The sequence below is a fragment of the Chionomys nivalis genome, chromosome 18, assembly GCF_950005125.1.
Source record: "Chionomys nivalis chromosome 18, mChiNiv1.1, whole genome shotgun sequence".
Lineage (NCBI taxonomy): Eukaryota > Metazoa > Chordata > Mammalia > Rodentia > Cricetidae > Chionomys > Chionomys nivalis.
Genome location: NC_080103.1, coordinates 592,396 through 664,484, shown reverse-complemented (window position 1 = coordinate 664,484; position 72,089 = coordinate 592,396).

Genomic DNA, 72,089 nt, shown 5'->3' with positions numbered 1-72,089 from the left:
GCTTTCGTAAAATTAATAAACTTTCGAAAGAACGCGATTATCTTTCAAACTAAAGCTTGTACTGAGAAAAGCAACACTGATCTCAGTGCTAACAGTGCTTTCACACGTAGCAAACAACTGCTTGTCTCCACAAAGACACGCATGTGCGTTTCTTACCAACGCATTCGTGAAATTAATAATCTTTCGAAAGAACGCGATTATCTTTCAAAGTAAAGCTTGTACTGAGAAAAGCAACACTGATCTCAGTTCTAACAGTGCTTTCACACGTAGCAAACAACTGCTTGTCTTGACAAAGAAACGCCTGTGCGTTTCTTACTAAAGCTTTCGTGAATTTAATAAACTTTCGAAAGAACGCGATTATCTTTCAACGTAAAGCTTGTTCTGAGCAAAGCAACACTGATCTCAGTTCTAACAGTGCTTTCACACGTAGCAAACAACTGCTTGTCTTTATAAAGAAACGCATGTGCGTTTCTTACTAAAGCTTTCGTGAAATTAATAAACTTTCGAAAGAACGCGATTATCTTTCAACGTAAAGCTTGTACTGAGAAAAGCAACACTGATCTCAGTTCTAACAGTGCTTTCACACGTAGCAAACAACTGCTTATCTTGACAATTAAAACGCATGTGAGTTTCTTACTAAAGCTTTCGTGAAATTAATAATCTTTCGAAAGAACGCGATTATCTTTCAAAGTTAAGCTTCTCCTGAGAAAAGCAACACTGATCTCAGTTCTAACAGTGCTTGCAAACGTAGCAAGCAAGTGCTTGTCTTTACATAGAAACGCATGTGCGTTTCTTACTAAAGCATCCGTGAAATTAATAAACTTCCCAAAGAACGCGATTATCTTTCAAAGTAAAGCTTGTACTGAGAAAAGCAACACTGATCTCAGTTCTAACAGTGCTTTCACACGTAGCAAACAAGTGCTTGTCTTGAGAAAGAACCGCATGTGCGTTTTTTACTAAAGCTTTAGTAAAATTAATAAACTTTCGAAAGAACGCGATTATCTTTCAAAGTTAAGCTTGTACTGAGAAAAGCAACACTGATCTCAGTTTTAAGAGTGCTTTCAAACGTAGCAAGCAAGTGCTTGTCTTTACATAGAAACGCATGTGCGTTTCTTACTAAAGCTTTAGTGAAATTAATAAACTTTCGAAAGAACGCGATTATCTTTCAAAGTAAAGCTAATACTGAGAAAAGCAACACTGATCTCAGTTCTAACAGTGATTTCACACGTAGCAAACAACTGCTTGTCTTTACATAGAAACGCATGTGCGTTTCTTACTAAAGCATCCGTGAAATTAATAAACTTCCCAAAGAACGCGATTATCTTTCAAAGTAAAGCTTGTAGTGAGAAAAGCAACACTGATCTCAGTTCTAACAGTGCTTTCACACGTAGCAAACAAGTGCTTGTCTTTAAAAAGAAACGCATGTGCGTTTCTTAATAAAGCTTTCGTGATATTAATAAACTTCCGAAAGAACGCGATTATCTTTCAAAGTAAAGCTTGTACTGAGAAAAGCAACACTGATCTCAGTTCTACAGTGCTTTCACACGTAGCAAAAAACTGCTTTTCTTCACAAAGAAACGCATGTGCGTTCCTTACTAAAGCTTTCGTGAAATTAATAAACTTTCGAAAGAACGCGATTATCTTTCAAAGTTAAGCTTGTACTGAGAAAAGCAACACTGATCTCAGTTCTAATAGTGCTTTCAAACGTAGCAAACAACTGCTTGTCTTTACAGAGAAACGCATGTGCGTTTCTTACTAAAGCATCCGTGAAATTAATAAACTTCCGAAAGAACGCGATTATCTTTCAAAGTAAAGCTTGTACTGAGAAAAGCAACACTGATCTCAGTTCTAACAGTGCTTTCACACGTAGCAAACAACTGCTTGTCTTGACAAAGAAACGCATATGCGTTTATTACTAAAGCTTTCGTAAAATTAATAAACTTTCGAAAGAACGCGATTATCTTTCAAAGTAAAGCTTGTACTGAGAAAAGCAACACTGATCTCAGTTCTAACTGTGCTTTCACACGTAGCAAACAAGTGCTTGTCTTTACGAAGACACGCAGGTGCATTTTTTACTAAAGCTTTCATGAAATTAATAAACTTTTGAAAGAACGCGATTATCTTTCAAAGTAAAGCTTGTAGTGAGAAAAGCAACACTGATCTCAGTTCTAACAGTGCTTTCACACATAGCAAACAAGTGCTTGTGTTTACAAAGAAACGCATGTGTGTTTCTTACTAAAGCTTTCGTGAAATTGATAAACTTCCGAAAGAACACGATTATCTTTCAAAGTAAAGCTTGTACTGAGAAAAGCAACACTGATCTCAGTTCTAACAGTGCTTTCACACGTAGCAAACAACTGCTTGTCTTGACAAAGAAACGCCTGTGCGTTTCTTACTAAAGCTTTCGTGAATTTAATAAACTTTCGAAAGAACGCGATTATCTTTCAACGTAAAGCTTGTTCTGAGCAAAGCAACACTGATCTCAGTTCTAACAGTGCTTTCACACGTAGCAAACAACTGCTTGTCTTTATAAAGAAACGCATGTGCGTTTCTTACTAAAGCTTTCGTGAAATTAATAAACTTTCGAAAGAACGCGATTATCTTTCAACGTAAAGCTTGTACTGAGAAAAGCAACACTGATCTCAGTTCTAACAGTGCTTTCACACGTAGCAAACAACTGCTTATCTTGACAATTAAAACGCATGTGAGTTTCTTACTAAAGCTTTCGTGAAATTAATAATCTTTCGAAAGAACGCGATTATCTTTCAAAGTTAAGCTTCTCCTGAGAAAAGCAACACTGATCTCAGTTCTAACAGTGCTTGCAAACGTAGCAAGCAAGTGCTTGTCTTTACATAGAAACGCATGTGCGTTTCTTACTAAAGCATCCGTGAAATTAATAAACTTCCCAAAGAACGCGATTATCTTTCAAAGTAAAGCTTGTACTGAGAAAAGCAACACTGATCTCAGTTCTAACAGTGCTTTCACACGTAGCAAACAAGTGCTTGTCTTGAGAAAGAACCGCATGTGCGTTTTTTACTAAAGCTTTAGTAAAATTAATAAACTTTCGAAAGAACGCGATTATCTTTCAAAGTTAAGCTTGTACTGAGAAAAGCAACACTGATCTCAGTTTTAAGAGTGCTTTCAAACGTAGCAAGCAAGTGCTTGTCTTTACATAGAAACGCATGTGCGTTTCTTACTAAAGCTTTAGTGAAATTAATAAACTTTCCAAAGAACGCGATTATCTTTCAAAGTAAAGCTAATACTGAGAAAAGCAACACTGATCTCAGTTCTAACAGTGATTTCACACGTAGCAAACAACTGCTTGTCTTTACAAAGAAACGCATGTGCGTTTCTTACTAAAGCATCCGTGAAATTAATAAACTTCCCAAAGAACGCGATTATCTTTCAAAGTAAAGCTTGTAGTGAGAAAAGCAACACTGATCTCAGTTCTAACAGTGCTTTCACACGTAGCAAACAAGTGCTTGTCTTTAAAAAGAAACGCATGTGCGTTTCTTAATAAAGCTTTCGTGATATTAATAAACTTCCGAAAGAACGCGATTATCTTTCAAAGTAAAGCTTGTACTGAGAAAAGCAACACTGATCTCAGTTCTACAGTGCTTTCACACGTAGCAAAAAACTGCTTTTCTTCACAAAGAAACGCATGTGCGTTCCTTACTAAAGCTTTCGTGAAATTAATAAACTTTCGAAAGAACGCGATTATCTTTCAAAGTTAAGCTTGTACTGAGAAAAGCAACACTGATCTCAGTTCTAATAGTGCTTTCAAACGTAGCAAACAACTGCTTGTCTTTACAGAGAAACGCATGTGCGTTTCTTACTAAAGCATCCGTGAAATTAATAAACTTCCGAAAGAACGCGATTATCTTTCAAAGTAAAGCTTGTACTGAGAAAAGCAACACTGATCTCAGTTCTAACAGTGCTTTCACACGTAGCAAACAACTGCTTGTCTTGACAAAGAAACGCATATGCGTTTATTACTAAAGCTTTCGTAAAATTAATAAACTTTCGAAAGAACGCGATTATCTTTCAAAGTAAAGCTTGTACTGAGAAAAGCAACACTGATCTCAGTTCTAACTGTGCTTTCACACGTAGCAAACAAGTGCTTGTCTTTACGAAGACACGCAGGTGCGTTTTTTACTAAAGCTTTCATGAAATTAATAAACTTTTGAAAGAACGCGATTATCTTTCAAAGTAAAGCTTGTAGTGAGAAAAGCAACACTGATCTCAGTTCTAACAGTGCTTTCACACATAGCAAACAAGTGCTTGTGTTTACAAAGAAACGCATGTGCGATTCTTACTAAAGCTTTCGTGAAATTAATAAACTTCCGAAAGAACGCGATTATCTTTTATAGTAAAGCTTGTAGTGAGAAAAGCAACACTGATCTCAGTTCTAACAGTAATTTCACACGTAGCAAACAAGTGCTTGTCTTTACGAAGACACGCAGCTGCGTTTCTTACTAAAGCTTTCGTGAAATAAATAAACTTTCGAACGAACGTGATTATCTTTCAAAGTAAAGGTTGTAGTGAGAAAAGCAACACTGATCTCTGTTCTAACAGTGCTTTCACACGTAGCAAACAACTGCTTGTCTTTACAAAGAAACGCATGTGCGTTTCTTACTAAAGCTTTCCTGAAATTAATAAACTTTCGATAGAACGCGATTATCTTTCAAAGTTAAGCTTGTACTGAGAAAAGCAACACTGATCTCAGTTCTAACAGTGCTTTCACACGTAGCAAACAACTGCTTGTCTTCACAAAGAAACGCATGTGTGTTTCTTACTAAAGCTTTCGTAAAATTAATAAACTTTCGAAAGAACGCGATTATCCTTCAAAGTAAAACTTGTACTGAGAAAAGCAACACTGATCTCAGTGCTAACAGTGCTTTCACACGTAGCAAAGAACTGCTTGTCTCCACAAAGAAACGCATGTGCGTTTCTTAAAAAAGCATTCGTTAAATTAATAAACATTCGAAAGAACGCGATTGTCTTTCAAAGTAAAGCTAATACTGAGAAAAGCAACACTGATCTCAGTTCTAACAGTGCTTTCACAGGTAGCAAACAACTGCTTTTCTTTACAAAGAAACGCATCTGCGTTTCTTACTAAAGCTTTCGTGAAATTAATAAACTTCCGAAAGAACGCGATTATCTTTCAAAGTAAAGCTTGTACCTAGGAAAGCAACACTGATCTCAGATTTAACAGTGCTTTCACACGTAGCAAACAACTGCTTGTCTTGATAAAGAAACACATGTGCATTTCTTACTAAAGCTTTCGTGAAATTAATAAACTTCCGAAAGAACACGATTATCTTTCAAAGTAAAGCTTGTACTGAGAAAAGCATCACTGATCTTAGTTCTAACAGTGCTTTCACATGTAGCAAACAAGTGCTTGTCTTTACGAAGACACGCAGGTGCGTTTCTTACTAAAGCTTTCCTGAATTTAATAAACTTTTGAAAGAACGCGATTATCTTTCAAAGTAAAGCTTGTTCTGAGAAAAGAAACACTGATCTCAGTTCTAACAGTGCTTTCACACGTAGCAAACAAGTGCTTGTCTTTACAAAGAAACGCATGTGCGTTTCTTACTAAAGCTTTCGTAAAATTAATAAACTTTCGAAAGAACGCGATTATCTTTCAAACTAAAGCTTGTACTGAGAAAAGCAACACTGATCTCAGTGCTAACAGTGCTTTCACACGTAGCAAACAACTGCTTGTCTCCACAAAGACACGCATGTGCGTTTCTTACCAACGCATTCGTGAAATTAATAAACTTTCGAAAGAACGCGATTATCTTTCAAAGTAAAGCTTGTACTGAGAAAAGCAACATGGATCTCAGTTCTAACAGTGCTTTCACACGTAGCAAACAACTGCTTGTCTTGACAAAGAAACGCCTGTGCGTTTCTTACTAAAGCTTTCGTGAATTTAATAAACTTTCGAAAGAACGCGATTATCTTTCAACGTAAAGCTTGTTCTGAGCAAAGCAACACTGATCTCAGTTCTAACAGTGCTTTCACACGTAGCAAACAACTGCTTGTCTTTATAAAGAAACGCATGTGCGTTTCTTACTAAAGCTTTCGTGAAATTAATAAACTTTCGAAAGAACGCGATTATCTTTCAACGTAAAGCTTGTACTGAGAAAAGCAACACTGATCTCAGTTCTAACAGTGCTTTCACACGTAGCAAACAACTGCTTATCTTGACAATTAAAACGCATGTGCGTTTCTTACTAAAGCTTTCGTGAAATTAATAATCTTTCGAAAGAACGCGATTATCTTTCAAAGTTAAGCTTCTCCTGAGAAAAGCAACACTGATCTCAGTTCTAACAGTGCTTGCAAACGTAGCAAGCAAGTGCTTGTCTTTACATAGAAACGCATGTGCGTTTCTTACTAAAGCATCCGTGAAATTAATAAACTTCCCAAAGAACGTGATTATCTTTCAAAGTAAAGCTTGTACTGAGAAAAGCAACACTGATCTCAGTTCTAACAGTGCTTTCACACGTAGCAAACAAGTGCTTGTCTTGAGAAAGAACCGCATGTGCGTTTTTTACTAAAGCTTTAGTAAAATTAATAAACTTTCGAAAGAACGCGATTATCTTTCAAAGTTAAGCTTGTACTGAGAAAAGCAACACTGATCTCAGTTTTAAGAGTGCTTTCAAACGTAGCAAGCAAGTGCTTGTCTTTACATAGAAACGCATGTGCGTTTCTTACTAAAGCTTTAGTGAAATTAATAAACTTTCGAAAGAACGCGATTATCTTTCAAAGTAAAGCTAATACTGAGAAAAGCAACACTGATCTCAGTTCTAACAGTGATTTCACACGTAGCAAACAACTGCTTGTCTTTACAAAGAAACGCATGTGCGTTTCTTACTAAAGCATCCGTGAAATTAATAAACTTCCCAAAGAACGCGATTATCTTTCAAAGTAAAGCTTGTAGTGAGAAAAGCAACACTGATCTCAGTTCTAACAGTGCTTTCACACGTAGCAAACAAGTGCTTGTCTTTAAAAAGAAACGCATGTGCGTTTCTTAATAAAGCTTTCGTGATATTAATAAACTTCCGAAAGAACGCGATTATCTTTCAAAGTAAAGCTTGTACTGAGAAAAGCAACACTGATCTCAGTTCTACAGTGCTTTCACACGTAGCAAAAAACTGCTTTTCTTCACAAAGAAACGCATGTGCGTTCCTTACTAAAGCTTTCGTGAAATTAATAAACTTTCGAAAGAACGCGATTATCTTTCAAAGTTAAGCTTGTACTGAGAAAAGCAACACTGATCTCAGTTCTAATAGTGCTTTCAAACGTAGCAAACAACTGCTTGTCTTTACAGAGAAACGCATGTGCGTTTCTTACTAAAGCATCCGTGAAATTAATAAACTTCCGAAAGAACGCGATTATCTTTCAAAGTAAAGCTTGTACTGAGAAAAGCAACACTGATCTCAGTTCTAACAGTGCTTTCACACGTAGCAAACAACTGCTTGTCTTGACAAAGAAACGCATATGCGTTTATTACTAAAGCTTTCGTAAAATTAATAAACTTTCGAAAGAACGCGATTATCTTTCAAAGTAAAGCTTGTACTGAGAAAAGCAACACTGATCTCAGTTCTAACTGTGCTTTCACACGTAGCAAACAAGTGCTTGTCTTTACGAAGACACGCAGGTGCGTTTTTTACTAAAGCTTTCATGAAATTAATAAACTTTTGAAAGAACGCGATTATCTTTCAAAGTAAAGCTTGTAGTGAGAAAAGCAACACTGATCTCAGTTCTAACAGTGCTTTCACACATAGCAAACAAGTGCTTGTGTTTACAAAGAAACGCATGTGCGATTCTTACTAAAGCTTTCGTGAAATTAATAAACTTCCGAAAGAACGCGATTATCTTTCAAAGTTAAGCTTGTACTGAGAAAAGCAACACTGATCTCAGTTCTAACAGTGCTTTCACACGTAGCAAACAAGTGCTTGTCTTTACAAAGAAACGCATGTGCGTTTCTTACTAAAGCTTTCGTGAAATTGATAAACTTCCGAAAGAACACGATTATCTTTCAAAGTAAAGCTTGTACCTAGAAAAGCAACACTGATCTCAGTTTTAATAGTGCTTTCACACGTAGCAAACAACTGCTTGTCTTGATAAAGAAACGCATGTGCATTTCTTACTAAAGCTTTCGTGAAATTAATAAACTTTTGAAAGAACGCGATTATCTTTCAAAGTAAAGCTTGTTCTGAGAAAAGCAACACTGATCTCAGTTCTAACAGTGCTTTCACATGTAGCAAACAAGTGCTTGTCTTTACAAAGAAATGCATGTGCGTTTCTTACTAAAGCTTTCGTGAAATTAATAAACTTCCGAAAGAACGCGATTATCTTTTATAGTAAAGCTTGTAGTGAGAAAAGCAACACTGATCTCAGTTCTAACAGTAATTTCACACGTAGCAAACAAGTGCTTGTCTTTACGAAGACACGCAGCTGCGTTTCTTACTAAAGCTTTCGTGAAATAAATAAACTTTCGAACGAACGTGATAATCTTTCAAAGTAAAGGTTGTAGTGAGAAAAGCAACACTGATCTCTGTTCTAACAGTGCTTTCACACGTAGCAAACAACTGCTTGTCTTTACAAAGAAACGCATGTGCGTTTCTTACTAAAGCTTTCCTGAAATTAATAAACTTTCGATAGAACGCGATTATCTTTCAAAGTTAAGCTTGTACTGAGAAAAGCAACACTGATCTCAGTTCTAACAGTGCTTTCACACGTAGCAAACAACTGCTTGTCTTCACAAAGAAACGCATGTGTGTTTCCTACTAAAGCTTTCGTAAAATTAATAAACTTTCGAAAGAACGCGATTATCCTTCAAAGTAAAACTTGTACTGAGAAAAGCAACACTGATCTCAGTGCTAACAGTGCTTTCACACGTAGCAAAGAACTGCTTGTCTCCACAAAGAAACGCATGTGCGTTTCTTAAAAAAGCATTCGTTAAATTAATAAACATTCGAAAGAACGCGATTGTCTTTCAAAGTAAAGCTAATACTGAGAAAAGCAACACTGATCACAGTTCTAACAGTGCTTTCACAGGTAGCAAACAACTGCTTGTCTTTACAAAGAAACGCATCTGCGTTTCTTACTAAAGCTTTCGTGAAATTAATAAACTTCCGAAAGAACGCGATTATCTTTCAAAGTAAAGCTTGTACCTAGGAAAGCAACACTGATCTCAGATTTAACAGTGCTTTCACACGTAGCAAACAACTGCTTGTCTTGATAAAGAAACGCATGTGCATTTCTTACTAAAGCTTTCGTGAAATTAATAAACTTCCGAAAGAACACGATTATCTTTCAAAGTAAAGCTTGTACTGAGAAAAGCATCACTGATCTTAGTTCTAACAGTGCTTTCACATGTAGCAAACAAGTGCTTGTCTTTACGAAGACACGCAGGTGCGTTTCTTACTAAAGCTTTCCTGAAATTAATAAACTTTTGAAAGAACGCGATTATCTTTCAAAGTAAAGCTTGTTCTGAGAAAAGAAACACTGATCTCAGTTCTAACAGTGCTTTCACACGTAGCAAACAAGTGCTTGTCTTTACAAAGAAACGCATGTGCGTTTCTTACTAAACCTTTGGTGAAATTAATAAACTTCCGAAAGAACGCGATTATCTTTTAAAGTAAAGCTTGTAGTGAGAAAAGCAACACTGATCTCAGTTCTAACAGTAATTTCACACGTAGCAAACAAGTGCTTGTCTTTACGAAGACACGCAGCTGCGTTTCTTACTAAAGCTTTCGTGAAATAAATAAACTTTCGAACGAACGCGATTATCTTTCAAAGTAAAGGTTGTAGTGAGAAAAGCAACACTGATCTCTGTTCTAACAGTGCTTTCACACGTAGCAAACAACTGCTTGTCTTTACAAAGAAACGCATGTGCGTTTCTTACTAAAGCTTTCGTGAAATTAATAAACTTTCGATAGAACGCGATTATCTTTCAAAGTTAAGCTTGTACTGAGAAAAGCAACACTGATGTCAGTTCTAACAGTGCTTTCACACGTAGCAAACAACTGCTTGTCTTCAAAAAGAAACGCATGTGCGTTTCTTACTAAAGCTTTCGTAAAATTAATAATCTTTCGAAAGAACGCGATTATCTTTCAAAGTTAAGCTTCTCCTGAGAAAAGCAACACTGATCTCAGTTCTAACAGTGCTTTCACACGTAGCAAACAAGTGCTTGTCTTGAGAAAGAACCGCATGTGCGTTTTTTACTAAAGCATTCGTAAAATTAATAAACTTTCGAAAGAACGCTATTATCTTTCAAAGTTAAGCCTGTACTGAGAAAAGCAACACTGATCTCAGTTCTAACAGTGCTTTCAAACGTAGCAAGCAAGTGCTTGTTTTTACATAGAAACGCATGTGCGTTTCTTACTAAAGCATCCGTGAAATTAATAAACTTCCGAAAGAACGCGATTATCTTTCAAAGTAAAGCTTGTACTGAGAAAAGCAACACTGATCTCAGTTCTAACAGTGCTTTCACATGTAGCAAACAACTGCTTGTCTTGACAATTAAAACGCATGTGCGTTTCTTACTAAAGCTTTCTTGAAATTAATAATCTTTCGAAAGAACGCGATTATCTTTCAAAGTTAAGCTTCTCCTGAGAAAAGCAACACTGATCTCAGTTCTAACAGTGCTTGCAAACGTAGCAAGCAAGTGCTTGTCTTTACATAGAAACGCATGTGCGTTTCTTACTAAAGCTTTCGTGAAATTAATAAACTTCCCAAAAAACGCGATTATCTTTCAAAGTAAAGCTTGTACTGAGAAAAGCAACACTGATCTCAGTTCTAACAGTGCTTTCACACGTAGCAAACAAGTGCTTGTCTTGAGAAAGAACCGCATGTGTGTTTTTTACTAAAGCTTTCGTAAAATTAATAAACTTTCGAAAGAATGCGATTATCTTTCAAAGTTAAGATGGAACTGAGAAAAGCAACACTGATCTCAGTTCTAACAGTGCTTTCACACGTAGCAAACAACTGCATGTCTTTACGAAGACACACTGCTGCGTTTCTTACTAAAGCTTTCGTGAAATTAATAAACTTTCGAACGAACGCGATTATCTTTCAAAGTAAAGCTTGTACTGAGAAAAGCAACACTGATCTCAGTTCTAACAGTGCTTTCAAACGTAGCAAACAACTGCTTGTCTTTACAGAGAAACGCATGTGCGTTTCTTACTAAAGCATCCGTGAAATCAATAAACTTCCGAAAGAACGCTATTATCTTTCAAAGTAAAGCTTGTACTGAGAAAAGCAACACTCATCTCAGTTCTAACAGTGCTTTCACACGTAGAAAACAACTGCTTGTCTTTACAAAGAAACGCATGTGCGTTTCTTACTAAAGCTTTCGTGAAATTAATAAACTTTCGAAGGAATGCGATTATCTTTCAAAGTAAAGCTTGTACTGAGAAAAGAAACACTGATCTCATTTCTAACAGTGCTTTCACACGTAGCAAATAACTGCTTGTCTTGACAAAGAAACGCCTGTGCGTTTCTTAGTAAAGCTTTCGTGAAATTAATAAACTTTCGAAAGAACGCGATTATCTTTCAACGTAAAGCTTGTACTGAGAAAAGCAACACTGATCTCAGTTCTAACAGTGCTTTCACACGTAGCAAACAACTGCTTGTCTTTACAGAGAAACGCATGTGCGTTTCTTACTAAAGCTTTCGTGAAATTAATAAACTTTCAAAAGAACGCGATTATCTTTCAAAGTAAAGCTTGTTCTGAGAAAAGCAACACTGATCTCAGTTCTAACAGTGCTTTCACACGTAGCAAACACTGCTTGTCTTTACAAAGAAACGCATGTGCGTTTCTTACTAAAGCTTTCGTGAAATTAATAAACTTTCGAAAGAACGCGATTATCTTTCAAAGTAAAGCTAATACTGAGAAAAGCAACACTGATTTCAGTTCTAACAGTGCTTTCACACGTAGCAAACCACTGCTTGTCTTTACAAAGAAACGCATGTGCGTTTCTTACTACAGCTTTCGTGAAATTAATAAACTCCCGAAAGAACGCGATTATCTTTCAAAGTAAAGCTTGTACTGAGAAAAGCAACACTGATCTCAGTTCTAACAGGGCTTTCACACGTAGCAAACACCTGCTTGTCTTGACAAAGGAACGCATGTGCGTTTCTTAGTAAAGCTTTCGTGAAATTAATAAACTTTCGAAAGAACGCGATTATCTTTCAAAGTTAAGCTTGTACTGAGAAAAGCAACACTGATCTAAGTTCTAACAGTGCTTTCACACGTAGCAAAAAACTGCTTGTCTTGACAAAGAAACGCCTGTGCGTTTCTTACTAAAGCTTTCGTGAATTTAATAAACTTTCGAAAGAACGCGATTATCTTTCAAACTAAAGCTTGTACTGAGAAAAGCAACACTGATCTCAGTGCTAACAGTGCTTTCACACGTAGCAAACAACTGCTTGTCTCCACAAAGACACGCATGTGCGTTTCTTACCAACGCATTCGTGAAATTAATAAACTTTCGAAAGAACGCGATTATCTTTCAAAGTAAAGCTTGTACTGAGAAAAGCAACACTGATCTCAGTTCTAACAGTGCTTTCACACGTAGCAAACAACTGCTTGTCTTGACAAAGAAACGCCTGTGCGTTTCTTACTAAAGCTTTCGTGAATTTAATAAACTTTCGAAAGAACGCGATTATCTTTCAACGTAAAGCTTGTTCTGAGCAAAGCAACACTGATCTCAGTTCTAACAGTGCTTTCACACGTAGCAAACAACACTTGTCTTTATAAAGAAACGCATGTGCGTTTCTTACTAAAGCTTTCGTGAAATTAATAAACTTTCGAAAGAACGCGATTATCTTTCAACGTAAAGCTTGTACTGAGAAAAGCAACACTGATCTCAGTTCTAACAGTGCTTTCACACGTAGCAAACAACTGCTTATCTTGACAATTAAAACGCATGTGAGTTTCTTACTAAAGCTTTCGTGAAATTAATAATCTTTCGAAAGAACGCGATTATCTTTCAAAGTTAAGCTTCTCCTGAGAAAAGCAACACTGATCTCAGTTCTAACAGGGCTTGCAAACGTAGCAAGCAAGTGCTTGTCTTTACATAGAAACGCATGTGCGTTTCTTACTAAAGCATCCGTGAAATTAATAAACTTCCCAAAGAACGCGATTATCTTTCAAAGTAAAGCTTGTACTGAGAAAAGCAACACTGATCTCAGTTCTAACAGTGCTTTCACACGTAGCAAACAAGTGCTTGTCTTGAGAAAGAACCGCATGTGCGTTTTTTACTAAAGCTTTAGTAAAATTAATAAACTTTCGAAAGAACGCGATTATCTTTCAAAGTTAAGCTTGTACTGAGAAAAGCAACACTGATCTCTGTTCTAACAGTGCTTTCAAACGTAGCAAGCAAGTGCTTGTCTTTACATAGAAACGCATGTGCGTTTCTTACTAAAGCTTTAGTGAAATTAATAAACTTTCGAAAGAACGCGATTATCTTTCAAAGTAAAGCTAATACTGAGAAAAGCAACACTGATCTCAGTTCTAACAGTGATTTCACACGTAGCAAACAACTGCTTGTCTTTACAAAGAAACGCATGTGCGTTTCTTACTAAAGCATCCGTGAAATTAATAAACTTCCCAAAGAACGCGATTATCTTTCAAAGTAAAGCTTGTAGTGAGAAAAGCAACACTGATCTCAGTTCTAACAGTGCTTTCACACGTAGCAAACAAGTGCTTGTCTTTAAAAAGAAACGCATGTGCGTTTCTTAATAAAGCTTTCGTGATATTAATAAACTTCCGAAAGAACGCGATTATCTTTCAAAGTAAAGCTTGTACTGAGAAAAGCAACACTGATCTCAGTTCTACAGTGCTTTCACACGTAGCAAAAAACTGCTTTTCTTCACAAAGAAACGCATGTGCGTTCCTTACTAAAGCTTTCGTGAAATTAATAAACTTTCCAAAGAACGCGATTATCTTTCAAAGTTAAGCTTGTACTGAGAAAAGCAACACTGATCTCAGTTCTAATAGTGCTTTCAAACGTAGCAAACAACTGCTTGTCTTTACAGAGAAACGCATGTGCGTTTCTTACTAAAGCATCCGTGAAATTAATAAACTTCCGAAAGAACGCGATTATCTTTCAAAGTAAAGCTTGTACTGAGAAAAGCAACACTGATCTCAGTTCTAACAGTGCTTTCACACGTAGCAAACAACTGCTTGTCTTGACAAAGAAACGCATATGCGTTTATTACTAAAGCTTTCGTAAAATTAATAAACTTTCGAAAGAACGCGATTATCTTTCAAAGTAAAGCTTGTACTGAGAAAAGCAACACTGATCTCAGTTCTAACTGTGCTTTCACACGTAGCAAACAAGTGCTTGTCTTTACGAAGACACGCAGGTGCGTTTTTTACTAAAGCTTTCATGAAATTAATAAACTTTTGAAAGAACGCGATTATCTTTCAAAGTAAAGCTTGTAGTGAGAAAAGCAACACTGATCTCAGTTCTAACAGTGCTTTCACACATAGCAAACAAGTGCTTGTGTTTACAAAGAAACGCATGTGCGATTCTTACTAAAGCTTTCGTGAAATTAATAAACTTCCGAAAGAACGCGATTATCTTTCAAAGTTAAGCTTGTACTGAGAAAAGCAACACTGATCTCAGTTCTAACAGTGCTTTCACACGTAGCAAACAAGTGCTTGTCTTTACAAAGAAACGCATGTGCGTTTCTTACTAAAGCTTTCGTGAAATTGATAAACTTCCGAAAGAACACGATTATCTTTCAAAGTAAAGCTTGTACCTAGAAAAGCAACACTGATCTCAGTTTTAATAGTGCTTTCACACGTAGCAAACAACTGCTTGTCTTGATAAAGAAACGCATGTGCATTTCTTACTAAAGCTTTCGTGAAATTAATAAACTTTTGAAAGAACGCGATTATCTTTCAAAGTAAAGCTTGTTCTGAGAAAAGCAACACTGATCTCAGTTCTAACAGTGCTTTCACATGTAGCAAACAAGTGCTTGTCTTTACAAAGAAATGCATGTGCGTTTCTTACTAAAGCTTTCGTGAAATTAATAAACTTCCGAAAGAACGCGATTATCTTTTATAGTAAAGCTTGTAGTGAGAAAAGCAACACTGATCTCAGTTCTAACAGTAATTTCACACGTAGCAAACAAGTGCTTGTCTTTACGAAGACACGCAGCTGCGTTTCTTACTAAAGCTTTCGTGAAATAAATAAACTTTCGAACGAACGTGATTATCTTTCAAAGTAAAGGTTGTAGTGAGAAAAGCAACACTGATCTCTGTTCTAACAGTGCTTTCACACGTAGCAAACAACTGCTTGTCTTTACAAAGAAACGCATGTGCGTTTCTTACTAAAGCTTTCCTGAAATTAATAAACTTTCGATAGAACGCGATTATCTTTCAAAGTTAAGCTTGTACTGAGAAAAGCAACACTGATCTCAGTTCTAACAGTGCTTTCACACGTAGCAAACAACTGCTTGTCTTCACAAAGAAACGCATGTGTGTTTCCTACTAAAGCTTTCGTAAAATTAATAAACTTTCGAAAGAACGCGATTATCCTTCAAAGTAAAACTTGTACTGAGAAAAGCAACACTGATCTCAGTGCTAACAGTGCTTTCACACGTAGCAAAGAACTGCTTGTCTCCACAAAGAAACGCATGTGCGTTTCTTAAAAAAGCATTCGTTAAATTAATAAACATTCGAAAGAACGCGATTGTCTTTCAAAGTAAAGCTAATACTGAGAAAAGCAACACTGATCTCAGTTCTAACAGTGCTTTCACAGGTAGCAAACAACTGCTTGTCTTTACAAAGAAACGCATCTGCGTTTCTTACTAAAGCTTTCGTGAAATTAATAAACTTCCGAAAGAACGCGATTATCTTTCAAAGTAAAGCTTGTACCTAGGAAAGCAACACTGATCTCAGATTTAACAGTGCTTTCACACGTAGCAAACAACTGCTTGTCTTGATAAAGAAACGCATGTGCATTTCTTACTAAAGCTTTCGTGAAATTAATAAACTTCCGAAAGAACACGATTATCTTTCAAAGTAAAGCTTGTACTGAGAAAAGCATCACTGATCTTAGTTCTAACAGTGCTTTCACATGTAGCAAACAAGTGCTTGTCTTTACGAAGACACGCAGGTGCGTTTCTTACTAAAGCTTTCCTGAAATTAATAAACTTTTGAAAGAACGCGATTATCTTTCAAAGTAAAGCTTGTTCTGAGAAAAGAAACACTGATCTCAGTTCTAACAGTGCTTTCACACGTAGCAAACAAGTGCTTGTCTTTACAAAGAAACGCATGTGCGTTTCTTACTAAATCTTTGGTGAAATTAATAAACTTCCGAAAGAACGCGATTATCTTTTAAAGTAAAGCTTGTAGTGAGAAAAGCAACACTGATCTCAGTTCTAACAGTAATTTCACACGTAGCAAACAAGTGCTTGTCTTTACGAAGACACGCAGCTGCGTTTCTTACTAAAGCTTTCGTGAAATAAATAAACTTTCGAACGAACGCGATTATCTTTCAAAGTAAAGGTTGTAGTGAGAAAAGCAACACTGATCTCTGTTCTAACAGTGCTTTCACACGTAGCAAACAACTGCTTGTCTTTACAAAGAAACGCATGTGCGTTTCTTACTAAAGCTTTCGTGAAATTAATAAACTTTCGATAGAACACGATTATCTTTCAAAGTTAAGCTTGTACTGAGAAAAGCAACACTGATGTCAGTTCTAACAGTGCTTTCACACGTAGCAAACAACTGCTTGTCTTCAAAAAGAAACGCATGTGCGTTTCTTACTAAAGCTTTCGTAAAATTAATAATCTTTCGAAAGAACGCGATTATCTTTCAAAGTTAAGCTTCTCCTGAGAAAAGCAACACTGATCTCAGTTCTAACAGTGCTTTCACACGTAGCAAACAAGTGCTTGTCTTGAGAAAGAACCGCATGTGCGTTTTTTACTAAAGCATTCGTAAAATTAATAAACTTTCGAAAGAACGCTATTATCTTTCAAAGTTAAGCCTGTACTGAGAAAAGCAACACTGATCTCAGTTCTAACAGTGCTTTCAAACGTAGCAAGCAAGTGCTTGTTTTTACATAGAAACGCATGTGCGTTTCTTACTAAAGCATCTGTGAAATTAATAAACTTCCGAAAGAACGCGATTATCTTTCAAAGTAAAGCTTGTACTGAGAAAAGCAACACTGATCTCAGTTCTAACAGTGCTTTCACACGTAGCAAACAACTGCTTGTCTTGACAATTAAAACGCATGTGCGTTTCTTACTAAAGCTTTCTTGAAATTAATAATCTTTCGAAAGAACGCGATTATCTTTCAAAGTTAAGCTTCTCCTGAGAAAAGCAACACTGATCTCAGTTCTAACAGTGCTTGCAAACGTAGCAAGCAAGTGTTTGTCTTTACATAGAAACGCATGTGCGTTTCTTACTAAAGCTTTCGTGAAATTAATAAACTTCCCAAAAAACGCGATTATCTTTCAAAGTAAAGCTTGTACTGAGAAAAGCAACACTGATCTCAGTTCTAACAGTGCTTTCACACGTAGCAAACAAGTGCTTGTCTTGAGAAAGAACCGCATGTGTGTTTTTTACTAAAGCTTTCGTAAAATTAATAAACTTTCGAAAGAATGCGATTATCTTTCAAAGTTAAGATGGAACTGAGAAAAGCAACACTGATCTCAGTTCTAACAGTGCTTTCACACGTAGCAAACAACTGCATGTCTTTACGAAGACACACTGCTGCGTTTCTTACTAAAGCTTTCGTGAAATTAATAAACTTTCGAACGAACGCGATTATCTTTCAAAGTAAAGCTTGTACTGAGAAAAGCAACACTGATCTCAGTTCTAACAGTGCTTTCAAACGTAGCAAACAAGTGCTTGTCTTTCCATAGAAACGCATGTGCGTTTCTTACTAAAGCTTTTGTGAAATTAATAAACTTTCGAAAGAACGCGATTATCTTTCAAAGTAAAGCTTGTACTGAGAAAAGCAACACTGATCTCAGTTCTAACAGTGCTTTCACACGTAGCAAACAACTGCTTGTCTTTACAAAGAAACGAACGTGCGTTTCTTACTAAAGCTTTCGTGAAATTAATAAACTTCCCAAAGAACGCGATTATCTTTCAAAGTAAAGCTTGTACTGAGAAAAGCAACACTGATCTCAGTTCTAACAGTGCTTTCACACGTAGCAAACAACTGCTTATCTTGACAATTAAAACGCATGTGCGTTTCTTACTAAAGCTTTCGTGAAATTAAAAAACTTTCGAACGAACGCGATTATCTTTCAAAGTAAAGCTTGTAGTGAGAAAAGCAACACTGATCTCAGTTCTAACAGTGCTTTCACACGTAGCAAACAACTGCTTGTCTTTACAAAGAAACGCATGTGCGTTTCTTATTAAGCTTTCTTGAAATTAATAATCTTTCGAGCGAAAGCGATTATCTTTCAAAGTTAAGCTTGTACTGAGAAAAGCAACACTGATCTCAGTTCTAACAGTGCTTTCACACGTAGCAAACAAGTGCTTGTCTTTACATAGAAACGAAAGCATCCGTGAAATTAATCATCTTCCGAAAGAACGTGATTATCTTTCAAAGTAAAGCTTGTACTGAGAAAAGCAACACTGATCTCAGTTCTAACAGTGCTTTCACACGTGCAAACAACTGCTTGTCTTGACAAAGAAACGCATGTGCGTTTCTTACTAATGCTTTTGTGAAATTAATAAACTTTCGAAAGAACGGGATTATCTTTCAAAGTAAAGCTTGTACCTAGAAAACAACGCTGATCTCAGTTCTAACAGTGCTTTCACAAGTAGCAAACAACTGCTTGTCTTGACAAAGAAACGCATGTGCGTTTCTTACTAATGCTTTCGTGAAATTAATAAACTTTCGAAAGAACGCGAATATCTTTCAAAGTTAAGCTTGTACTGAGAAAAGCAACACTGATCTCAGTTCTAACAGTGCTTTCAAACGTAGCAAGCAAGTGGTTGTCTTTACATAGAAACGCATGTGCGTTTCTTACTAAAGCATCCGTGAAATTAATAAACTTCCGAAAGAACGCGATTATCTTTCAAAGTAAAGCTTGTACTGAGAAAAGCAACACTGATCTCAGTTCTAACAGTGCTTTCACACGTAGCAAACAACTGCTTATCTTGACAATTAAAACGCATGTGCGTTTCTTACTAAAGCTTTCGTGAAATTAATAATCTTTCGAAAGAACGCGATTATCTTTCAAAGTTAAGCTTCTCCTGAGAAAAGCAACACTGATCTCAGTTCTAACAGTGCTTGCAAACGGAGCAAGCAAGTGCTTGTCTTTACATAGAAACGCATGTGCGTTTCTTACTAAAGCATCCGTGAAATTAATAAACTTCCCAAAGAACGCGATTATCTTTCAAAGTAAAGCTTGTACTGAGAAAAGCAACACTGATCTCAGTTCTAACAGTGCTTTCACACGTAGCAAACAAGTGCTTGTCTTGAGAAAGAACCGCATGTGCGTTTTTTACTAAAGCTTTAGTAAAATTAATAAACTTTCGAAAGAACGCGATTATCCTTCAAAGTTAAGCTTGTACTAAGAAAAGCAACACTGATCTCAGTTCTAACAGTGCTTTCAAACATAGCAAGCAAGTGCTTGTCTTTACATAGAAACGCATGTGCGTTTCTTACTAAAGCTTTCGTGAAATTAATAAACTTCCCAAAGAACGCGATTATCTTTCAAAATAAAGCTTGTAGTGAGAAAAGCAACACTGATCTCAGTTCTAACAGTGCTTTCACACGTAGCAAACAAGTGCTTGTCTTTACGAAGACATGCAGGTGCGTTTCTTAACAAAGCATTCGTTAAATTAATAAACTTTCGAAAGAACGCGATTATCTTTCAAAGTAAAGCTTGTACTGAGAAAAGCAACACTGATCTCAGTTCTAACAGTGCTTTCACACGTAGCAAACAACTGCTTGTCTTGACAAAGAAATGCATGTGCGTTTCTTACTAAAGCTTTAGTGAAATTAATAATCTTTCGAAAGAACGCGATTATCTTTCAAAGTTAAGCTTCTCCTGAGAAAAGCAACACTGATCTCAGTTCTAACAGTGCTTTCAAACGTAGCAAGCAAGTGCTTGTCTTTCCATAGAAACGCATGTGCGTTTCTTACTAAAGCTTTTGTGAAATTAATAAACTTTCGAAAGAACGCGATTATCTTTCAAAGTAAAGCTTATACTGAGAAAAGCAACACTGATCTCAGTTCTAACAGTGCTTTCACACGTAGCAAACAACTGCTTGTCTTTACAAAGAAACGCATGTGCGTTTCTTACTAAAGCTTTCGTGAAATTAATAAACTTCCGAAAGAACGCGATTTTCTTTCAAAGTAAAGCTTGTACTGAGAAAAGCAACAGTGATCTTAGTTCTAACAGTGCTTTCACACGTAGCAAACAAGTGCTTGTCTTTACGAAGACACGCAGGTGCGTTTCTTACTAAAGCTTTCGTGAAATTAATAAACTTCCGAAAGAACACGATTATCTTTCAAAGTTAAGCTTGTACTGAGAAAAGCAACACTGATCTCAGTTCTAACAGTGCTTTCACACGTAGCAAACAAGTGCTTGTCTTTACAAAGAAACGCATGTGCGTTTCTTACTAAAGCTTTCCTGAAATTAATAAACTTTCGATAGAACGCGATTATCTTTCAAAGTTAAGCTTGTACTGAGAAAAGCAACACTGATCTCAGTTCTAACAGTGCTTTCACACGTAGCAAACAACTGCTTGTCTTCACAAAGAAACGCATGTGTGTTTCTTACTAAAGCTTTCGTAAAATTAATAAACTTTCGAAAGAACGCGATAATCCTTCAAAGTAAAACTTGTACTGAGAAACGCAACACTGATCTCAGTGCTAACAGTGCTTTCACACGTAGCAAAGAACTGCTTGTCTCCACAAAGAAACGCATGTGCGTTTCTTAAAAAAGCATTCGTTAAATTAATAAACATTCGAAAGAACGCGATTGTCTTTCAAAGTAAAGCTAATACTGAGAAAAGCAACACTGATCTCAGTTCTAACAGTGCTTTCACAGGTAGCAAACAACTGCTTGTCTTTACAAAGAAACGCATCTGCGTTTCTTACTAAAGCTTTCGTGAAATTAATAAACTTCCGAAAGAACGCGATTATCTTTCAAAGTAAAGCTTGTACCTAGGAAAGCAACACTGATCTCAGATTTAACAGTGCTTTCACACGTAGCAAACAACTGCTTGTCTTGATAAAGAAACGCATGTGCATTTCTTACTAAAGCTTTCGTGAAATTAATAAACTTCCGAAAGAACACGATTATCTTTCAAAGTAAAGCTTGTACTGAGAAAAGCATCACTGATCTTAGTTCTAACAGTGCTTTCACATGTAGCAAACAAGTGCTTGTCTTTACGAAGACACGCAGGTGCGTTTCTTACTAAAGCTTTCCTGAAATTAATAAACTTTTGAAAGAACGCGATTATCTTTCAAAGTAAAGCTTGTTCTGAGAAAAGAAACACTGATCTCTGTTCTAACAGTGCTTTCACACGTAGCAAACAACTGCTTGTCTTTACAAAGAAACGCATGTGCGTTTCTTACTAAAGCTTTCGTGAAATTAATAAACTTTCGATAGAACGTGATTATCCTTCAAAGTTAAGCTTGTACTGAGAAAAGCAACACTGATGTCAGTTCTAACAGTGCTTTCACACGTAGCAAACAACTGCTTGTCTTCAAAAAGAAACGCATGTGCGTTTCTTACTAAAGCTTTCGTAAAATTAATAATCTTTCGAAAGAACGCGATTATCTTTCAAAGTTAAGCTTCTCCTGAGAAAAGCAACACTGATCTCAGTTCTAACAGTGCTTTCACACGTAGCAAACAAGTGCTTGTCTTGAGAAAGAACCGCATGTGCGTTTTTTACTAAAGCATTCGTAAAATTAATAAACTTTCGAAAGAACGCGATTATCTTTCAAAGTTAAGCCTGTACTGAGAAAAGCAACACTGATCTCAGTTCTAACAGTGCTTTCAAACGTAGCAAGCAAGTGCTTGTTTTTACATAGAAACGCATGTGCGTTTCTTACTAAAGCATCCGTGAAATTAATAAACTTCCGAAAGAACGCGATTATCTTTCAAAGTAAAGCTTGTACTGAGAAAAGCAACACTGATCTCAGTTCTAACAGTGCTTTCACATGTAGCAAACAACTGCTTGTCTTGACAATTAAAACGCATGTGCGTTTCTTACTAAAGCTTTCGTGAAATTAATAATCTTTCGAAAGAACGCGATTATCTTTCAAAGTTAAGCTTCTCCTGAGAAAAGCAACACTGATCTCAGTTCTAACAGTGCTTGCAAACGTAGCAAGCAAGTGCTTGTCTTTACATAGAAACGCATGTGCGTTTCTTACTAAAGCTTTCGTGAAATTAATAAACTTCCCAAAGAACGCGATTATCTTTCAAAGTAAAGCTTGTACTGAGAAAAGCAACACTGATCTCAGTTCTAACAGTGCTTTCACACGTAGCAAACAAGTGCTTGTCTTGAGAAAGAACCGCATGTGTGTTTTTTACTAAAGCTTTCGTAAAATTAATAAACTTTCGAAAGAATGCGATTATCTTTCAAAGTTAAGATGGAACTGAGAAAAGCAACACTGATCTCAGTTCTAACAGTGCTTTCACACGTAGCAAACAACTGCATGTCTTTACGAAGACACACTGCTGCGTTTCTTACTAAAGCTTTCGTGAATATAATAAACTTTCGAACGAACGCGATTATCTCTCAAAGTAAAGCTTGTACTGAGAAAAGCAACACTGATCTCAGTTCTAACAGTGCTTTCACACGTAGCAAACAACTGCTTATCTTGACAATTAAAACGCATGTGCGTTTCTTACTAAAGCTTTCGTGAAATTAATAATCTTTCGAAAGAACGCGATTATCTTTCAAAGTTAAGCTTCTCCTGAGAAAAGCAACACTGATCTCAGTTCTAACAGTGCTTGCAAACGTAGCAAGCAAGTGCTTGTCTTTACATAGAAACGCATGTGCGTTTCTTACTAAAGCATCCGTGAAATTAATAAACTTCCCAAAGAACGCGATTATCTTTCAAAGTAAAGCTTGTACTGAGAAAAGCAACACTGATCTCAGTTCTAACAGTGCTTTCACACGTAGCAAACAAGTGCTTGTCTTGAGAAAGAACCGCATGTGCGTTTTTTACTAAAGCTTTAGTAAAATTAATAAACTTTCGAAAGAACGCGATTATCTTTCAAAGTTAAGCTTGTACTGAGAAAAGCAACACTGATCTCAGTTCTAACAGTGCTTTCAAACATAGCAAGCAAGTGCTTGTCTTTACATAGAAACGCATGTGCGTTTCTTACTAAAGCTTTCGTGAAATTAATAAACTTCCCAAAGAACGCGATTATCTTTCAAAATAAAGCTTGTAGTGAGAAAAGCAACACTGATCTCAGTTCTAACAGTGCTTTCACACGTAGCAAACAAGTGCTTGTCTTTACGAAGACATGCAGGTGCGTTTCTTACTAAAGTTTTCGTGAAATTAATAAACTTTTGAAAGAACGCGATTATCTTTCAAAGTAAAGCTTGTACTGAGAAAAGGAACACTGATCTCAGTTCTAACAGTGCTTTCACACGTAGCAAACAACTGCTTGTCTTTACGAAGACACACTGCTGCGTTTCTTACTAAAGCTTTCGTGAAATTAATAAACTTTCGAACGAACGCGATTATCTTTCAAAGTAAAGCTTGTAGTGAGAAAAGCAACACTGATCTCAGTTCTAACAGTGCTTTCACACGTAGCAAACAACTGCTTGTCTTTACAAAGAAACGCATGTGCGTTTCTTATTAAGCTTTCGTGAAATTAATAATCTTTCGATAGAACGCGATTATCTTTCAAAGTTAAGCTTGTACTGAGAAAAGCAACACTGATCTCAGTGCTAACAGTGCTTTCACACGTAGCAAACAACTGCTTGTCTCCACAAAGAAACGCATGTGCGTTTCTTAACAAAGCATTCGTTAAATTAATAAACTTTCGAAAGAACGCGATTATCTTTCAAAGTAAAGCTTGTACTGAGAAAAGCAACACTGATCTCAGTTCTAACAGTGCTTTCACACGTAGCAAACAACTGCTTGTCTTTACAAAGAAACGCATGTGCGTTTCTTACTAAAGCTTTCGTGAAATTAATAAACTTCCGAAAGAACGCGATTTTCTTTCAAAGTAAAGCTTGTACTGAGAAAAGCAACAGTGATCTTAGTTCTAACAGTGCTTTCACACGTAGCAAACAAGTGCTTGTCTTTACGAAGACACGCAGGTGCGTTTCTTACTAAAGCTTTCGTGAAATTAATAAACTTTTGAAAGAACGCGATTATCTTTCAAAGTAAAGCTTGTTCTGAGAAAAGCAACACTGATCTCAGTTCTAACAGTGCTTTCACACGTAGCAAACAAGTGCTTGTCTTTACAAAGAAACGCATGTGCGTTTCTTACTAAAGCTTTCGTGAAATTAATAAACATCCGAAAGAACGCGATTATCTTTTAAAGTAAAGCTTGTAGTGATAAAAGCAACACTGATCTCAGTTCTAACAGTAATTTCACGCGTAGCAAACAAGTGCTTGTCTTTACGACGACACGCAGCTGCGTTTCTTACTAAAGCTTTCGTGAAATAAATAAACTTTCGAACGAACGCGATTATCTTTCAAAGTAAAGGTTGTAGTGAGAAAAGCAACACTGATCTCTGTTCTAACAGTGCTTTCACACGTAGCAAACAACTGCTTGTCTTTACAAAGAAACGCATGTGCGTTTCTTACTAAAGCTTTCGTGAAATGAATAAACTTTCGATAGAACGCGATTATCTTTCAAAGTTAAGCTTGTACTGAGAAAAGCAAAACTGATCTCAGTTCTTACTGTGCTTTCACACGTAGCAAACAACTGCTTGTCTTCACAAAGAAACGCATGTGCGTTTCTTACTAAAGCTTTCGTAAAATTAATAAACTTTCGAAAGAACGCGATTATCTTTCAAAGTAAAACTTGTACTGAGAAAAGCAACACTGATCTCAGTGCTAACAGAGCTTTCACACGTAGCAAACAACTGCTTGTCCCCACAAAGAAATGCATGTGCGTTTCTTAACAAAGCATTCGTTAAATTAATAAACGTTCAAAAGAACGTGATTATCTGTCAAAGTAAAGCTTGTACTGAGAAAAGCAACACTGATCTCAGTTCTAACAGTGCTTTCACACGTAGCAAACAACTGCTTGTCTTTACAAAGAAACGCATGTTCGTTTCTTACCAAAGCTTTCGTGAAATTAATAAACTTCCCAAAGAACGCGATTATCTTTCAAAGTAAAGCTTGTAGTGAGAAAAGCAACACTGATCTCAGTTCTAACAGTGCTTTCACACGTAGCAAACAAGTGCTTGTCTTGAGAAAGAACCGCATGTGCGTTTTTTACTAAAGCTTTGGTAAATTAATAAACTTTCGAAAGAACGCGATTATCTTTCAAAGTTAAGCTTGTACTGAGAAAAGCAACACTGATCTCAGTTCTAACAGTGCTTTCAAACATAGCAAGCAAGTGCTTGTCTTTACATAGAAACGCATGTGCGTTTCTTACTAAAGCTTTCGTGAAATTAATAAACTTCCCAAAGAACGAGATTATCTTTCAAAATAAAGCTTGTAGTGAGAAAAGCAACACTGATCTCAGTTCTAACAGTGCTTTCACACGTAGCAAACAAGTGCTTGTCTTTACGAAGACATGCAGGTGCGTTTCTTACTAAAGTTTTCGTGAAATTAATAAACTTTTGAAAGAACGCGATTATCTTTCAAAGTAAAGCTTGTACTGAGAAAAGGAACACTGATCTCAGTTCTAACAGTGCTTTCACACGTAGCAAACAACTGCTTGTCTTTACGAAGACACACTGCTGCGTTTCTTACTAAAGCTTTCGTGAAATTAATAAACTTTCGAACCAACGCGATTATCTTTCAAAGTAAAGCTTGTAGTGAGAAAAGCAACACTGATCTCAGTTCTAACAGTGCTTTCACACGTAGCAAACAACTGCTTGTCTTTACAAAGAAACGCATGTGCGTTTCTTATTAAGCTTTCGTGAAATTAATAATCTTTCGATAGAACGCGATTATCTTTCAAAGTTAAACTTCTCCTGAGAAAAGCAACACTGATCTCAGTGCTAACAGTGCTTTCACACGTAGCAAACAACTGCTTGTCTCCACAAAGAAACGCATGTGCGTTTCTTAACAAAGCATTCGTTAAATTAATAAACTTTCGAAAGAACGCGATTATCTTTCAAAGTTAAGCCTGTACTGAGAAAAGCAACACTGATCTCAGTTCTAACAGTGCTTTCAAACGTAGCAAGCAAGTGCTTGTTTTTACATAGAAACGCATGTGCGTTTCTTACTAAAGCATCCGTGAAATTAATAAACTTCCGAAAGAACGCGATTATCTTTCAAAGTAAAGCTTGTACTGAGAAAAGCAACACTGATCTCAGTTCTAACAGTGCTTTCACATGTAGCAAACAACTGCTTGTCTTGACAATTAAAACGCATGTGCGTTTCTTACTAAAGCTTTCGTGAAATTAATAATCTTTCGAAAGAACGCGATTATCTTTCAAAGTTAAGCTTCTCCTGAGAAAAGCAACACTGATCTCAGTTCTAACAGTGCTTGCAAACGTAGCAAGCAAGTGCTTGTCTTTACATAGAAACGCATGTGCGTTTCTTACTAAAGCTTTCGTGAAATTAATAAACTTCCCAAAGAACGCGATTATCTTTCAAAGTAAAGCTTGTACTGAGAAAAGCAACACTGATCTCAGTTCTAACAGTGCTTTCACACGTAGCAAACAAGTGCTTGTCTTGAGAAAGAACCGCATGTGTGTTTTTTACTAAAGCTTTCGTAAAATTAATAAACTTTCGAAAGAATGCGATTATCTTTCAAAGTTAAGATGGAACTGAGAAAAGCAACACTGATCTCAGTTCTAACAGTGCTTTCACACGTAGCAAACAACTGCATGTCTTTATGAAGACACACTGCTGCGTTTCTTACTAAAGCTTTCGTGAATATAATAAACTTTCGAACGAACGCGATTATCTCTCAAAGTAAAGCTTGTACTGAGAAAAGCAACACTGATCTCAGTTCTAACAGTGCTTTCACACGTAGCAAACAACTGCTTATCTTGACAATTAAAACGCATGTGCGTTTCTTACTAAAGCTTTCGTGAAATTAATAATCTTTCGAAAGAACGCGATTATCTTTCAAAGTTAAGCTTCTCCTGAGAAAAGCAACACTGATCTCAGTTCTAACAGTGCTTGCAAACGTAGCAAGCAAGTGCTTGTCTTTACATAGAAACGCATGTGCGTTTCTTACTAAAGCATCCGTGAAATTAATAAACTTCCCAAAGAACGCGATTATCTTTCAAAGTAAAGCTTGTACTGAGAAAAGCAACACTGATCTCAGTTCTAACAGTGCTTTCACACGTAGCAAACAAGTGCTTGTCTTGAGAAAGAACCGCATGTGCGTTTTTTACTAAAGCTTTAGTAAAATTAATAAACTTTCGAAAGAACGCGATTATCTTTCAAAGTTAAGCTTGTACTGAGAAAAGCAACACTGATCTCAGTTCTAACAGTGCTTTCAAACATAGCAAGCAAGTGCTTGTCTTTACATAGAAACGCATGTGCGTTTCTTACTAAAGCTTTCGTGAAATTAATAAACTTCCCAAAGAACGCGATTATCTTTCAAAATAAAGGTTGTAGTGAGAAAAGCAACACTGATCTCAGTTCTAACAGTGCTTTCACACGTAGCAAACAAGTGCTTGTCTTTACGAAGACATGCAGGTGCGTTTCTTACTAAAGTTTTCGTGAAATAAATAAACTTTTGAAAGAACGCGATTATCTTTCAAAGTAAAGCTTGTACTGAGAAAAGGAACACTGATCTCAGTTCTAACAGTGCTTTCACACGTAGCAAACAACTGCTTGTCTTTACGAAGACACACTGCTGCGTTTCTTACTAAAGCTTTCGTGAAATTAATAAACTTTCGAACGAACGCGATTATCTTTCAAAGTAAAGCTTGTAGTGAGAAAAGCAACACTGATCTCAGTTCTAACAGTGCTTTCACACGTAGCAAACAACTGCTTGTCTTTACAAAGAAACGCATGTGCGTTTCTTATTAAGCTTTCGTGAAATTAATAATCTTTCGATAGAACGCGATTATCTTTCAAAGTTAAGCTTGTACTGAGAAAAGCAACACTGATCTCAGTGCTAACAGTGCTTTCACACGTAGCAAACAACTGCTTGTCTCCACAAAGAAACGCATGTGCGTTTCTTAACAAAGCATTCGTTAAATTAATAAACTTTCGAAAGAACGCGATTATCTTTCAAAGTAAAGCTTGTACTGAGAAAAGCAACACTGATCTCAGTTCTAACAGTGCTTTCACACGTAGCAAACAACTGCTTGTCTTTACAAAGAAACGCATGTGCGTTTCTTACTAAAGCTTTCGTGAAATTAATAAACTTCCGAAAGAACGCGATTTTCTTTCAAAGTAAAGCTTGTACTGAGAAAAGCAACAGTGATCTTAGTTCTAACAGTGCTTTCACACGTAGCAAACAAGTGCTTGTCTTTACGAAGACACGCAGGTGCGTTTCTTACTAAAGCTTTCGTGAAATTAATAAACTTTTGAAAGAACGCGATTATCTTTCAAAGTAAAGCTTGTTCTGAGAAAAGCAACACTGATCTCAGTTCTAACAGTGCTTTCACACGTAGCAAACAAGTGCTTGTCTTTACAAAGAAACGCATGTGCGTTTCTTACTAAAGCTTTCGTGAAATTAATAAATATCCGAAAGAACGCGATTATCTTTTAAAGTAAAGCTTGTAGTGATAAAAGCAACACTGATCTCAGTTCTAACAGTAATTTCACGCGTAGCAAACAAGTGCTTGTCTTTACGACGACACGCAGCTGCGTTTCTTACTAAAGCTTTCGTGAAATAAATAAACTTTCGAACGAACGCGATTATCTTTCAAAGTAAAGGTTGTAGTGAGAAAAGCAACACTGATCTCTGTTCTAACAGTGCTTTCACACGTAGCAAACAACTGCTTGTCTTTACAAAGAAACGCATGTGCGTTTCTTACTAAAGCTTTCGTGAAATGAATAAACTTTCGATAGAACGCGATTATCTTTCAAAGTTAAGCTTGTACTGAGAAAAGCAAAACTGATCTCAGTTCTTACTGTGCTTTCACATGTAGCAAACAACTGCTTGTCTTCACAAAGAAACGCATGTGCGTTTCTTACTAAAGCTTTCGTGAAATTAATAAACTTCCCAAAGAACGAGATTATCTTTCAAAATAAAGCTTGTAGTGAGAAAAGCAACACTGATCTCAGTTCTAACAGTGCTTTCACACGTAGCAAACAAGTGCTTGTCTTTACGAAGACATGCAGGTGCGTTTCTTACTAAAGTTTTCGTGAAATTAATAAACTTTTGAAAGAACGCGATTATCTTTCAAAGTAAAGCTTGTACTGAGAAAAGGAACACTGATCTCAGTTCTAACAGTGCTTTCACACGTAGCAAACAACTGCTTGTCTTTACGAAGACACACTGCTGCGTTTCTTACTAAAGCTTTCGTGAAATTAATAAACTTTCGAACCAACGCGATTATCTTTCAAAGTAAAGCTTGTAGTGAGAAAAGCAACACTGATCTCAGTTCTAACAGTGCTTTCACACGTAGCAAACAACTGCTTGTCTTTACAAAGAAACGCATGTGCGTTTCTTATTAAGCTTTCGTGAAATTAATAATCTTTCGATAGAACGCGATTATCTTTCAAAGTTAAACTTCTCCTGAGAAAAGCAACACTGATCTCAGTGCTAACAGTGCTTTCACACGTAGCAAACAACTGCTTGTCTCCACAAAGAAACGCATGTGCGTTTCTTAACAAAGCATTCGTTAAATTAATAAACTTTCGAAAGAACGCGATTATCTTTCAAAGTAAAGCTTGTACTGAGAAAAGCAACACTGATCTCAGTTCTAACAGTGCTTTCACATGTAGCAAACAACTGCTTGTCTTGACAATTAAAACGCATGTGCGTTTCTTACTAAAGCTTTCGTGAAATTAATAATCTTTCGAAAGAACGCGATTATCTTTCAAAGTTAAGCTTCTCCTGAGAAAAGCAACACTGATCTCAGTTCTAACAGTGCTTGCAAACGTAGCAAGCAAGTGCTTGTCTTTACATAGAAACGCATGTGCGTTTCTTACTAAAGCTTTCGTGAAATTAATAAACTTCCCAAAGAACGCGATTATCTTTCAAAGTAAAGCTTGTACTGAGAAAAGCAACACTGATCTCAGTTCTAACAGTGCTTTCACACGTAGCAAACAAGTGCTTGTCTTGAGAAAGAACCGCATGTGTGTTTTTTACTAAAGCTTTCGTAAAATTAATAAACTTTCGAAAGAATGCGATTATCTTTCAAAGTTAAGATGGAACTGAGAAAAGCAACACTGATCTCAGTTCTAACAGTGCTTTCACACGTAGCAAACAACTGCATGTCTTTACGAAGACACACTGCTGCGTTTCTTACTAAAGCTTTCGTGAAATTAATAAACTTTCGAACGAACGCGATTATCTTTGAAAGTAAAGCTTGTACTGAGAAAAGCAACACTGATCTCAGTTCTAACAGTGCTTTCACACGTAGCAAACAACTGCTTATCTTGACAATTAAAACGCATGTGCGTTTCTTACTAAAGCTTTCGTGAAATTAATAATCTTTCGAAAGAACGCGATTATCTTTCAAAGTTAAGCTTCTCCTGAGAAAAGCAACACTGATCTCAGTTCTAACAGTGCTTGCAAACGTAGCAAGCAAGTGCTTGTCTTTACATAGAAACGCATGTGCGTTTCTTACTAAAGCATCCGTGAAATTAATAAACTTCCCAAAGAACGCGATTATCTTTCAAAGTAAAGCTTGTACTGAGAAAAGCAACACTGATCTCAGTTCTAACAGTGCTTTCACACGTAGCAAACAAGTGCTTGTCTTGAGAAAGAACCGCATGTGCGTTTTTTACTAAAGCTTTAGTAAAATTAATAAACTTTCGAAAGAACGCGATTATCCTTCAAAGTTAAGCTTGTAGTGAGAAAAGCAACACTGATCTCAGTTCTAACAGTGCTTTCACACGTAGCAAACAAGTGCTTGTCTTTACGAAGACATGCAGGTGCGTTTCTTACTAAAGTTTTCGTGAAATTAATAAACTTTTGAAAGAACGCGATTATCTTTCAAAGTAAAGCTTGTACTGAGAAAAGGAACACTGATCTCAGTTCTAACAGTGCTTTCACACGTAGCAAATAACTGCTTGTCTTTACGAAGACACACTGCTGCGTTTCTTACTAAAGCTTTCGTGAAATTAATAAACTTTCGAACGAACGCGATTATCTTTCAAAGTAAAGCTTGTAGTGAGAAAAGCAACACTGATCTCAGTTCTAACAGTGCTTTCACACGTAGCAAACAACTGCTTGTCTTTACAAAGAAACGCATGTGCGTTTCTTATTAAGCTTTCGTGAAATTAATAATCTTTCGATAGAACGCGATTATCTTTCAAAGTTAAGCTTGTACTGAGAAAAGCAACACTGATCTCAGTGCTAACAGTGCTTTCACACGTAGCAAACAACTGCTTGTCTCCACAAAGAAACGCATGTGCGTTTCTTAACAAAGCATTCGTTAAATTAATAAACTTTCGAAAGAACGCGATTATCTTTCAAAGTTAAGCTTGTACTGAGAAAAGCAACACTGATCTCAGTGCTAACAGTGCTTTCACACGTAGCAAACAACTGCTTGTCTCCACAAAGAAACGCATGTGCGTTTCTTAACAAAGCATTCGTTAAATTAATAAACTTTCGAAAGAACGCGATTATCTTTCAAAGTAAAGCTTGTACTGAGAAAAGCAACACTGATCTCAGTTCTAACAGTGCTTTCACACGTAGCAAACAACTGCTTGTCTTGACAAAGAAATGCATGTGCGTTTCTTACTAAAGCTTTCGTGAAATTAATAATCTTTCGAAAGAACGCGATTATCTTTCAAAGTTAAGCTTCTCCTGAGAAAAGCAACACTGATCTCAGTTCTAACAGTGCTTTCAAACGTAGCAAGTAAGTGCTTGTCTTTCCATAGAAACGCATGTGCGTTTCTTACTAAAGCTTTTGTGAAATTAATAAACTTTCGAAAGAACGCGATTATCTTTCAAAGTAAAGCTAATACTGAGAAAAGCAACACTGATCTCAGTTCTAACAGTGCTTTCACACGTAGCAAACAACTGCTTGTTTTTCCATAGAAACGCATGTGCGTTTCTTACTAAAGCTTTCGTGAAATTAATAAACTTCCGAAAGAACGCGATTTTCTTTCAAAGTAAAGCTTGTACTGAGAAAAGCAACAGTGATCTTAGTTCTAACAGTGCTTTCACACGTAGCAAACAAGTGCTTGTCTTTACGAAGACACGCAGGTGCGTTTCTTACTAAAGCTTTCGTGAAATTAATAAACTTCTGAAAGAACGCGATTATCTTTCAAAGTTAAGCTTGTACTGAGAAAAGCAACACTGATCTCAGTTCTAACAGTGCTTTCACACGTAGCAAACAAGTGCTTGTCTTTACAAAGAAACGCATGTGCGTTTCTTACTAAAGCTTTCGTGAAATTGATAAACTTCCGAAAGAACACGATTATCTTTCAAAGTAAAGCTTGTACCTAGAAAAGCAACACTGATCTCAGTTTTAATAGTGCTTTCACACGTAGCAAACAACTGCTTGTCTTGATAAAGAAACGCATGTGCATTTCTTACTAAAGCTTTCGTGAAATTAATAAACTTTTGAAAGAACGCGATTATCTTTCAAAGTAAAGCTTGTTCTGAGAAAAGCAACACTGATCTCAGTTCTAACAGTGCTTTCACATGTAGCAAACAAGTGCTTGTCTTTACAAAGAAATGCATGTGCGTTTCTTACTAAAGCTTTCGTGAAATTAATAAACTTCCGAAAGAACGCGATTATCTTTTATAGTAAAGCTTGTAGTGAGAAAAGCAACACTGATCTCAGTTCTAACAGTAATTTCACACGTAGCAAACAAGTGCTTGTCTTTACGAAGACACGCAGCTGCGTTTCTTACTAAAGCTTTCGTGAAATAAATAAACTTTCGAACGAACGTGATTATCTTTCAAAGTAAAGGTTGTAGTGAGAAAAGCAACACTGATCTCTGTTCTAACAGTGCTTTCACACGTAGCAAACAACTGCTTGTCTTTACAAAGAAACGCATGTGCGTTTCTTACTAAAGCTTTCCTGAAATTAATAAACTTTCGATAGAACGCGATTATCTTTCAAAGTTAAGCTTGTACTGAGAAAAGCAACACTGATCTCAGTTCTAACAGTGCTTTCACACGTAGCAAACAACTGCTTGTCTTCACAAAGAAACGCATGTGTGTTTCTTACTAAAGCTTTTGTAAAATTAATAAACTTTCGAAAGAACGCGATTATCCTTCAAAGTAAAACTTGTACTGAGAAACGCAACAATGATCTCAGTGCTAACAGTGCTTTCACACGTAGCAAAGAACTGCTTGTCTCCACAAAGAAACGCATGTGCGTTTCTTAAAAAAGCATTCGTTAAATTAATAAACATTCGAAATAACGCGATTGTCTTTCAAAGTAAAGCTAATACTGAGAAAAGCAACACTGATCTCAGTTCTAAAAGTGCTTTCACAGGTAGCAAACAACTGCTTGTCTTTACAAAGAAACGCATCTGCGTTTCTTACTAAAGCTTTCGTGAAATTAATAAACTTCCGAAAGAACGCGATTATCTTTCAAAGTAAAGCTTGTACCTAGGAAAGCAACACTGATCTCAGATTTAACAGTGCTTTCACACGTAGCAAACAACTGCTTGTCTTGATAAAGAAACGCATGTGCATTTCTTACTAAAGCTTTCGTGAAATTAATAAACTTCCGAAAGAACGCGATTATCTTTCAAAGTAAAGCTTGTACTGAGAAAAGCATCACTGATCTTAGTTCTAACAGTGCTTTCACATGTAGCAAACAAGTGCTTGTCTTTACGAAGACACGCAGGTGCGTTTCTTACTAAAGCTTTCCTGAAATTAATAAACTTTTGAAAGAACGCGATTATCTTTCAAAGTAAAGGTTGTAGTGAGAAAAGCAACACTGATCTCTGTTCTAACAGTGCTTTCACACGTAGCAAACAACTGCTTGTCTTTACAAAGAAACGCATGTGCGTTTCTTACTAAAGCTTTCGTGAAATTAATAAACTTTCGATAGAACGCGATTATCTTTCAAAGTTAAGCTTGTACTGAGAAAAGCAACACTGATGTCAGTTCTAACAGTGCTTTTACACGTAGCAAACAACTGCTTGTCTTCAAAAAGAAACGCATGTGCGTTTCTTACTAAAGCTTTCGTAAAATTAATAATCTTTCGAAAGAACGCGATTATCTTTCAAAGTTAAAATTCTCCTGAGAAAAGCAACACTGATCTCAGTTCTAACAGTGCTTTCACACGTAGCAAACAAGTGCTTGTCTTGAGAAAGAACCGCATGTGCGTTTTTTACTAAAGCATTCGTAAAATTAATAAACTTTCGAAAGAACGCGATTATCTTTCAAAGTTAAGCCTGTACTGAGAAAAGCAACACTGATCTCAGTTCTAACAGTGCTTTCAAACGTAGCAAGCAAGTGCTTGTTTTTACATAGAAACGCATGTGCGTTTCTTACTAAAGCATCCGTGAAATTAATAAACTTCCGAAAGAACGCGATTATCTTTCAAAGTAAAGCTTGTTCTGTGAAAAGCAACACTGATCTCAGTTCTAACAGTGCTTTCACATGTAGCAAACAACTGCTTGTCTTGACAATTAAAACGCATGTGCGTTTCTTACTAAAGCTTTCGTGAAATTAATAATCTTTCGAAAGAACGCGATTATCTTTCAAAGTTAAGCTTCTCCTGAGAAAAGCAACACTGATCTCAGTTCTAACAGTGCTTGCAAACGTAGCAAGCAAGTGCTTGTCTTTACATAGAAACGCATGTGCGTTTCTTACTAAAGCTTTCGTGAAATTAATAAACTTCCCAAAGAACGCGATTATCTTTCAAAGTAAAGCTTGTACTGAGAAAAGCAACACTGATCTCAGTTCTAACAGTGCTTACACACGTAGCAAACAAGTGCTTGTCTTGAGAAAGAACCGCATGTGTGTTTTTTACTAAAGCTTTCGTAAAATTAATAAACTTTCGAAAGAATGCGATTATCTTTCAAAGTTAAGATGGAACTGAGAAAAGCAACACTGATCTCAGTTCTAACAGTGCTTTCACACGTAGCAAACAACTGCATGTCTTTACGAAGACACACTGCTGCGTTTCTTACTAAAGCTTTCGTGAATATAATAAACTTTCGAACGAACGCGATTATCTTTCAAAGTAAAGCTTGTACTGAGAAAAGCAACACTGATCTCAGTTCTAACAGTGCTTTCACACGTAGCAAACAACTGCTTATCTTGACAATTAAAACGCATGTGCGTTTCTTACTAAAGCTTTCGTGAAATTAATAATCTTTCGAAAGAACGCGATTATCTTTCAAAGTTAAGCTTCTCCTGAGAAAAGCAACACTGATCTCAGTTCTAACAGTGCTTGCAAACGTAGCAAGCAAGTGCTTGTCTTTACATAGAAACGCATGTGCGTTTCTTAATAAAGCATCCGTGAAATTAATAAACTTCCCAAAGAACGCGATTATCTTTCAAAGTAAAGCTTGTACTGAGAAAAGCAACACTGATCTCAGTTCTAACAGTGCTTTCACACGTAGCAAACAAGTGCTTGTCTTGAGAAAGAACCGCATGTGCGTTTTTTACTAAAGCTTTAGTAAAATTAATAAACTTTCGAAAGAACGCGATTATCTTTCAAAGTTAAGCTTGTACTGAGAAAAGCAACACTGATCTCAGTTCTAACAGTGCTTTCAAACATAGCAAGCAAGTGCTTGTCTTTACATAGAAACGCATGTGCGTTTCTTACTAATGCTTTCGTGAAATTAATAAACTTCCCAAAGAACGCGATTATCTTTCAAAGTAAAGCTTGTAGTGAGAAAAGCAACACTGATCTCAGTTCTAACAGTGCTTTCACACGTAGCAAACAAGTGCTTGTCTTTACGAAGACATGCAGGTGCGTTTCTTACTAAAGTTTTCGTGAAATTAATAAACTTTTGAAAGAACGCGATTATCTTTCAAAGTAAAGCTTGTACTGAGAAAAGGAACACTGATCTCAGTTCTAACAGTGCTTTCACACGTAGCAAACAACTGCTTGTCTTTACGAAGACACACTGCTGCGTTTCTTACTAAAGCTTTCGTGAAATTAATAAACTTTCGAACGAACGCGATTATCTTTCAAAGTAAAGCTTGTAGTGAGAAAAGCAACACTGATCTCAGTTCTAACAGTGCTTTCACACGTAGCAAACAACTGCTTGTCTTTACAAAGAAACGCATGTGCGTTTCTTATTAAGCTTTCGTGAAATTAATAATCTTTCGATAGAACGCGATTATCTTTCAAAGTTAAGCTTGTACTGAGAAAAGCAACACTGATCTCAGTGCTAACAGTGCTTTCACACGTAGCAAACAACTGCTTGTCTCCACAAAGAAACGCATGTGCGTTTCTTAACAAAGCATTCGTTAAATTAATAAACTTTCGAAAGAACGCGATTATCTTTCAAAGTAAAGCTTGTACTGAGAAAAGCAACACTGATCTCAGTTCTAACAGTGCTTTCACACGTAGCAAACAACTGCTTGTCTTGACAAAGAAATGCATTTGCGTTTCTTACTAAAGCTTTCGTGAAATTAATAATCTTTCGAAAGAACGCGATTATCTTTCAAAGTTAAGCTTCTCCTGAGAAAAGCAACACTGATCTCAGTTCTAACAGTGCTTTCAAACGTAGCAAGCAAGTGCTTGTCTTTCCATAGAAACGCATGTGCGTTTCTTACTAAAGCTTTTGTGAAATTAATAAACTTTCGAAAGAACGCGATTATTTTTCAAAGTAAAGCTAATACTGAGAAAAGCAACACTGATCTCAGTTCTAACAGTGCTTTCACACGTAGCAAACAACTGCTTGTCTTTACAAAGAAACGCATGTGCGTTTCTTACTAAAGCTTTCGTGAAATTAATAAACTTCCGAAAGAACGCGATTTTCTTTCAAAGTAAAGCTTGTACTGAGAAAAGCAACAGTGATCTTAGTTCTAACAGTGCTTTCACACGTAGCAAACAAGTGCTTGTCTTTACGAAGACACGCAGGTGCGTTTCTTACTAAAGCTTTCGTGAAATTAATAAACTTTTGAAAGAACGCGATTATCTTTCAAAGTAAAGCTTGTTCTGAGAAAAGCAACACTGATCTCAGTTCTAACAGTGCTTTCACACGTAGCAAACAAGTGCTTGTCTTTACAAAGAAACGCATGTGCGTTTCTTACTAAAGCTTTCGTGAAATTAATAAACTTCCGAAAGAACGCGATTATCTTTTAAAGTAAAGCTTGTAGTGAGAAAAGCAACACTGATCTCAGTTCTAACAGTAATTTCACGCGTAGCAAACAAGTGCTTGTCTTTACGAAGACACGCAGCTGCGTTTCTTACTAAAGCTTTCGTGAAATAAATAAACTTTCGAACGAACGCGATTATCTTTCAAAGTAAAGGTTGTAGTGAGAAAAGCAACACTGATCTCTGTTCTAACAGTGCTTTCACACGTAGCAAACAACTGCTTGTCTTTACAAAGAAACGCATGTGCGTTTCTTACTAAAGCTTTCGTGAAATGAATAAACTTTCGATAGAACGCGATTATCTTTCAAAGTTAAGCTTGTACTGAGAAAAGCAACACTGATCTCAGTTCTTAATGTGCTTTCACACGTAGCAAACAACTGCTTGTCTTCACAAAGAAACGCATGTGCGTTTCTTACTAAAGCTTTCGTAAAATTAATAAACTTTCGAAAGAACGCGATTATCTTTCAAAGTAAAACTTGTACTGAGAAAAGCAACACTGATCTCAGTGCTAACAGAGCTTTCACACGTAGCAAACAACTGCTTGTCCCCACAAAGAAATGCATGTGCGTTTCTTAACAAAGCATTCGTTAAATTAATAAACGTTCAAAAGAACGTGATTATCTGTCAAAGTAAAGCTTGTACTGAGAAAAGCAACACTGATCTCAGTTCTAACAGTGCTTTCACACGTAGCAAACAACTGCTTGTCTTCAAAAAGAAACGCATGTGCGTTTCTTACTAAAGCTTTCGTGAAATTAATAATCTTTCGAAAGAACGCGATTATCTTTCAAAGTTAAGCTTCTCCTGAGAAAAGGAACACTGATCTCAGTTCTACCAGTGCTTTCAAACGTAGCAAGCAAGTGCTTGTCTTTCCATAGAAACGCATGTGCGTTTCTTACTAAAGCTTTTGTGAAATTAATAAACTTTGGAAAGAACGCGATTATCTTTCAAAGTAAAGCTAATACTGAGAAAAGCAACACTGATCTCAGTTCTAACAGTGCTTTCACACGTAGCAAACAACTGCTTGTCTTTACAAAGAAACGCATGTTCGTTTCTTACCAAAGCTTTCGTGAAATTAATAAACTTCCCAAAGAACGCGATTATCTTTCAAAGTAAAGCTTGTACTGAGAAAAGCAACACTGATCTCAGTTCTAACAGTGCTTTCACACGTAGCAAACAAGTGCTTGTCTTGAGAAAGAACCGCATGTGCGTTTTTTACTAAAGCTTTGGTAAATTAATAAACTTTCGAAAGAACGCGATTATCGTTCAAAGTTAAGCTTGTACTGAGAAAAGCAACACTGATCTCTGTTCTAACAGTGCTTTCAAACGTAGCAAGCAAGTGCTTGTCTTTACATAGAAACGCATGTGCGTTTCTGACTAAAGCATCCGTGAAATTAATAAACTTCCGAAAGAACGTGATTATCTTTCAAAGTAAAGCTTGTACTGAGAAAAGCAACACTGATCTCAGTTCTAACAGTGCTTTCACACGTAGCAAACAAGTGCTTGTCTTGACAATTAAAACGCATGTGCGTTTCTTGCTAAAGCTTTCGTGAAATTAATAATCTTTCGAAAGAACGCGATTATCTTTCAAAGTAAAACTTGTACTGAGAAAAGCAACACTGATCTCAGTGCTAACAGAGCTTTCACACGTAGCAAACAACTGCTTGTCCCCACAAAGAAATGCATGTGCGTTTCTTAACAAAGCATTCGTTAAATTAATAAACGTTCAAAAGAACGCGATTATCTGTCAAAGTAAAGCTTGTACTGAGAAAAGCAACACTGATCTCAGTTCTAACAGTGCTTTCACACGTAGCAAACAACTGCTTGTCTTCAAAAAGAAACGCATGTGCGTTTCTTACTAAAGCTTTCGTGAAATTAATAATCTTTCGAAAGAACGCGATTATCTTTCAAAGTTAAGCTTCTCCTGAGAAAAGGAACACTGATCTCAGTTCTACCAGTGCTTTCAAACGTAGCAAGCAAGTGCTTGTCTTTCCATAGAAACGCATGTGCGTTTCTTACTAAAGCTTTTGTGAAATTAATAAACTTTGGAAAGAACGCGATTATCTTTCAAAGTAAAGCTAATACTGAGAAAAGCAACACTGATCTCAGTTCTAACAGTGCTTGCAAACGTAGCAAGCAAGTGCTTGTCTTTACATAGAAACGCATGTGCGTTTCTTACTAAAGATTTTGTGAAATTAATAAACTTTCGAAAGAACGCGATTATCTTTCAACGTAAAGCTAATACTGAGAAAAGCAACACTGATCTCAGTTCTAACAGTGCTTTCACACGTAGCAAACAACTGCTTGTCTTTACAAAGAAACGCATGTGCGTTTCTTACTAAAGCTTTCGTGAAATTCATAAACTTCCCAAAGAACGCGATTATCTTTCAAAGTAAAGCTTGTAGTGAGAAAAGCAACACTGATCTCAGTTCTAACAGTGCTTTCACACGTAGCAAACAAGTGCTTGTCTTTAATAAGAAACGCATGCGTTTCTTATTAAAGCTTTCATGATATTAATAAACTTCCGAAAGATCGCGATTATCTTTCAAAGTAAAGCTTGTACTGGGAAAAGCAACACTGATCTCAGTTATACAGTGCTTTCACACGTAGCAAAAAACTGCTTTTCTTCACAAAGAAACGCATATGCGTTTCTTACTAAAGCTTTCGTGAAATTAATAAACTTTCGAAATAACGCGATTATCTTTCAAAGTTAAGCTTGTACTGAGAAAAGCAACACTGATTTCAGTTCTAACAGTGCTTTCACACGTAGCAAACAAGTGCTTGTCCCCACAAAGAAACGCATGTGCGTTTCTTAACAAAGCATTCGTTAAATTAATAAACTTTCGAAAGAACGCGATTATCTTTCAAAGTAAAGCTTGTACTGAGAAAAGCAACACTGATCTCAGTTCTAACAGTGCTTTCACACGTAGCAAACAACTGCTTGTCTTGACAAAGAAACGCATGTGCGTTTCTTACTAAAGCTTTCGTGAAATTAATAATCTTTCGAAAGAACGCGATTATCTTTCAAAGTTAAGCTTCTCCTGAGAAAAGCAACACTGATCTCAGTTCTAACAGTGCTTTCAAACGTAGCAAGCAAGTGCTTGTCTTTCCATAGAAACGCATGTGCGTTTCTTACTAAAGCTTTTGTGAAATTAATAAACTTTCGAAAGAACGCGATTATCTTTCAAAGTAAAGCTAATACTGAGAAAAGCAACACTGATCTCAGTTCTAACAGTGCTTTCACACGTCGCAAACAACTGCTTGTCTTTACAAAGAAACGCATGTGCGTTTCTTACTAAAGCTTTCTTGAAATTAATAAACTTCCCAAAGATCGCGATTATCTTTCAAAGTAAAGCTTGTACTGAGAAAAGCAACACTGATGTCAGTTCTAACAGTGCTTTCACACGTAGCAAACTACTGCTTGTCTTGACAATTAAAACGAATGTGCGTTTCTTACTAAAGCTTTCGTGAAATTAATAATCTTTCGAAAGAACGCGATTATCTTTCAAAGTTAAGCTTCTCCTGAGAAAAGCAACACTGATCTCAGTTCTAACAGTGCTTGCAAACGTAGCAAGCAAGTGCTTGTCTTTACATAGAAACGCATGTGCGTTTCTTACTAAAGCTTTTGTGAAATTAATAAACTTTCGAAAGAACGCGATTATCTTTCAACGTAAAGCTAATACTGAGAAAAGCAACACTGATCTCAGTTCTAACAGTGTTTTCACACGTAGCAAACAACTGCTTGTCTTTACAAAGAAACGCATGTGTGTTTCTTACTAAAGCTTTCGTGAAATTAATAAACTTCCCAAAGAACGCGATTATCTTTCAAAGTAAAGCTTGTAGTGAGAAAAGCAACACTGATCTCAGTTCTAACAGTGCTTTCACACGTAGCAAACAAGTGCTTGTCTTTACGAAGACACGGAGGTGCGTTTCTTACTAAAGCTTTCGTGAAATTAATAAACTTTTGAAAGAACGCGATTATCTTTCAAAGTAAAGCTTGTAGTGAGAAAAGCAACACTGATCTCAGTTCTAACAGTGCTTTCACACATAGCAAACAAGTGCTTGTCTTTACAAAGAAACGCATGTGCGTTTCTTACTAAAGCTTTCGTGAAATTAATAAACTTCCGAAAAAACGCGATTATCTTTCAAAGTAAAGCTTGTACTGAGAAAAGCAACACTGATCTCAGTTCTAACAGTGCTTTCACACGTAGCAAACAACTGCTTGTCTTTACGAAGACACACTGCTGCGTTTCTTACTAAAGCTTTCGTGAAATTAAAAAACTTTCGAACGAACGCGATTATCTTTCAAAGTAAAGCTTGTAGTGAGAAAAGCAACACTGATCTCAGTTCTAACAGTGCTTTCACACGTAGCAAACAACTGCTTGTCTTTACAAAGAAACGCATGTGCGTTTCTTATTAAGCTTTCGTGAAATTAATAATCTTTCGAGCGAAAGCGATTATCTTTCAAAGTTAAGCTTGTACTGAGAAAAGCAACACTGATCTCAGTTCTAACAGTGCTTTCACACGTAGCAAACAAGTGCTTCTCTTTACATAGAAACGAAAGCATCCGTGAAATTAATCATCTTCCGAAAGAACGTGATTATATTTCAAAGTAAAGCTTGTACTGAGAAAAGCAACACTGATCACAGTTCTAACAGTGCTTTCACACGTAGCAAACAACTGCTTGTCTTGACAAAGAAACGCATGTGCGTTTCTTACTAATGCTTTTGTGAAATTAATAAACTTTCGAAAGAACGGGATTATCTTTCAAAGTAAAGCTTGTACCTAGAAAAGCAACGCTGATCTCAGTTCTAACAGTGCTTTCACAAGTAGCAAACAACTGCTTGTCTTGACAAAGAAACGCATGTGCGTTTCTTACTAAAGCTTTCGTAAAATTAATAAACTTTCGAAAGAACGCGATTATCTTTCAAAGTAAAACTTGTACTGAGAAAAGCAACACTGATCTCAGTGCTAACAGAGCTTTCACACGTAGCAAACAACTGCTTGTCCCCACAAAGAAATGCATGTGCGTTTCTTAACAAAGCATTCGTTAAATTAATAAACGTTCAAAAGAACGTGATTATCTGTCAAAGTAAAGCTTGTACTGAGAAAAGCAACACTGATCTCAGTTCTAACAGTGCTTTCACACGTAGCAAACAACTGCTTGTCTTCAAAAAGAAACGCATGTGCGTTTCTTACTAAAGCTTTCGTGAAATTAATAATCTTTCGAAAGAACGCGATTATCTTTCAAAGTTAAGCTTCTCCTGAGAAAAGGAACACTGATCTCAGTTCTACCAGTGCTTTCAAACGTAGCAAGCAAGTGCTTGTCTTTCCATAGAAACGCATGTGCGTTTCTTACTAAAGCTTTTGTGAAATTAATAAACTTTGGAAAGAACGCGATTATCTTTCAAAGTAAAGCTAATACTGAGAAAAGCAACACTGATCTCAGTTCTAACAGTGCTTTCACACGTAGCAAACAACTGCTTGTCTTTACAAAGAAACGCATGTTCGTTTCTTACCAAAGCTTTCGTGAAATTAATAAACTTCCCAAAGAACGCGATTATCTTTCAAAGTAAAGCTTGTACTGAGAAAAGCAACACTGATCTCAGTTCTAACAGTGCTTTCACACGTAGCAAACAAGTGCTTGTCTTGAGAAAGAACCGCATGTGCGTTTTTTACTAAAGCTTTGGTAAATTAATAAACTTTCGAAAGAACGCGATTATCTTTCAAAGTTAAGCTTGTACTGAGAAAAGCAACACTGATCTCTGTTCTAACAGTGCTTTCAAACGTAGCAAGCAAGTGCTTGTCTTTACATAGAAACGCATGTGCGTTTCTGACTAAAGCATCCGTGAAATTAATAAACTTCCGAAAGAACGTGATTATCTTTCAAAGTAAAGCTTGTACTGAGAAAAGCAACACTGATCTCAGTTCTAACAGTGCTTTCACACGTAGCAAACAAGTGCTTGTCTTGACAATTAAAACGCATGTGCGTTTCTTGCTAAAGCTTTCGTGAAATTAATAATCTTTCGAAAGAACGCGATTATCTTTCAAAGTAAAACTTGTACTGAGAAAAGCAACACTGATCTCAGTGCTAACAGAGCTTTCACACGTAGCAAACAACTGCTTGTCCCCACAAAGAAATGCATGTGCGTTTCTTAACAAAGCATTCGTTAAATTAATAAACGTTCAAAAGAACGCGATTATCTGTCAAAGTAAAGCTTGTACTGAGAAAAGCAACACTGATCTCAGTTCTAACAGTGCTTTCACACGTAGCAAACAACTGCTTGTCTTCAAAAAGAAACGCATGTGCGTTTCTTACTAAAGCTTTCGTGAAATTAATAATCTTTCGAAAGAACGCGATTATCTTTCAAAGTTAAGCTTCTCCTGAGAAAAGGAACACTGATCTCAGTTCTACCAGTGCTTTCAAACGTAGCAAGCAAGTGCTTGTCTTTCCAAAGAAACGCATGTGCGTTTCTTACTAAAGCTTTTGTGAAATTAATAAACTTTGGAAAGAACGCGATTATCTTTCAAAGTAAAGCTAATACTGAGAAAAGCAACACTGATCTCAGTTCTAACAGTGCTTGCAAACGTAGCAAGCAAGTGCTTGTCTTTACATAGAAACGCATGTGCGTTTCTTACTAAAGATTTTGTGAAATTAATAAACTTTCGAAAGAACGCGATTATCTTTCAACGTAAAGCTAATACTGAGAAAAGCAACACTGATCTCAGTTCTAACAGTGCTTTCACACGTAGCAAACAACTGCTTGTCTTTACAAAGAAACGCATGTGCGTTTCTTACTAAAGCTTTCGTGAAATTCATAAACTTCCCAAAGAACGCGATTATCTTTCAAAGTAAAGCTTGTAGTGAGAAAAGCAACACTGATCTCAGTTCTAACAGTGCTTTCACACGTAGCAAACAAGTGCTTGTCTTTAATAAGAAACGCATGCGTTTCTTATTAAAGCTTTCATGATATTAATAAACTTCCGAAAGATCGCGATTATCTTTCAAAGTAAAGCTTGTACTGGGAAAAGCAACACTGATCTCAGTTCTACAGTGCTTTCACACGTAGCAAAAAACTGCTTTTCTTCACAAAGAAACGCATATGCGTTTCTTACTAAAGCTTTCGTGAAATTAATAAACTTTCGAAATAACGCGATTATCTTTCAAAGTTAAGCTTGTACTGAGAAAAGCAACACTGATTTCAGTTCTAACAGTGCTTTCACACGTAGCAAACAAGTGCTTGTCCCCACAAAGAAACGCATGTGCGTTTCTTAACAAAGCATTCGTTAAATTAATAAACTTTCGAAAGAACGCGATTATCTTTCAAAGTAAAGCTTGTACTGAGAAAAGCAACACTGATCTCAGTTCTAACAGTGCTTTCACACGTAGCAAACAACTGCTTGTCTTGACAAAGAAACGCATGTGCGTTTCTTACTAAAGCTTTCGTGAAATTAATAATCTTTCGAAAGAACGCGATTATCTTTCAAAGTTAAGCTTCTCCTGAGAAAAGCAACACTGATCTCAGTTCTAACAGTGCTTTCAAACGTAGCAAGCAAGTGCTTGTCTTTCCATAGAAACGCATGTGCGTTTCTTACTAAAGCTTTTGTGAAATTAATAAACTTTCGAAAGAACGCGATTATCTTTCAAAGTAAAGCTAATACTGAGAAAAGCAACACTGATCTCAGTTCTAACAGTGCTTTCACACGTCGCAAACAACTGCTTGTCTTTACAAAGAAACGCATGTGCGTTTCTTACTAAAGCTTTCTTGAAATTAATAAACTTCCCAAAGATCGCCATTATCTTTCAAAGTAAAGCTTGTACTGAGAAAAGCAACACTGATGTCAGTTCTAACAGTGCTTTCACACGTAGCAAACTACTGCTTGTCTTGACAATTAAAACGAATGTGCGTTTCTTACTAAAGCTTTCGTGAAATTAATAATCTTTCGAAAGAACGCGATTATCTTTCAAAGTTAAGCTTCTCCTGAGAAAAGCAACACTGATCTCAGTTCTAACAGTGCTTGCAAACGTAGCAAGCAAGTGCTTGTCTTTACATAGAAACGCATGTGCGTTTCTTACTAAAGCTTTTGTGAAATTAATAAACTTTCGAAAGAACGCGATTATCTTTCAACGTAAAGCTAATACTGAGAAAAGCAACACTGATCTCAGTTCTAACAGTGTTTTCACACGTAGCAAACAACTGCTTGTCTTTACAAAGAAACGCATGTGTGTTTCTTACTAAAGCTTTCGTGAAATTAATAAACTTCCCAAAGAACGCGATTATCTTTCAAAGTAAAGCTTGTAGTGAGAAAAGCAACACTGATCTCAGTTCTAACAGTGCTTTCACACGTAGCAAACAAGTGCTTGTCTTTACGAAGACACGGAGGTGCGTTTCTTACTAAAGCTTTCGTGAAATTAATAAACTTTTGAAAGAACGCGATTATCTTTCAAAGTAAAGCTTGTAGTGAGAAAAGCAACACTGATCTCAGTTCTAACAGTGCTTTCACACATAGCAAACAAGTGCTTGTCTTTACAAAGAAACGCATGTGCGTTTCTTACTAAAGCTTTCGTGAAATTAATAAACTTCCGAAAAAACGCGATTATCTTTCAAAGTAAAGCTTGTACTGAGAAAAGCAACACTGATCTCAGTTCTAACAGTGCTTTCACACGTAGCAAACAACTGCTTGTCTTTACGAAGACACACTGCTGCGTTTCTTACTAAAGCTTTCGTGAAATTAAAAAACTTTCGAACGAACGCGATTATCTTTCAAAGTAAAGCTTGTAGTGAGAAAAGCAACACTGATCTCAGTTCTAACAGTGCTTTCACACGTAGCAAACAACTGCTTGTCTTTACAAAGAAACGCATGTGCGTTTCTTATTAAGCTTTCGTGAAATTAATAATCTTTCGAGCGAAAGCGATTATCTTTCAAAGTTAAGCTTGTACTGAGAAAAGCAACACTGATCTCAGTTCTAACAGTGCTTTCACACGTAGCAAACAAGTGCTTCTCTTTACATAGAAACGAAAGCATCCGTGAAATTAATCATCTTCCGAAAGAACGTGATTATATTTCAAAGTAAAGCTTGTACTGAGAAAAGCAACACTGATCACAGTTCTAACAGTGCTTTCACACGTAGCAAACAACTGCTTGTCTTGACAAAGAAACGCATGTGCGTTTCTTACTAATGCTTTTGTGAAATTAATAAACTTTCGAAAGAACGGGATTATCTTTCAAAGTAAAGCTTGTACCTAGAAAAGCAACGCTGATCTCAGTTCTAACAGTGCTTTCACAAGTAGCAAACAACTGCTTGTCTTGACAAAGAAACGCATGTGCGTTTCTTACTAAAGCTTTCGTAAAATTAATAAACTTTCGAAAGAACGCGATTATCTTTCAAAGTAAAACTTGTACTGAGAAAAGCAACACTGATCTCAGTGCTAACAGAGCTTTCACACGTAGCAAACAACTGCTTGTCCCCACAAAGAAATGCATGTGCGTTTCTTAACAAAGCATTCGTTAAATTAATAAACGTTCAAAAGAACGTGATTATCTGTCAAAGTAAAGCTTGTACTGAGAAAAGCAACACTGATCTCAGTTCTAACAGTGCTTTCACACGTAGCAAACAACTGCTTGTCTTCAAAAAGAAACGCATGTGCGTTTCTTACTAAAGCTTTCGTGAAATTAATAATCTTTCGAAAGAACGCGATTATCTTTCAAAGTTAAGCTTCTCCTGAGAAAAGGAACACTGATCTCAGTTCTACCAGTGCTTTCAAACGTAGCAAGCAAGTGCTTGTCTTTCCATAGAAACGCATGTGCGTTTCTTACTAAAGCTTTTGTGAAATTAATAAACTTTGGAAAGAACGCGATTATCTTTCAAAGTAAAGCTAATACTGAGAAAAGCAACACTGATCTCAGTTCTAACAGTGCTTTCACACGTAGCAAACAACTGCTTGTCTTTACAAAGAAACGCATGTTCGTTTCTTACCAAAGCTTTCGTGAAATTAATAAACTTCCCAAAGAACGCGATTATCTTTCAAAGTAAAGCTTGTACTGAGAAAAGCAACACTGATCTCAGTTCTAACAGTGCTTTCACACGTAGCAAACAAGTGCTTGTCTTGAGAAAGAACCGCATGTGCGTTTTTTACTAAAGCTTTGGTAAATTAATAAACTTTCGAAAGAACGCGATTATCTTTCAAAGTTAAGCTTGTACTGAGAAAAGCAACACTGATCTCTGTTCTAACAGTGCTTTCAAACGTAGCAAGCAAGTGCTTGTCTTTACATAGAAACGCATGTGCGTTTCTGACTAAAGCATCCGTGAAATTAATAAACTTCCGAAAGAACGTGATTATCTTTCAAAGTAAAGCTTGTACTGAGAAAAGCAACACTGATCTCAGTTCTAACAGTGCTTTCACACGTAGCAAACAAGTGCTTGTCTTGACAATTAAAACGCATGTGCGTTTCTTGCTAAAGCTTTCGTGAAATTAATAATCTTTCGAAAGAACGCGATTATCTTTCAAAGTAAAACTTGTACTGAGAAAAGCAACACTGATCTCAGTGCTAACAGAGCTTTCACACGTAGCAAACAACTGCTTGTCCCCACAAAGAAATGCATGTGCGTTTCTTAACAAAGCATTCGTTAAATTAATAAACGTTCAAAAGAACGCGATTATCTGTCAAAGTAAAGCTTGTACTGAGAAAAGCAACACTGATCTCAGTTCTAACAGTGCTTTCACACGTAGCAAACAACTGCTTGTCTTCAAAAAGAAACGCATGTGCGTTTCTTACTAAAGCTTTCGTGAAATTAATAATCTTTCGAAAGAACGCGATTATCTTTCAAAGTTAAGCTTCTCCTGAGAAAAGGAACACTGATCTCAGTTCTACCAGTGCTTTCAAACGTAGCAAGCAAGTGCTTGTCTTTCCATAGAAACGCATGTGCGTTTCTTACTAAAGCTTTTGTGAAATTAATAAACTTTGGAAAGAACGCGATTATCTTTCAAAGTAAAGCTAATACTGAGAAAAGCAACACTGATCTCAGTTCTAACAGTGCTTGCAAACGTAGCAAGCAAGTGCTTGTCTTTACATAGAAACGCATGTGCGTTTCTTACTAAAGATTTTGTGAAATTAATAAACTTTCGAAAGAACGCGATTATCTTTCAACGTAAAGCTAATACTGGGAAAAGCAACACTGATCTCAGTTCTAACAGTGCTTTCACACGTAGCAAACAACTGCTTGTCTTTACAAAGAAACGCATGTGCGTTTCTTACTAAAGCTTTCGTGAAATTCATAAACTTCCCAAAGAACGCGATTATCTTTCAAAGTAAAGCTTGTAGTGAGAAAAGCAACACTGATCTCAGTTCTAACAGTGCTTTCACACGTAGCAAACAAGTGCTTGTCTTTAATAAGAAACGCATGTGCGTTTCTTATTAAAGCTTTCATGATATTAATAAACTTCCGAAAGATCGCGATTATCTTTCAAAGTAAAGCTTGTACTGAGAAAAGCAACACTGATCTCAGTTCTACAGTGCTTTCACACGTAGCAAAAAACTGCTTTTCTTCACAAAGAAACGCATATGCGTTTCTTACTAAAGCTTTCGTGAAATTAATAAACTTTCGAAATAACGCGATTATCTTTCAAAGTTAAGCTTGTACTGAGAAAAGCAACACTGATCTCAGTTCTAACAGTGCTTTCACACGTAGCAAACAAGTGCTTGTCCCCACAAAGAAACGCATGTGCGTTTCTTAACAAAGCATTCGTTAAATTAATAAACTTTCGAAAGAACGCGATTATCTTTCAAAGTAAAGCTTGTACTGAGAAAAGCAACACTGATCTCAGTTCTAACAGTGCTTTCACACGTAGCAAACAACTGCTTGTCTTGACAAAGAAACGCATGTGCGTTTCTTACTAAAGCTTTCGTGAAATTAATAATCTTTCGAAAGAACGCGATTATCTTTCAAAGTTAAGCTTCTCCTGAGAAAAGCAACACTGATCTCAGTTCTAACAGTGCTTTCAAACGTAGCAAGCAAGTGCTTGTCTTTCCATAGAAACGCATGTGCGTTTCTTACTAAAGCTTTTGTGAAATTAATAAACGTTCGAAAGAACGCGATTATCTTTCAAAGTAAAGCTAATACTGAGAAAAGCAACACTGATCTCAGTTCTAACAGTGCTTTCACACGTCGCAAACAACTGCTTGTCTTTACAAAGAAACGCATGTGCGTTTCTTACTAAAGCTTTCTTGAAATTAATAAACTTCCCAAAGATCGCGATTATCTTTCAAAGTAAAGCTTGTACTGAGAAAAGCAACACTGATGTCAGTTCTAACAGTGCTTTCACACGTAGCAAACTACTGCTTGTCTTGACAATTAAAACGAATGTGCGTTTCTTACTAAAGCTTTCGTGAAATTAATAATCTTTCGAAAGAACGCGATTATCTTTCAAAGTTAAGCTTCTCCTGAGAAAAGCAACACTGATCTCAGTTCTAACAGTGCTTGCAAACGTAGCAAGCAAGTGCTTGTCTTTACATAGAAACGCATGTGCGTTTCTTACTAAAGCTTTTGTGAAATTAATAAACTTTCGAAAGAACGCGATTATCTTTCAAAGTAAAGCTTGTAGTGAGAAAAGCAACACTGATCTCAGTTCTAACAGTGCTTTCACACGTAGCAAACAAGTGCTTGTCTTTACGAAGACACGGAGGTGCGTTTCTTACTAAAGCTTTCGTGAAATTAATAAACTTTTGAAAGAACGCGATTATCTTTCAAAGTAAAGCTTGTAGTGAGAAAAGCAACACTGATCTCAGTTCTAACAGTGCTTTCACACATAGCAAACAAGTGCTTGTCTTTACAAAGAAACGCATGTGCGTTTCTTACTAAAGCTTTCGTGAAATTAATAAACTTCCGAAAAAACGCGATTATCTTTCAAAGTAAAGCTTGTACTGAGAAAAGCAACACTGATCTCAGTTCTAACAGTGCTTTCACACGTAGCAAACAACTGCTTGTCTTTACGAAGACACACTGCTGCGTTTCTTACTAAAGCTTTCGTGAAATTAAAAAACTTTCGAACGAACGCGATTATCTTTCAAAGTAAAGCTTGTAGTGAGAAAAGCAACACTGATCTCAGTTCTAACAGTGCTTTCACACGTAGCAAACAACTGCTTGTCTTTACAAAGAAACGCATGTGCGTTTCTTATTAAGCTTTCGTGAAATTAATAATCTTTCGAGCGAAAGCGATTATCTTTCAAAGTTAAGCTTGTACTGAGAAAAGCAACACTGATCTCAGTTCTAACAGTGCTTTCACACGTAGCAAACAAGTGCTTGTCTTTACATAGAAACGAAAGCATCCGTGAAATTAATCATCTTACGAAAGAACGTGATTATCTTTCAAAGTAAAGCTTGTACTGAGAAAAGCAACACTGATCACAGTTCTAACAGTGCTTTCACACGTAGCAAACAACTGCTTGTCTTGACAAAGAAACGCATGTGCGTTTCTTACTAATGCTTTTGTGAAATTAATAAACTTTCGAAAGAACGGGATTATCTTTCAAAGTAAAGCTTGTACCTAGAAAAGCAACGCTGATCTCAGTTCTAACAGTGCTTTCACAAGTAGCAAACAACTGCTTGTCTTGACAAAGAAACGCATGTGCGTTTCTTACTAATGCTTTCGTGAAATTAATAAACTTTCGAAAGAACGCGAATATCTTTCAAAGTTAAGCTTGTACTGAGAAAAGCAACACTGATCTCAGTTCTAACAGTGCTTTCAAACGTAGCAAGCAAGTGGTTGTCTTTACATAGAAACGCATGTGCGTTTCTTACTAAAGCATCCGTGAAATTAATAAACTTCCGAAAGAACGCGATTATCTGTCAAAGTAAAGCTTGTACTGAGAAAAGCAACACTGATCTCATTTCTAACAGTGCTTTCACACGTAGCAAACAAGTGCTTGTCTTGAGAAAGAACCGCATGTGCGTTTTTTACTAAAGCTTTGGTAAATTAATAAACTTTCGAAAGAACGCGATTATCTTTCAAAGTTAAGCTTGTACTGAGAAAAGCAACACTGATCTCAGTTCTAACAGTGCTTTCAAACATAGCAAGCAAGTGCTTGTCTTTACATAGAAACGCATGTGCGTTTCTTACTAAAGCTTTCGTGAAATTAATAAACTTCCCAAAGAACGAGATTATCTTTCAAAATAAAGCTTGTAGTGAGAAAAGCAACACTGATCTCAGTTCTAACAGTGCTTTCACACGTAGCAAACAAGTGCTTGTCTTTACGAAGACATGCAGGTGCGTTTCTTACTAAAGTTTTCGTGAAATTAATAAACTTTTGAAAGAACGCGATTATCTTTCAAAGTAAAGCTTGTACTGAGAAAAGGAACACTGATCTCAGTTCTAACAGTGCTTTCACACGTAGCAAACAACTGCTTGTCTTTACGAAGACACACTGCTGCGTTTCTTACTAAAGCTTTCGTGAAATTAATAAACTTTCGAACCAACGCGATTATCTTTCAAAGTAAAGCTTGTAGTGAGAAAAGCAACACTGATCTCAGTTCTAACAGTGCTTTCACACGTAGCAAACAACTGCTTGTCTTTACAAAGAAACGCATGTGCGTTTCTTATTAAGCTTTCGTGAAATTAATAATCTTTCGATAGAACGCGATTATCTTTCAAAGTTAAACTTCTCCTGAGAAAAGCAACACTGATCTCAGTGCTAACAGTGCTTTCACACGTAGCAAACAACTGCTTGTCTCCACAAAGAAACGCATGTGCGATTCTTAACAAAGCATTCGTTAAATTAATAAACTTTCGAAAGAACGCGATTATCTTTCAAAGTTAAGCCTGTACTGAGAAAAGCAACACTGATCTCAGTTCTAACAGTGCTTTCAAACGTAGCAAGCAAGTGCTTGTTTTTACATAGAAACGCATGTGCGTTTCTTACTAAAGCATCCGTGAAATTAATAAACTTCCGAAAGAACGCGATTATCTTTCAAAGTAAAGCTTGTACTGAGAAAAGCAACACTGATCTCAGTTCTAACAGTGCTTTCACATGTAGCAAACAACTGCTTGTCTTGACAATTAAAACGCATGTGCGTTTCTTACTAAAGCTTTCGTGAAATTAATAATCTTTCGAAAGAACGCGATTATCTTTCAAAGTTAAGCTTCTCCTGAGAAAAGCAACACTGATCTCAGTTCTAACAGTGCTTGCAAACGTAGCAAGCAAGTGCTTGTCTTTACATAGAAACGCATGTGCGTTTCCTACTAAAGCTTTCGTGAAATTAATAAACTTCCCAAAGAACGCGATTATCTTTCAAAGTAAAGCTTGTACTGAGAAAAGCAACACTGATCTCAGTTCTAACAGTGCTTTCACACGTAGCAAACAAGTGCTTGTCTTGAGAAAGAACCGCATGTGTGTTTTTTACTAAAGCTTTCGTAAAATTAATAAACTTTCGAAAGAATGCGATTATCTTTCAAAGTTAAGATGGAACTGAGAAAAGCAACACTGATCTCAGTTCTAACAGTGCTTTCACACGTAGCAAACAACTGCATGTCTTTACGAAGACACACTGCTGCGTTTCTTACTAAAGCTTTCGTGAATATAATAAACTTTCGAACGAACGCGATTATCTCTCAAAGTAAAGCTTGTACTGAGAAAAGCAACACTGATCTCAGTTCTAACAGTGCTTTCACACGTAGCAAACAACTGCTTATCTTGACAATTAAAACGCATGTGCGTTTCTTACTAAAGCTTTCGTGAAATTAATAATCTTTCGAAAGAACGCGATTATCTTTCAAAGTTAAGCTTCTCCTGAGAAAAGCAACACTGATCTCAGTTCTAACAGTGCTTGCAAACGTAGCAAGCAAGTGCTTGTCTTTACATAGAAACGCATGTGCGTTTCTTACTAAAGCATCCGTGAAATTAATAAACTTCCCAAAGAACGCGATTATCTTTCAAAGTAAAGCTTGTACTGAGAAAAGCAACACTGATCTCAGTTCTAACAGTGCTTTCACACGTAGCAAACAAGTGCTTGTCTTGAGAAAGAACCGCATGTGCGTTTTTTACTAAAGCTTTAGTAAAATTAATAAACTTTCGAAAGAACGCGATTATCTTTCAAAGTTAAGCTTGTACTGAGAAAAGCAACACTGATCTCAGTTCTAACAGTGCTTTCAAACATAGCAAGCAAGTGCTTGTCTTTACATAGAAACGCATGTGCGTTTCTTACTAAAGCTTTCGTGAAATTAATAAACTTCCCAAAGAACGCGATTATCTTTCAAAATAAAGCTTGTAGTGAGAAAAGCAACACTGATCTCAGTTCTAACAGTGCTTTCACACGTAGCAAACAAGTGCTTGTCTTTACGAAGACATGCAGGTGCGTTTCTTACTAAAGTTTTCGTGAAATAAATAAACTTTTGAAAGAACGCGATTATCTTTCAAAGTAAAGCTTGTACTGAGAAAAGGAACACTGATCTCAGTTCTAACAGTGCTTTCACACGTAGCAAACAACTGCTTGTCTTTACGAAGACACACTGCTGCGTTTCTTACTAAAGCTTTCGTGAAATTAATAAACTTTCGAACGAACGCGATTATCTTTCAAAGTAAAGCTTGTAGTGAGAAAAGCAACACTGATCTCAGTTCTAACAGTGCTTTCACACGTAGCAAACAACTGCTTGTCTTTACAAAGAAACGCATGTGCGTTTCTTATTAAGCTTTCGTGAAATTAATAATCTTTCGATAGAACGCGATTATCTTTCAAAGTTAAGCTTGTACTGAGAAAAGCAACACTGATCTCAGTGCTAACAGTGCTTTCACACGTAGCAAACAACTGCTTGTCTCCACAAAGAAACGCATGTGCGTTTCTTAACAAAGCATTCGTTAAATTAATAAACTTTCGAAAGAACGCGATTATCTTTCAAAGTAAAGCTTGTACTGAGAAAAGCAACACTGATCTCAGTTCTAACAGTGCTTTCACACGTAGCAAACAACTGCTTGTCTTTACAAAGAAACGCATGTGCGTTTCTTACTAAAGCTTTCGTGAAATTAATAAACTTCCGAAAGAACGCGATTTTCTTTCAAAGTAAAGCTTGTACTGAGAAAAGCAACAGTGATCTTAGTTCTAACAGTGCTTTCACACGTAGCAAACAAGTGCTTGTCTTTACGAAGACACGCAGGTGCGTTTCTTACTAAAGCTTTCGTGAAATTAATAAACTTTTGAAAGAACGCGATTATCTTTCAAAGTAAAGCTTGTTCTGAGAAAAGCAACACTGATCTCAGTTCTAACAGTGCTTTCACACGTAGCAAACAAGTGCTTGTCTTTACAAAGAAACGCATGTGCGTTTCTTACTAAAGCTTTCGTGAAATTAATAAATATCCGAAAGAACGCGATTATCTTTTAAAGTAAAGCTTGTAGTGATAAAAGCAACACTGATCTCAGTTCTAACAGTAATTTCACGCGTAGCAAACAAGTGCTTGTCTTTACGACGACACGCAGCTGCGTTTCTTACTAAAGCTTTCGTGAAATAAATAAACTTTCGAACGAACGCGATTATCTTTCAAAGTAAAGGTTGTAGTGAGAAAAGCAACACTGATCTCTGTTCTAACAGTGCTTTCACACGTAGCAAACAACTGCTTGTCTTTACAAAGAAACGCATGTGCGTTTCTTACTAAAGCTTTCGTGAAATGAATAAACTTTCGATAGAACGCGATTATCTTTCAAAGTTAAGCTTGTACTGAGAAAAGCAAAACTGATCTCAGTTCTTACTGTGCTTTCACATGTAGCAAACAACTGCTTGTCTTCACAAAGAAACGCATGTGCGTTTCGTACTAAAGCTTTCGTGAAATTAATAAACTTCCCAAAGAACGAGATTATCTTTCAAAATAAAGCTTGTAGTGAGAAAAGCAACACTGATCTCAGTTCTAACAGTGCTTTCACACGTAGCAAACAAGTGCTTGTCTTTACGAAGACATGCAGGTGCGTTTCTTACTAAAGTTTTCGTGAAATTAATAAACTTTTGAAAGAACGCGATTATCTTTCAAAGTAAAGCTTGTACTGAGAAAAGGAACACTGATCTCAGTTCTAACAGTGCTTTCACACGTAGCAAACAACTGCTTGTCTTTACGAAGACACACTGCTGCGTTTCTTACTAAAGCTTTCGTGAAATTAATAAACTTTCGAACCAACGCGATTATCTTTCAAAGTAAAGCTTGTAGTGAGAAAAGCAACACTGATCTCAGTTCTAACAGTGCTTTCACACGTAGCAAACAACTGCTTGTCTTTACAAAGAAACGCATGTGCGTTTCTTATTAAGCTTTCGTGAAATTAATAATCTTTCGATAGAACGCGATTATCTTTCAAAGTTAAACTTCTCCTGAGAAAAGCAACACTGATCTCAGTGCTAACAGTGCTTTCACACGTAGCAAACAACTGCTTGTCTCCACAAAGAAACGCATGTGCGTTTCTTAACAAAGCATTCGTTAAATTAATAAACTTTCGAAAGAACGCGATTATCTTTCAAAGTAAAGCTTGTACTGAGAAAAGCAACACTGATCTCAGTTCTAACAGTGCTTTCACATGTAGCAAACAACTGCTTGTCTTGACAATTAAAACGCATGTGCGTTTCTTACTAAAGCTTTCGTGAAATTAATAATCTTTCGAAAGAACGCGATTATCTTTCAAAGTTAAGCTTCTCCTGAGAAAAGCAACACTGATCTCAGTTCTAACAGTGCTTGCAAACGTAGCAAGCAAGTGCTTGTCTTTACATAGAAACGCATGTGCGTTTCTTACTAAAGCTTTCGTGAAATTAATAAACTTCCCAAAGAACGCGATTATCTTTCAAAGTAAAGCTTGTACTGAGAAAAGCAACACTGATCTCAGTTCTAACAGTGCTTTCACACGTAGCAAACAAGTGCTTGTCTTGAGAAAGAACCGCATGTGTGTTTTTTACTAAAGCTTTCGTAAAATTAATAAACTTTCGAAAGAATGCGATTATCTTTCAAAGTTAAGATGGAACTGAGAAAAGCAACACTGATCTCAGTTCTAACAGTGCTTTCACACGTAGCAAACAACTGCATGTCTTTACGAAGACACACTGCTGCGTTTCTTACTAAAGCTTTCGTGAAATTAATAAACTTTCGAACGAACGCGATTATCTTTGAAAGTAAAGCTTGTACTGAGAAAAGCAACACTGATCTCAGTTCTAACAGTGCTTTCACACGTAGCAAACAACTGCTTATCTTGACAATTAAAACGCATGTGCGTTTCTTACTAAAGCTTTCGTGAAATTAATAATCTTTCGAAAGAACGCGATTATCTTTCAAAGTTAAGCTTCTCCTGAGAAAAGCAACACTGATCTCAGTTCTAACAGTGCTTGCAAACGTAGCAAGCAAGTGCTTGTCTTTACATAGAAACGCATGTGCGTTTCTTACTAAAGCATCCGTGAAATTAATAAACTTCCCAAAGAACGCGATTATCTTTCAAAGTAAAGCTTGTACTGAGAAAAGCAACACTGATCTCAGTTCTAACAGTGCTTTCACACGTAGCAAACAAGTGCTTGTCTTGAGAAAGAACCGCATGTGCGTTTTTTACTAAAGCTTTAGTAAAATTAATAAACTTTCGAAAGAACGCGATTATCCTTCAAAGTTAAGCTTGTAGTGAGAAAAGCAACACTGATCTCAGTTCTAACAGTGCTTTCACACGTAGCAAACAAGTGCTTGTCTTTACGAAGACATGCAGGTGCGTTTCTTACTAAAGTTTTCGTGAAATTAATAAACTTTTGAAAGAACGCGATTATCTTTCAAAGTAAAGCTTGTACTGAGAAAAGGAACACTGATCTCAGTTCTAACAGTGCTTTCACACGTAGCAAACAACTGCTTGTCTTTACGAAGACACACTGCTGCGTTTCTTACTAAAGCTTTCGTGAAATTAATAAACTTTCGAACGAACGCGATTATCTTTCAAAGTAAAGCTTGTAGTGAGAAAAGCAACACTGATCTCAGTTCTAACAGTGCTTTCACACGTAGCAAACAACTGCTTGTCTTTACAAAGAAACGCATGTGCGTTTCTTATTAAGCTTTCGTGAAATTAATAATCTTTCGATAGAACGCGATTATCTTTCAAAGTTAAGCTTGTACTGAGAAAAGCAACACTGATCTCAGTGCTAACAGTGCTTTCACACGTAGCAAACAACTGCTTGTCTCCACAAAGAAACGCATGTGCGTTTCTTAACAAAGCATTCGTTAAATTAATAAACTTTCGAAAGAACGCGATTATCTTTCAAAGTAAAGCTTGTACTGAGAAAAGCAACACTGATCTCAGTTCTAACAGTGCTTTCACACGTAGCAAACAACTGCTTGTCTTGACAAAGAAATGCATGTGCGTTTCTTACTAAAGCTTTCGTGAAATTAATAATCTTTCGAAAGAACGCGATTATCTTTCAAAGTTAAGCTTCTCCTGAGAAAAGCAACACTGATCTCAGTTCTAACAGTGCTTTCAAACGTAGCAAGTAAGTGCTTGTCTTTCCATAGAAACGCATGTGCGTTTCTTACTAAAGCTTTTGTGAAATTAATAAACTTTCGAAAGAACGCGATTATCTTTCAAAGTAAAGCTAATACTGAGAAAAGCAACACTGATCTCAGTTCTAACAGTGCTTTCACACGTAGCAAACAACTGCTTGTTTTTCCATAGAAACGCATGTGCGTTTCTTACTAAAGCTTTCGTGAAATTAATAAACTTCCGAAAGAACGCGATTTTCTTTCAAAGTAAAGCTTGTACTGAGAAAAGCAACAGTGATCTTAGTTCTAACAGTGCTTTCACACGTAGCAAACAAGTGCTTGTCTTTACGAAGACACGCAGGTGCGTTTCTTACTAAAGCTTTCGTGAAATTAATAAACTTCTGAAAGAACGCGATTATCTTTCAAAGTTAAGCTTGTACTGAGAAAAGCAACACTGATCTCAGTTCTAACAGTGCTTTCACACGTAGCAAACAAGTGCTTGTCTTTACAAAGAAACGCATGTGCGTTTCTTACTAAAGCTTTCGTGAAATTGATAAACTTCCGAAAGAACACGATTATCTTTCAAAGTAAAGCTTGTACCTAGAAAAGCAACACTGATCTCAGTTTTAATAGTGCTTTCACACGTAGCAAACAACTGCTTGTCTTGATAAAGAAACGCATGTGCATTTCTTACTAAAGCTTTCGTGAAATTAATAAACTTTTGAAAGAACGCGATTATCTTTCAAAGTAAAGCTTGTTCTGAGAAAAGCAACACTGATCTCAGTTCTAACAGTGCTTTCACATGTAGCAAACAAGTGCTTGTCTTTACAAAGAAATGCATGTGCGTTTCTTACTAAAGCTTTCGTGAAATTAATAAACTTCCGAAAGAACGCGATTATCTTTTATAGTAAAGCTTGTAGTGAGAAAAGCAACACTGATCTCAGTTCTAACAGTAATTTCACACGTAGCAAACAAGTGCTTGTCTTTACGAAGACACGCAGCTGCGTTTCTTACTAAAGCTTTCGTGAAATAAATAAACTTTCGAACGAACGTGATTATCTTTCAAAGTAAAGGTTGTAGTGAGAAAAGCAACACTGATCTCTGTTCTAACAGTGCTTTCACACGTAGCAAACAACTGCTTGTCTTTACAAAGAAACGCATGTGCGTTTCTTACTAAAGCTTTCCTGAAATTAATAAACTTTCGATAGAACGCGATTATCTTTCAAAGTTAAGCTTGTACTGAGAAAAGCAACACTGATCTCAGTTCTAACAGTGCTTTCACACGTAGCAAACAACTGCTTGTCTTCACAAAGAAACGCATGTGTGTTTCTTACTAAAGCTTTTGTAAAATTAATAAACTTTCGAAAGAACGCGATTATCCTTCAAAGTAAAACTTGTACTGAGAAACGCAACAATGATCTCAGTGCTAACAGTGCTTTCACACGTAGCAAAGAACTGCTTGTCTCCACAAAGAAACGCATGTGCGTTTCTTAAAAAAGCATTCGTTAAATTAATAAACATTCGAAATAACGCGATTGTCTTTCAAAGTAAAGCTAATACTGAGAAAAGCAACACTGATCTCAGTTCTAAAAGTGCTTTCACAGGTAGCAAACAACTGCTTGTCTTTACAAAGAAACGCATCTGCGTTTCTTACTAAAGCTTTCGTGAAATTAATAAACTTCCGAAAGAACGCGATTATCTTTCAAAGTAAAGCTTGTACCTAGGAAAGCAACACTGATCTCAGATTTAACAGTGCTTTCACACGTAGCAAACAACTGCTTGTCTTGATAAAGAAACGCATGTGCATTTCTTACTAAAGCTTTCGTGAAATTAATAAACTTCCGAAAGAACGCGATTATCTTTCAAAGTAAAGCTTGTACTGAGAAAAGCATCACTGATCTTAGTTCTAACAGTGCTTTCACATGTAGCAAACAAGTGCTTGTCTTTACGAAGACACGCAGGTGCGTTTCTTACTAAAGCTTTCCTGAAATTAATAAACTTTTGAAAGAACGCGATTATCTTTCAAAGTAAAGGTTGTAGTGAGAAAAGCAACACTGATCTCTGTTCTAACAGTGCTTTCACACGTAGCAAACAACTGCTTGTCTTTACAAAGAAACGCATGTGCGTTTCTTACTAAAGCTTTCGTGAAATTAATAAACTTTCGATAGAACGCGATTATCTTTCAAAGTTAAGCTTGTACTGAGAAAAGCAACACTGATGTCAGTTCTAACAGTGCTTTTACACGTAGCAAACAACTGCTTGTCTTCAAAAAGAAACGCATGTGCGTTTCTTACTAAAGCTTTCGTAAAATTAATAATCTTTCGAAAGAACGCGATTATCTTTCAAAGTTAAAATTCTCCTGAGAAAAGCAACACTGATCTCAGTTCTAACAGTGCTTTCACACGTAGCAAACAAGTGCTTGTCTTGAGAAAGAACCGCATGTGCGTTTTTTACTAAAGCATTCGTAAAATTAATAAACTTTCGAAAGAACGCGATTATCTTTCAAAGTTAAGCCTGTACTGAGAAAAGCAACACTGATCTCAGTTCTAACAGTGCTTTCAAACGTAGCAAGCAAGTGCTTGTTTTTACATAGAAACGCATGTGCGTTTCTTACTAAAGCATCCGTGAAATTAATAAACTTCCGAAAGAACGCGATTATCTTTCAAAGTAAAGCTTGTTCTGTGAAAAGCAACACTGATCTCAGTTCTAACAGTGCTTTCACATGTAGCAAACAACTGCTTGTCTTGACAATTAAAACGCATGTGCGTTTCTTACTAAAGCTTTCGTGAAATTAATAATCTTTCGAAAGAACGCGATTATCTTTCAAAGTTAAGCTTCTCCTGAGAAAAGCAACACTGATCTCAGTTCTAACAGTGCTTGCAAACGTAGCAAGCAAGTGCTTGTCTTTACATAGAAACGCATGTGCGTTTCTTACTAAAGCTTTCGTGAAATTAATAAACTTCCCAAAGAACGCGATTATCTTTCAAAGTAAAGCTTGTACTGAGAAAAGCAACACTGATCTCAGTTCTAACAGTGCTTTCACACGTAGCAAACAAGTGCTTGTCTTGAGAAAGAACCGCATGTGTGTTTTTTACTAAAGCTTTCGTAAAATTAATAAACTTTCGAAAGAATGCGATTATCTTTCAAAGTTAAGATGGAACTGAGAAAAGCAACACTGATCTCAGTTCTAACAGTGCTTTCACACGTAGCAAACAACTGCATGTCTTTACGAAGACACACTGCTGCGTTTCTTACTAAAGCTTTCGTGAATATAATAAACTTTCGAACGAACGCGATTATCTTTCAAAGTAAAGCTTGTACTGAGAAAAGCAACACTGATCTCAGTTCTAACAGTGCTTTCACACGTAGCAAACAACTGCTTATCTTGACAATTAAAACGCATGTGCGTTTCTTACTAAAGCTTTCGTGAAATTAATAATCTTTCGAAAGAACGCGATTATCTTTCAAAGTTAAGCTTCTCCTGAGAAAAGCAACACTGATCTCAGTTCTAACAGTGCTTTCACACGTAGCAAACAACTGCTTGTCTTCAAAAAGAAACGCATGTGCGTTTCTTACTAAAGCTTTCGTGAAATTAATAATCTTTCGAAAGAACGCGATTATCTTTCAAAGTTAAGCTTCTCCTGAGAAAAGGAACACTGATCTCAGTTCTACCAGTGCTTTCAAACGTAGCAAGCAAGTGCTTGTCTTTCCATAGAAACGCATGTGCGTTTCTTACTAAAGCTTTTGTGAAATTAATAAACTTTGGAAAGAACGCGATTATCTTTCAAAGTAAAGCTAATACTGAGAAAAGCAACACTGATCTCAGTTCTAACAGTGCTTTCACACGTAGCAAACAACTGCTTGTCTTTACAAAGAAACGCATGTTCGTTTCTTACCAAAGCTTTCGTGAAATTAATAAACTTCCCAAAGAACGCGATTATCTTTCAAAGTAAAGCTTGTACTGAGAAAAGCAACACTGATCTCAGTTCTAACAGTGCTTTCACACGTAGCAAACAAGTGCTTGTCTTGAGAAAGAACCGCATGTGCGTTTTTTACTAAAGCTTTGGTAAATTAATAAACTTTCGAAAGAACGCGATTATCTTTCAAAGTTAAGCTTGTACTGAGAAAAGCAACACTGATCTCTGTTCTAACAGTGCTTTCAAACGTAGCAAGCAAGTGCTTGTCTTTACATAGAAACGCATGTGCGTTTCTGACTAAAGCATCCGTGAAATTAATAAACTTCCGAAAGAACGTGATTATCTTTCAAAGTAAAGCTTGTACTGAGAAAAGCAACACTGATCTCAGTTCTAACAGTGCTTTCACACGTAGCAAACAAGTGCTTGTCTTGACAATTAAAACGCATGTGCGTTTCTTGCTAAAGCTTTCGTGAAATTAATAATCTTTCGAAAGAACGCGATTATCTTTCAAAGTAAAACTTGTACTGAGAAAAGCAACACTGATCTCAGTGCTAACAGAGCTTTCACACGTAGCAAACAACTGCTTGTCCCCACAAAGAAATGCATGTGCGTTTCTTAACAAAGCATTCGTTAAATTAATAAACGTTCAAAAGAACGCGATTATCTGTCAAAGTAAAGCTTGTACTGAGAAAAGCAACACTGATCTCAGTTCTAACAGTGCTTTCACACGTAGCAAACAACTGCTTGTCTTCAAAAAGAAACGCATGTGCGTTTCTTACTAAAGCTTTCGTGAAATTAATAATCTTTCGAAAGAACGCGATTATCTTTCAAAGTTAAGCTTCTCCTGAGAAAAGGAACACTGATCTCAGTTCTACCAGTGCTTTCAAACGTAGCAAGCAAGTGCTTGTCTTTCCATAGAAACGCATGTGCGTTTCTTACTAAAGCTTTTGTGAAATTAATAAACTTTGGAAAGAACGCGATTATCTTTCAAAGTAAAGCTAATACTGAGAAAAGCAACACTGATCTCAGTTCTAACAGTGCTTGCAAACGTAGCAAGCAAGTGCTTGTCTTTACATAGAAACGCATGTGCGTTTCTTACTAAAGATTTTGTGAAATTAATAAACTTTCGAAAGAACGCGATTATCTTTCAACGTAAAGCTAATACTGAGAAAAGCAACACTGATCTCAGTTCTAACAGTGCTTTCACACGTAGCAAACAACTGCTTGTCTTTACAAAGAAACGCATGTGCGTTTCTTACTAAAGCTTTCGTGAAATTCATAAACTTCCCAAAGAACGCGATTATCTTTCAAAGTAAAGCTTGTAGTGAGAAAAGCAACACTGATCTCAGTTCTAACAGTGCTTTCACACGTAGCAAACAAGTGCTTGTGTTTAATAAGAAACGCATGCGTTTCTTATTAAAGCTTTCATGATATTAATAAACTTCCGAAAGATCGCGATTATCTTTCAAAGTAAATCTTGTACTGGGAAAAGCAACACTGATCTCAGTTCTACAGTGCTTTCACACGTAGCAAAAAACTGCTTTTCTTCACAAAGAAACGCATATGCGTTTCTTACTAAAGCTTTCGTGAAATTAATAAACTTTCGAAATAACGCGATTATCTTTCAAAGTTAAGCTTGTACTGAGAAAAGCAACACTGATCTCAGTTCTAACAGTGCTTTCACACGTAGCAAACAAGTGCTTGTCCCCACAAAGAAACGCATGTGCGTTTCTTAACAAAGCATTCGTTAAATTAATAAACTTTCGAAAGAACGCGATTATCTTTCAAAGTAAAGCTTGTACTGAGAAAAGCAACACTGATCTCAGTTCTAACAGTGCTTTCACACGTAGCAAACAACTGCTTGTCTTGACAAAGAAACGCATGTGCGTTTCTTACTAAAGCTTTCGTGAAATTAATAATCTTTCGAAAGAACGCGATTATCTTTCAAAGTTAAGCTTCTCCTGAGAAAAGCAACACTGATCTCAGTTCTAACAGTGCTTTCAAACGTAGCAAGCAAGTGCTTGTCTTTCCATAGAAACGCATGTGCGTTTCTTACTAAAGCTTTTGTGAAATTAATAAACTTTCGAAAGAACGCGATTATCTTTCAAAGTAAAGCTAATACTGAGAAAAGCAACACTGATCTCAGTTCTAACAGTGCTTTCACACGTAGCAAACAACTGCTTGTCTTTACAAAGAAACGCATGTGCGTTTCTTACTAAAGCTTTCTTGAAATTAATAAACTTCCCAAAGATCGCGATTATCTTTCAAAGTAAAGCTTGTACTGAGAAAAGCAACACTGATGTCAGTTCTAACAGTGCTTTCACACGTAGCAAACTACTGCTTGTCTTGACAATTAAAACGAATGTGCGTTTCTTACTAAAGCTTTCGTGAAATTAATAATCTTTCGAAAGAACGCGATTATCTTTCAAAGTTAAGCTTCTCCTGAGAAAAGCAACACTGATCTCAGTTCTAACAGTGCTTGCAAACGTAGCAAGCAAGTGCTTGTCTTTACATAGAAACGCATGTGCGTTTCTTACTAAAGCTTTTGTGAAATTAATAAACTTTCGAAAGAACGCGATTATCTTTCAACGTAAAGCTAATACTGAGAAAAGCAACACTGATCTCAGTTCTAACAGTGTTTTCACACGTAGCAAACAACTGCTTGTCTTTACAAAGAAACGCATGTGTGTTTCTTACTAAAGCTTTCGTGAAATTAATAAACTTCCCAAAGAACGCGATTATCTTTCAAAGTAAAGCTTGTAGTGAGAAAAGCAACACTGATCTCAGTTCTAACAGTGCTTTCACACGTAGCAAACAAGTGCTTGTCTTTACGAAGACACGGAGGTGCGTTTCTTACTAAAGCTTTCGTGAAATTAATAAACTTTTGAAAGAACGCGATTATCTTTCAAAGTAAAGCTTGTAGTGAGAAAAGCAACACTGATCTCAGTTCTAACAGTGCTTTCACACATAGCAAACAAGTGCTTGTCTTTACAAAGAAACGCATGTGCGTTTCTTACTAAAGCTTTCGTGAAATTAATAAACTTCCGAAAAAACGCGATTATCTTTCAAAGTAAAGCTTGTACTGAGAAAAGCAACACTGATCTCAGTTCTAACAGTGCTTTCACACGTAGCAAACAACTGCTTGTCTTTACGAAGACACACTGCTGCGTTTCTTACTAAAGCTTTCGTGAAATTAAAAAACTTTCGAACGAACGCGATTATCTTTCAAAGTAAAGCTTGTAGTGAGAAAAGCAACACTGATCTCAGTTCTAACAGTGCTTTCACACGTAGCAAACAACTGCTTGTCTTTACAAAGAAACGCATGTGCGTTTCTTATTAAGCTTTCGTGAAATTAATAATCTTTCGAGCGAAAGCGATTATCTTTCAAAGTTAAGCTTGTACTGAGAAAAGCAACACTGATCTCAGTTCTAACAGTGCTTTCACACGTAGCAAACAAGTGCTTCTCTTTACATAGAAACGAAAGCATCCGTGAAATTAATCATCTTCCGAAAGAACGTGATTATATTTCAAAGTAAAGCTTGTACTGAGAAAAGCAACACTGATCACAGTTCTAACAGTGCTTTCACACGTAGCAAACAACTGCTTGTCTTGACAAAGAAACGCATGTGCGTTTCTTACTAATGCTTTTGTGAAATTAATAAACTTTCGAAAGAACGGGATTATCTTTCAAAGTAAAGCTTGTACCTAGAAAAGCAACGCTGATCTCAGTTCTAACAGTGCTTTCACAAGTAGCAAACAACTGCTTGTCTTGACAAAGAAACGCATGTGCGTTTCTTACTAAAGCTTTCGTAAAATTAATAAACTTTCGAAAGAACGCGATTATCTTTCAAAGTAAAACTTGTACTGAGAAAAGCATCACTGATCTCAGTGCTAACAGAGCTTTCACACGTAGCAAACAACTGCTTGTCCCCACAAAGAAATGCATGTGCGTTTCTTAACAAAGCATTCGTTAAATTAATAAACGTTCAAAAGAACGTGATTATCTGTCAAAGTAAAGCTTGTACTGAGAAAAGCAACACTGATCTCAGTTCTAACAGTGCTTTCACACGTAGCAAACAACTGCTTGTCTTCAAAAAGAAACGCATGTGCGTTTCTTACTAAAGCTTTCGTGAAATTAATAATCTTTCGAAAGAACGCGATTATCTTTCAAAGTTAAGCTTCTCCTGAGAAAAGGAACACTGATCTCAGTTCTACCAGTGCTTTCAAACGTAGCAAGCAAGTGCTTGTCTTTCCATAGAAACGCATGTGCGTTTCTTACTAAAGCTTTTGTGAAATTAATAAACTTTGGAAAGAACGCGATTATCTTTCAAAGTAAAGCTAATACTGAGAAAAGCAACACTGATCTCAGTTCTAACAGTGCTTTCACACGTAGCAAACAACTGCTTGTCTTTACAAAGAAACGCATGTTCGTTTCTTACCAAAGCTTTCGTGAAATTAATAAACTTCCCAAAGAACGCGATTATCTTTCAAAGTAAAGCTTGTACTGAGAAAAGCAACACTGATCTCAGTTCTAACAGTGCTTTCACACGTAGCAAACAAGTGCTTGTCTTGAGAAAGAACCGCATGTGCGTTTTTTACTAAAGCTTTGGTAAATTAATAAACTTTCGAAAGAACGCGATTATCTTTCAAAGTTAAGCTTGTACTGAGAAAAGCAACACTGATCTCTGTTCTAACAGTGCTTTCAAACGTAGCAAGCAAGTGCTTGTCTTTACATAGAAACGCATGTGCGTTTCTGACTAAAGCATCCGTGAAATTAATAAACTTCCGAAAGAACGTGATTATCTTTCAAAGTAAAGCTTGTACTGAGAAAAGCAACACTGATCTCAGTTCTAACAGTGCTTTCACACGTAGCAAACAAGTGCTTGTCTTGACAATTAAAACGCATGTGCGTTTCTTGCTAAAGCTTTCGTGAAATTAATAATCTTTCGAAAGAACGCGATTATCTTTCAAAGTAAAACTTGTACTGAGAAAAGCAACACTGATCTCAGTGCTAACAGAGCTTTCACACGTAGCAAACAACTGCTTGTCCCCACAAAGAAATGCATGTGCGTTTCTTAACAAAGCATTCGTTAAATTAATAAACGTTCAAAAGAACGCGATTATCTGTCAAAGTAAAGCTTGTACTGAGAAAAGCAACACTGATCTCAGTTCTAACAGTGCTTTCACACGTAGCAAACAACTGCTTGTCTTCAAAAAGAAACGCATGTGCGTTTCTTACTAAAGCTTTCGTGAAATTAATAATCTTTCGAAAGAACGCGATTATCTTTCAAAGTTAAGCTTCTCCTGAGAAAAGGAACACTGATCTCAGTTCTACCAGTGCTTTCAAACGTAGCAAGCAAGTGCTTGTCTTTCCATAGAAACGCATGTGCGTTTCTTACTAAAGCTTTTGTGAAATTAATAAACTTTGGAAAGAACGCGATTATCTTTCAAAGTAAAGCTAATACTGAGAAAAGCAACACTGATCTCAGTTCTAACAGTGCTTGCAAACGTAGCAAGCAAGTGCTTGTCTTTACATAGAAACGCATGTGCGTTTCTTACTAAAGATTTTGTGAAATTAATAAACTTTCGAAAGAACGCGATTATCTTTCAACGTAAAGCTAATACTGGGAAAAGCAACACTGATCTCAGTTCTAACAGTGCTTTCACACGTAGCAAACAACTGCTTGTCTTTACAAAGAAACGCATGTGCGTTTCTTACTAAAGCTTTCGTGAAATTCATAAACTTCCCAAAGAACGCGATTATCTTTCAAAGTAAAGCTTGTAGTGAGAAAAGCAACACTGATCTCAGTTCTAACAGTGCTTTCACACGTAGCAAACAAGTGCTTGTCTTTAATAAGAAACGCATGTGCGTTTCTTATTAAAGCTTTCATGATATTAATAAACTTCCGAAAGATCGCGATTATCTTTCAAAGTAAAGCTTGTACTGAGAAAAGCAACACTGATCTCAGTTCTACAGTGCTTTCACACGTAGCAAAAAACTGCTTTTCTTCACAAAGAAACGCATATGCGTTTCTTACTAAAGCTTTCGTGAAATTAATAAACTTTCGAAATAACGCGATTATCTTTCAAAGTTAAGCTTGTACTGAGAAAAGCAACACTGATCTCAGTTCTAACAGTGCTTTCACACGTAGCAAACAAGTGCTTGTCCCCACAAAGAAACGCATGTGCGTTTCTTAACAAAGCATTCGTTAAATTAATAAACTTTCGAAAGAACGCGATTATCTTTCAAAGTAAAGCTTGTACTGAGAAAAGCAACACTGATCTCAGTTCTAACAGTGCTTTCACACGTAGCAAACAACTGCTTGTCTTGACAAAGAAACGCATGTGCGTTTCTTACTAAAGCTTTCGTGAAATTAATAATCTTTCGAAAGAACGCGATTATCTTTCAAAGTTAAGCTTCTCCTGAGAAAAGCAACACTGATCTCAGTTCTAACAGTGCTTTCAAACGTAGCAAGCAAGTGCTTGTCTTTCCATAGAAACGCATGTGCGTTTCTTACTAAAGCTTTTGTGAAATTAATAAACTTTCGAAAGAACGCGATTATCTTTCAAAGTAAAGCTAATACTGAGAAAAGCAACACTGATCTCAGTTCTAACAGTGCTTTCACACGTCGCAAACAACTGCTTGTCTTTACAAAGAAACGCATGTGCGTTTCTTACTAAAGCTTTCTTGAAATTAATAAACTTCCCAAAGATCGCGATTATCTTTCAAAGTAAAGCTTGTACTGAGAAAAGCAACACTGATGTCAGTTCTAACAGTGCTTTCACACGTAGCAAACTACTGCTTGTCTTGACAATTAAAACGAATGTGCGTTTCTTACTAAAGCTTTCGTGAAATTAATAATCTTTCGAAAGAACGCGATTATCTTTCAAAGTTAAGCTTCTCCTGAGAAAAGCAACACTGATCTCAGTTCTAACAGTGCTTGCAAACGTAGCAAGCAAGTGCTTGTCTTTACATAGAAACGCATGTGCGTTTCTTACTAAAGCTTTTGTGAAATTAATAAACTTTCGAAAGAACGCGATTATCTTTCAAAGTAAAGCTTGTAGTGAGAAAAGCAACACTGATCTCAGTTCTAACAGTGCTTTCACACGTAGCAAACAAGTGCTTGTCTTTACGAAGACACGGAGGTGCGTTTCTTACTAAAGCTTTCGTGAAATTAATAAACTTTTGAAAGAACGCGATTATCTTTCAAAGTAAAGCTTGTAGTGAGAAAAGCAACACTGATCTCAGTTCTAACAGTGCTTTCACACATAGCAAACAAGTGCTTGTCTTTACAAAGAAACGCATGTGCGTTTCTTACTAAAGCTTTCGTGAAATTAATAAACTTCCGAAAAAACGCGATTATCTTTCAAAGTAAAGCTTGTACTGAGAAAAGCAACACTGATCTCAGTTCTAACAGTGCTTTCACACGTAGCAAACAACTGCTTGTCTTTACGAAGACACACTGCTGCGTTTCTTACTAAAGCTTTCGTGAAATTAAAAAACTTTCGAACGAACGCGATTATCTTTCAAAGTAAAGCTTGTAGTGAGAAAAGCAACACTGATCTCAGTTCTAACAGTGCTTTCACACGTAGCAAACAACTGCTTGTCTTTACAAAGAAACGCATGTGCGTTTCTTATTAAGCTTTCGTGAAATTAATAATCTTTCGAGCGAAAGCGATTATCTTTCAAAGTTAAGCTTGTACTGAGAAAAGCAACACTGATCTCAGTTCTAACAGTGCTTTCACACGTAGCAAACAAGTGCTTGTCTTTACATAGAAACGAAAGCATCCGTGAAATTAATCATCTTACGAAAGAACGTGATTATCTTTCAAAGTAAAGCTTGTACTGAGAAAAGCAACACTGATCACAGTTCTAACAGTGCTTTCACACGTAGCAAACAACTGCTTGTCTTGACAAAGAAACGCATGTGCGTTTCTTACTAATGCTTTTGTGAAATTAATAAACTTTCGAAAGAACGGGATTATCTTTCAAAGTAAAGCTTGTACCTAGAAAAGCAACGCTGATCTCAGTTCTAACAGTGCTTTCACAAGTAGCAAACAACTGCTTGTCTTGACAAAGAAACGCATGTGCGTTTCTTACTAATGCTTTCGTGAAATTAATAAACTTTCGAAAGAACGCGAATATCTTTCAAAGTTAAGCTTGTACTGAGAAAAGCAACACTGATCTCAGTTCTAACAGTGCTTTCAAACGTAGCAAGCAAGTGGTTGTCTTTACATAGAAACGCATGTGCGTTTCTTACTAAAGCATCCGTGAAATTAATAAACTTCCGAAAGAACGCGATTATCTGTCAAAGTAAAGCTTGTACTGAGAAAAGCAACACTGATCTCATTTCTAACAGTGCTTTCACACGTAGCAAACAACTGCTTATCTTGACAATTAAAACGCATGTGCGTTTCTTACTAAAGCTTTAGTAAAATTAATAAACTTTCGAAAGAACGCGATTATCTTTCAAAGTTAAGCTTGTACTGAGAAAAGCAACACTGATCTCAGTTCTAACAGTGCTTTCAAACATAGCAAGCAAGTGCTTGTCTTTACATAGAAACGCATGTGCGTTTCTTACTAAAGCTTTCGTGAAATTAATAAACTTCCCAAAGAACGCGATTATCTTTCAAAATAAAGCTTGTAGTGAGAAAAGCAACACTGATCTCAGTTCTAACAGTGCTTTCACACGTAGCAAACAAGTGCTTGTCTTTACGAAGACATGCAGGTGCGTTTCTTACTAAAGTTTTCGTGAAATTAATAAACTTTTGAAAGAACGCGATTATCTTTCAAAGTAAAGGTTGTAGTGAGAAAAGCAACACTGATCTCTGTTCTAACAGTGCTTTCACACGTAGCAAACAACTGCTTGTCTTTACAAAGAAACGCATGTGCGTTTCTTACTAAAGCTTTCGTGAAATTAATAAACTTTCGATAGAACGCGATTATCTTTCAAAGTTAAGCTTGTACTGAGAAAAGCAACACTGATGTCAGTTCTAACAGTGCTTTCACACGTAGCAAACAACTGCTTGTCTTCAAAAAGAAACGCATGTGCGTTTCTTACTAAAGCTTTCGTAAAATTAATAATCTTTTGAAAGAACGCGATTATCTTTCAAAGTTAAGCTTCTCCTGAGAAAAGCAACACTGATCTCAGTTCTAACAGTGCTTTCACACGTAGCAAACAAGTGCTTGTCTTGAGAAAGAACCGCATGTGCGTTTTTTACTAAAGCATTCGTAAAATTAATAAACTTTCGAAAGAACGCGATTATCTTTCAAAGTTAAGCCTGTACTGAGAAAAGCAACACTGATCTCAGTTCTAACAGTGCTTTCAAACGTAGCAAGCAAGTGCTTGTTTTTACATAGAAATGCATGTGCGTTTCTTACCAAAGCATCCGTGAAATTAATAAACTTCCGAAAGAACGCGATTATCTTTCAAAGTAAAGCTTGTACTGAGAAAAGCAACACTGATCTCAGTTCTAACAGTGCTTTCACATGTAGCAAACAACTGCTTGTCTTGACAATTAAAACGCATGTGCGTTTCTTACTAAAGCTTTCGTGAAATTAATAATCTTTCGAAAGAACGCGATTATCTTTCAAAGTTAAGCTTCTCCTGAGAAAAGCAACACTGATCTCAGTTCTAACAGTGCTTGCAAACGTAGCAAGCAAGTGCTTGTCTTTACATAGAAACGCATGTGCGTTTCTTACTAAAGCTTTCGTGAAATTAATAAACTTCCCAAAGAACGCGATTATCTTTCAAAGTAAAGCTTGTACTGAGAAAAGCAACACTGATCTCAGTTCTAACAGTGCTTTCACACGTAGCAAACAAGTGCTTGTCTTGAGAAAGAACCGCATGTGTGTTTTTTACTAAAGCTTTCGTAAAATTAATAAACTTTCGAAAGAATGCGATTATCTTTCAAAGTTAAGATGGAACTGAGAAAAGCAACACTGATCTCAGTTCTAACAGTGCTTTCACATGTAGCAAACAACTGCATGTCTTTACGAAGACACACTGCTGCGTTTCTTACTAAAGCTTTCGTGAAATTAATAAACTTTCGAACGAACGCGATTATCTTTCAAAGTAAAGCTTGTACTTAGAAAAGCAACACTGATCTCAGTTCTAACAGTGCTTTCACACGTAGCAAACAACTGCTTATCTTGACAATTAAAACGCATGTGCGTTTCTTACTAAAGCTTTCGTGAAATTAATAATCTTTCGAAAGAACGCGAT